The sequence below is a fragment of the Ruditapes philippinarum genome, unplaced genomic scaffold, assembly GCF_026571515.1.
Source record: "Ruditapes philippinarum isolate M1 unplaced genomic scaffold, ASM2657151v2 ctg2102_1_1_1_1, whole genome shotgun sequence".
In the NCBI taxonomy this organism is placed as follows: Eukaryota; Metazoa; Mollusca; class Bivalvia; order Venerida; family Veneridae; genus Ruditapes; species Ruditapes philippinarum.
This window is the reverse complement of record NW_026855459.1, coordinates 37819-105979: the sequence shown is the minus strand read 5'-3', so window position 1 is coordinate 105979 and position 68161 is coordinate 37819. Positions and strand designations below refer to the sequence as shown.

Below are 68161 nucleotides of genomic sequence, written 5' to 3'. Positions count from 1 at the left end.
GAAATTCACATGAATTTGCATCGGTAAGGGTTGCCAAAATTGCTTCAAAGTTTTTGACATCTAATATGAAACCATTTATCACAGGAATCACAAGCAACAACATACTTTATACAGTTTTTCCCACAATCACCACAAGGATAAGCCATTCTGAAGAAAAAAAGCCTCAATTAAACAATGAAAAAAAAAATTCTTACAAAATATTTAAGAGATTAAATAAAATAAGGTTTAAAAAAAATTTTATTATGTATTTTTTCTTTTTTATTTATATTTTATTTTGAATTGACTGTGTAAAACTATTATGTATATATAAATGACAAAGTAATATAAATCTCTCACCAAATTCTCTGTGGAATCAAATATCGCAGTGTTTCAGCTAGACTTAGAACCACAATAGTGATAATAATTTTCTTTCGTTGCTACTTTTTATATACAATGTATGAATTATCTCTTTCTTTCACAGCTTTTCATTTCGAAATTGTTTTCGCACCTTTTCAACCCAAGCGTTTGCTATGAACAAGCGCAATACACGCTTAAAGTTTTCACAGCTTTGATTAAATTAAATCGCTCAAAGCTAACTGAGTGAGAAACACACACGCACAAGCTTTAATTGAGTAATATCAATCAATTTTGTTTGAGCAATCGATTTTTAAAATTAATTTGTACTTGAAAAAAATTTTTTTTTTGCCCTGAATATGTTATATGTATATATGCTAATAAAATAAATAAATTTATACAAGATGATATTCATAATTGAATAATAATACATTTAACATAATAATTATTATTTATAATACAACATAATTATACCCCCGCACAACAAAGTTGTAAGGGGGGTATACTGGAATCAGCTTGTCCGGCCGTCCGTCGGTTTTTTCTTGTCCGCCCAATAACTTAAGATTCCTTTGACCCTTAGTCTTCATATTTGGCATGGAGGTTAGTCATGATTAGTAGATGACCCCTATTGATTTTGAGGTCACTAGGTCAAAGGTCAAGGTCACAGGGGCCTTGACTTCAAAAAGCTTGTCCGCCCAATAACGTAAGATTCCTTTGACCTACAGTCGTCATATTTGGCATGGAGGTTAGTCATGATAAGTTGATGACCCTTATTGATTTTGAGGTCACTAGGTCAAAGGTCAAGGTCACAGGGGCCTTGACTTCAAAAAGCTTGTCCGCCCAATAATGTAAGATTCCTTTGACCTACAGTCGTTATATTTGGCATGGAGATTAGTCATGATAAGTAGATGACCCCTATTGATTTTGAGGTCACCAGGTCAAAGGTCAAGGTCACAGGGGCCTTGACTTCAAAAAGCTTGTCCGCCCAATAACTTAAGATTCCTTTGACCCACAGTCTTCATATTTGGCATGGAGGTAAGTCATGATTAGTAGATGACTCCTATTGATTTTTAGGTAACCAGGTCAAAGGTCAAGGTCACAGGGGCCTTGACTTCAAAAAGCTTCTCCGCCCAATAACTTAAGATTCCTTTGACCCACAGTCTTCATATTTGGCATGGAGGCAAGTCATGATTAGAAGATGACCCCTATTGACTTTGAGGTCACCAGGTCAAAGGTCAAGGTCACAGGGGCCTTGACTTTAAAAAGCTTGTCCGCCCAATAACTTAAGATTCCTTTGACCCACAGTCTTCATATTTGGCATGGAGGCTAGTCATGATAAGTAGATGACCCCTATTGACTTTGAGGTCATCAGGTCAAAGGTCAAGGTCACAGGGGCCTTGACTTAAAAAAGCTTGTCCGCCCAATAACTTAAGATTCCTTTGACCCACAGTCTTCATATTTGGCATGGAGGTTAGTCATGATTAGTAGATGACCCCTATTGATTTTGAGGTCACCAGGTCAAAGGTCTAGGTCACAGGGGCCTTAACTTCAAAAAGCTTGTCCGCCCTATAACTTAAGATTCCTTTGACCCACAGTCTTCATATTTGGCACGGAGGTTAGTCATGATTAGTAGATGACCCCTATTGATTTTGAGGTCACCAGGTCAAAGGTCAAGGTCACAGGGACTTTGACTTCAAAAAGTTTGTCTGCCCAATAACTTTATATTCCTTTGACCCACAGTCTTCATATTTGGCATGGATGTTGATCATGATTAGTAGATGACCCCTATTGATTTTGAGGTCACTGGATCAAAGGTCAAGGTCACAGGGACCTTGACAAAAAAAGCTTTTTTTCTTAATTGCTAAAGAATGTCCTGTCCGCAATGTATTGATTTTGACATTTTCACATTTGAAGCATGTAGAATACATAACTTAGCAATGCACTGGCTTAGTAACCTCAGATTTGGCAGGGAGGTTGTCCTTGAGCTCTAAATGGCCACTGTTGATTCTGACAAAGTGGTATGCGGGGGTATTCACGCCCTGATAGTGGCAGTTCTAGTTTTAATAAAAATAAATTATGATTTAACACTTATACATAAATTCTTAATGTAATATCAATGATACGAAGATGGCCGAGTTCTTGACGGTCAGAGAAACTGAGACTGACTTCTTGTCGGTATAGATATTTGCCTATAAACATGGTTCAGGACGAATTTATTATGTTTTTTATGTAAAAAATATTAGGAATTGTGATTATTAACTGATGAATAAGTGAAATTAATTTGTATTCTCCCATTTTTACTTCTTGTTGGTTCCTGACGGTTCTTGTCGGTAATTAGGGAGACCGCTACCAAAGCTCCATAATTTTACCGATTGGGCATGAATTTGCCCTCAAATAAAAAGTTTGTTGTCCCATACTGTAAACACCTAACATATTTTGCATGTGACATTTTGTGTATTCATTTACAAAAGTTATAAAGAAAAAATGTTCCTTCAAAATTAACCCTGCTGTAGTGGTCATTTATCAGGTCTAGGATTTCATGATATTTATGGACTGTCGATAGTCTAGAAATTTAAAGATTCTTCAATCCATCAATTTACAAATCTATATTCAATGTGAATTTTGCTGTTTTTAGTTTTACACTAACATCCGCAGCTTCTGACTAGTTTTTTTATTGATTGTTTATATTTACAAAGGTAATGTGGTGAGTTTCATCTTTGTATGATGATTTTGAAACATTTAATAAAAGTGAAAATTGAAAGTCATCATATTGTTTTGAATCTTACCATACTGTTACATTTAATCATATAGTATGTAACCGTATTAATTTTAACCTGTGGTTTTGAATTTTAATGCAACCTCTACTATTTTCTTACTTAATGTCTGTAAATTTACAGATACAAAAATCTGTAAAATTATGGCTCGTCCAAAAATTTACAGACTGTCCGTAAATATCGTGAAATCCTAGACCTGTTTATTCTGAATTATTTTATTCTACATATAGTCTCATTGGAACACACTTGCAACATAGATGTTTTTAACAAAGCCTCCAAAATATCAGGGCAAAATGTTTCAATAATTAGAATGGCAAGTAAAAGTTGAGCTGGACTGGTCTTTCAGCAAGTTCTTTGAAAAATAACACTGAAAAACAGTTGTTTCTGGTGAGCGACTCAGGGCCATCATGGCCCTCTTGTATCTATTTGTCAATCTGTTTGTCTCTTATTTTGTCACTTCAAAGAAATCTGAATCCTGCAATAACTTAAAAAGTACAAAAGCTATGTATATGTCACTTTGTATTAAAAAGAGGGTCAAATAGAATGTTTGCTTGTTATTTTCTCTTTTTTTTTCATTTGTCTGTATGTTATTCCATCAATCTCGTAATATTAGACTGTATTGTAGCACATTGTGAGCTTCAATTATAATGATCCACGAGTTAAAAATAGAAATAATCTGAGAACTTGGAAGATTGATCCTGATAAAACTAAAGGAATGAACTTATATTGAGATCTTGTTTATTTAATCATGTAAAAATGAATAGTTAATAGCACAGTTTATCATTTTATTCAAAGTTAACATTAAGAACTACCCTGACAGGTAAATAGTTCACTCAAGTGACAGGAAATGAGGTGAAGCAATTGTTAGTGACATAAAATTTCATATCACGTAGAGAAGAAGCAAGGATGCATATGAACTGACCAAAGTAAAAAACAGACATGCCAATAGACTAGCAGAAATAATAGCAAACACTGTTGCACTTGATATAACATAAAAGATGGGCTAAATTAAATTAATACACTTGTTATTTCTATATATAGTAACAAAATCACCTATGATTTCATCTGATTATGTGTGTCACGTGACCTTTAATGAGTAAGCGGCCTGGGGCTCAGAACTAGTTATCAGCCCGCTTAACATGTGCACATGCACAAACGTAACAATGACGTCACATTTTATGTCATCAAATAGTTAACTGTAAAAGTGAAAGTAGGTTTAAAGCATGAATTGCAAATTCAATCCGAAAAAAATGAACATAAAATTTGCGTCTAGATTCTACTGTAGTGTACTTTGAACAAACAAAAAGAAAACAACTCTGTAAAAGTTACTGTACAGTAGCAATACAGACAGGAATTTCAACGAAAGAAATTTCGAAGCATTTTTCTTTAGTTGTGCCAGAAGGTGATAAGTTGCCCAGAAATGAATAATGCCCTCAGGGCCATTATTCATTTTGCGGGCTGATGATCACCTTCCGACCCTACTCTGCCGTGTATTTATCTCTTAATAATACACCTCTACATATATGAATAACCCATGGATTACCCTGCTATGTGAAGTGAAATACTGGAATGCTTGGTTCATCAGTGTTATGGATGTACCTGAGTACCAGCAGAAAATTCTTTATTATTATCAAGGCTACAATTTTCCATCATAGCATTATGGTTCCTATTTTCCAGGGATAACACTTGGGAATTTCAAATAAGAGTTTAATCAAAGCACTGAAAGTACTGAAGTATACATTGCTTGATAATATAATCCATTTTTGTCATCAAGGCCATGTTGATTTTAACCTACTGACTTCAAAAACAATAGGGGTCATCTTCTGACCAAGGTCAATGTCCCTAACAAGTGACTCACACCAAGGCTTTTTTCTTCCAAAGCAGGCTGTCAACTGATTCCTATATTCCTATAAAACTCCTATATTTTTGGTCTGAATCATATATTTTAAAAAACCTCCTATTTTTCCTATATTCTCCTATATTTTGAATATTTTTCCTATATTTTTTTAAAAAATATATTGCCGATAAATTCAAAGAGATTTAAATTTTGGTACTGCTTCTGGCCTATTGTATTTTACAGGTAAGAGAATGTCTATGCCTGCATCAGCATCACATTACTATGTTCAAGGCTGCTGTGCTCCTCATAGCCATCTGCATGGTCACCATGAAAAGTAGTGCATCAGTATGTCAACTTTATTTTAGGTAAGCCAATATCTTGTTCATATTGTTCACATACTCCCCAGTGATGAAATACAAGGCAAGTCTCTTAAGAAAACATTTACAAAAAGAAAAGGACACAGTGACAGACTGGTGCAAAAACAACATTTAGATATTTAAATTTACAATAAAGTTTGATTCAAAAATATAGAAATCTCTGTATTTATTGAAATCCACAGGAAGAGAATAATCATATACTTTGTAAATATGTTTACAGTTTATGTTTCTAGAACTATGCGACATACAATTTGCAATAACATTGGCATAATGCTTGAACTGTGTTTGTGAAGTATGATTGAAATCTAGTGATCTCTTATTTTTACCATCTACAGGAAGTGTGATTTATTCCTTCCATACATGTTTTACAGTTTTATGTTTCTTCAACTTTGTGAAGTGCATATTGCTATACATTTAGCTTTGTTACTTGAAATGTTATTCATATTATGTGATCTCATATGTTCCACAGGAATGAGATTTATTTCTTTTAAACATGTTTTACAGTTGTATGTTTCTACTGCTATGTGAAGTGCATATTGCTATGCATTTAGCAATAAGGATTGAACTTTGTTAATTGAAATAATATTTATATTATGTGATCTCATTTATTTTGGTCAAGTCCACGGGAAGTGTGATTTATGCTTTTTTAAATGTGTTTATAATTTTATGTGCATATCTATTCAATTCTTGTATGTACCTGAGATGTTACGATTTCAACTTCTCAATAACTATTTTGTTGTCGAGGGATTTACTGTTGTATTTCCACTACATCTTCATAATAACGTTATGTAAATTTGGGCCAATGATTCATGTTCTGGTTAACATTTGATTGTACTTTTTATTATTCTGCCAAATCATCATTTTTTTTCATTTTTGGTAAACAACAATGTGAACAGTAATAGTAAGGATATAAGATTGTGACAAAGTGTGAGATATTTGCTGGTCTAAGTGTCAGTAAACTAAAACATTAATCAAGTCCCTGTCATTTACAGCACCAAATTGATTTTAATACTTCTGGTAGCATATTTGTTAAGATAGTGTTTATTCTGTTATGTTTTGTGTTATCATTTGATGAAGCTTTGTAAAATTGTATGCCTTAATTTAAATAAAAAAATACATTTCAGGTGACCATTCAGATGATGGTGATGATCATTGCTGTAGCCTTCTGCAGGGATGCTGATGCTGTGGTTCAAAATTAATGGTTTCCCTCACTTATACGGTAGAAATTTTATTGTAGAAACAGTATGTGTAAAGGTAAGAATAATTTACATTTATATAAGCATCGGTAAGTTAAACAATTTAAGTTGAAAACTCCTATTTTTTGCCTCAAAATGATAAAAAAACTCCTATATTTCCTGCAAAAATATTCCTATATTCCTCCTTTATTTTGGATAAGACCTGGTTGACAGCCTGTCCAAAGTTATTTATGAGACAAGGAAGATGTGATGTTCCATCTGTGTATTGATAGGCAAGCTGATAGATGAGCAATAAAGAAATCATTTTTTGAAGTACCCGTTAAATGGACTGTAGTACAGAATATTGAAACAGTAATATTGAGCCTTCAGTGATGCTATGTAATAAAATACATGTTCTGGCAATACTTTGACAGTTATAGCAGGCTTAGTAATATTATTGGATAAATATTTATTTATTTCTCATTATAATCTATATTTTATACAAACAAATACAAATATTGCTATATTTGGGTGTATTTGGGTGTTTCGTGCCACAGTAAAATGTGTTTTTCGGCTTTTCCATGTTTTTGAAGCTAGACTGTTACCTTGCCGAAAAACACTTTCATATCGCATTAAATACAGAATAGAATCATTCTCTAATTTACACTGGTTGCAAAAAGAAAGTAAATTTTAATCATTTAAAGGATAGACAAAAGTAGATAAAACTAATTTTTTTGGAATTATACCAATTGTATCGCTGTAAAAAGTGTTTTTTGGCTTATCCATATTTTTTTTAAGCTTAACCGTTGAGTTTCCAAAATCATTTTTACAGTGTGATCATTTCGATATAATGCTGACAATTGATAAATTTAATGATCGGAATTGTGAAAAACAATTACTCAAGTGATTAAAATGGAAATTAGCATAATTATATTTTTTAACCAGGTTTTCCGAAGGAAAAATCTGGTTATTAGATTGAGGTATGTCGGCGGGCGGGCGGATGGGCAGGTGGGCGTAAACAATTTCTTCTGTGCGCAACTTCTCCTACATTTCTCAACGGATTTTGACCAAACTTTTACAGAAGCTTTGTCATCAAGTGCCCTGGTGCATATTGTCAGGGTTTTGTGATTGGATAATTTTTGACCTAATTATGGCCCTTTGTTTTTTTCCATTATAAAGAATATATAGTGAACTATTTCTTCTGTGCGCAACTCCTCCTACATTTCTCAATGGATTTTGACCAAACTTTCACAGAAGTTTTGTCATCAAGTGCCCTGGTGCATATTGTCAGGGTTTTGTGATTGGATAATATTTGACCTAATTATGGCCCTTTGTTTTTTTCCATTATAAAGAATATATAGTGAACAATTTCTTCTGTGCGCAACTTCTCCTAAATTTCTCAAAGGATTTTGTTCAAACTTTCACAGAAGTTTTGTCATCAAGTGTCCTGATGCATACTGTTGGGGTTTTGTGATTGGATAATTTTTGACGTAATAATGGCCCTCTGTTTTTTTTCCTTATACAGAATATATAGTGAACAATTTCTTCTGTGCGCAACTCCTCCTACATTTCTCAAGCGATTTTGTTCAAACTTTCACAGAAGCTTTGTCATAAAGTGTCCTGATGCATACTGCTGGGGTTTTGTGATTGGATAATATTTGACCAAATTATGGCCTTTTGTTTTTTTTTCCTTATACAGAATATATAGTGAGCTGCAACTCCTACATTTCTCAAGGAATTTTGTTCAAACTTTCACAGAAGCTTTGTCGTCTAGTGCCCTGATGCATATTGTTGGAATTTTGTGATTGGATAATTTTTGACCTAATTATGGCCCTTTGATTTTTCCTCTTATATAGAGTATATAGTGAACAATTTCTTCTGTTGCCCAACTGCTTCTACATTTATCAAAGGATTTTGTTCAAATTTTCACAGATTAGCTTTATCTTCAAGTGCCCTGATGTGTATTGTCAGGGTTTTATGATTGGATAAGTTTTTACCTTTTACCTTATTATGGCCCTTTGTTTTTCCATAAAATTTAATTATTAGTGTAATATATCCTATTAATCACAACAAACTTTATTAAGTTATAAAACAGAAACTATCTAGGTTGTTGCATGCCTGCCAGCTCATCTGCCTGCTTTTGGGTCCTGTAGAGTCAAGGTCAAGGTCATTGTTGCTAAAAATAGAAAATTTGTTTCCAGTCAGGTCACTGTTATTAAAGATAGAAAATAGGTTCCCGGTCAATAACCTTTTTGGAATAAGATATTTTTATGAAATTTGTGGTAAAGCAAGTTTTTATGAAGACCTCACTTGGGATGGCTTTTTGGCCTCCTAGGGTCAAGGTTACAGTGACTAAAATAGAAAATTCATTATTCATGATTTACATTGCACATAGTTACATTGTTTATTGCTTGTATTTGTATTTCAACTACAACATATTTATCTACAATGGTGATAATTGAAAACCTGGTTTTGTGGCATTGCCATGTTTCTTGTTTTTGCCTGTGGCATGTGTTTCGGCTTTTCTATGTGCGACGCAGGCTCAGCGAATACTTTCATCAGCGTATTTTATGATATTATAATTATCGATTTAAAACTGATATTATTGAACTCATTTCATCAAATAACCATCAACAATTGTTTATATTGCTGACTTTAATCACAGCCTTAATATTTTTCTTTGTATTTTTAGTGTTTTTCAGTATTTTTGGTGTTTTTCGGTTTTACGGTGTTTTTCGGCAATTCCATGCACCCATTAATATAAGCGAATTAAAATAATTCCTATTTTCTGAACATAAATTTAATGTATTCATTTCTTTATGCTTACACTGATTTACAGTTAGTTTCAAATGATTATTTCTTATCGTAGAATCTGGCTTACATATGCCTATATTTAGCTCCATGCTCTGGCTTAATCGTCAATATCCCAAGTTCGAAGAATTGTTATGGGTCGAATGGTCGAGTGGCCGAATCTTTATTTTTACCCGTACTGAATCAGGCAATCTATGCTGAATTTCTAAACATATTTCTTTTCAAAAATCTAAGGCATACAAAAGTGAAAGGAAAATCATGTGTAAAACAGGTATTCAAAAGAATAGTTTACGAAATTTCTATTTTTTCGAAGCCACGATAATTGCCAGTTTTTTTTTGTTGTTTTTTTTTAAAACATTTTCCGGTATACGCTGGTAAATTTTGTTACGGAGCTCCAGACTCATTTTGTAAAACATTTAAGGCCAATTTTATTGCATAAATGTAAATCAGGAATTTTATTATACCCCCGCACAACAAAGTAGTAAGGGGGGTATACTGGAATCAGCTTGTCCGTCCGGCCTTCCGGCCGTCCGTCGGTTTTTTCTTGTCCGCCCAATAACTTGAGATATCTTTAACCCTTAGTCTTCATATTTGGCATGGAGGTTAGTCATGATTAGTAGATGACCCCTATTGATTTTGAGGTCACTAGGTCAAAGGTCAAGGTCACAGGGGCCTTGACTTCAAAAACCTTGTCCGCCCAATAACTTAAGATTCCTTTGACCTACAGTCTTCATATTTGGCATGGAGGTTAGTCATGATTAGTAGATGACCCCTATTGATTTTGAGGTCACCAGGTCAAAGGTCAAGGTCACAAGGGCCTTGACTTCAAAAAGCTTGTCCGCCCAATAACTTAAGATTCCTATGACCCATAGTCTTCATATTTGGCATGGAGGTTAGTCATGATTAGTAGATGACCCCTATTAATTTTGAGGTCACTAGGTCAAAGGTCAAGGTCACAGGGGCCTTGACTTCAAAAAGCTTGTCCGCCCAATAACTTAAGATTCCTTTGACCCATAGTCTTCATATTTGGCATGGAGGTTAGTCATGATTTGTTGATGACCCCTATTGATTTTGAGGTCATCAGGTCAAAGGTCAAGGTCGCAGGGGCCTTGACTTCAAAAAGCTTGTCCGCCCAATAACTTAAGATTCCTTTGACCCATAGTCTTCATATTTGGCATTGAGGTTAGACATGATTAGTAGATGACCCCTATTGACTTTGAGGTCACCAGGTCAAAGGTCAAGGTCACAGGGGCCTTGACTTCAAAAAGCTTGTCCGCTCTATAACTTAAGATTCCTTTGACCCACAGTCTTCATGTTTGGCATGGAGGTAAGTCATGATTAGTAGATGACCCCTATTGATTTTGAGGTCACCAGGTCAAAGGTCAAGGTCACAGGGACTTTGACTTCAAAAAGTTTGTCCACCCATTTACTTAAGATTCCTTTGACCCACAGTCTTCATATTTGGCATGGATGTTGATCATGACTATAAGGTGACCCCTATTGACTTTGAGGTCACTGGGTCGAAGGTCAAGGTCACAGGGACCTTGACAAAAAAAGCTTTTCTTCTCAATTGCTAAAGAATGTCCTGTCCGCAATGTATTGATTTTGACATTTTCACATTTGAAGCTTGTAGAATACATAACTTAGCAATGCACTGGCTTAGTAACCTCAGATTTGGCAGGGAGGTTGTCCTTGAGCTCTAAATGGCCACTGTTGATTCTGACAAAGTGGTATGCGGGGGTATTCACGCCAAGATAGTGGCAGTTCTAGTTTAATTAAATATCTATCTGAGATGTTTCGTCCCATTTATATAATTCTGACCACTTTACTATATTTACAATGTATTCATTCATGCTAGCAAGCACATGCGTATATACGAAGTTTAACACGTAGGTATATATACTACGATTTTATCAATGAACTGTTATTTTTTGTTTTCTTTAAAAGAATGTTAAGAGTCTATTTTTTCATGAAAATGAACGATTTGGAACTTTCAAAGAATACAAACAACTTTGCAAACAATATTTTAATGATGTGTAGTCGGACTGTAAAGCTACTGCAGAATGAAGAACTAGTTTCTATAGACCCTTTCATTTAAGCGATAACAGTCAGGGAAGAGTTACTTCCCTTACCGGATGTGACGTATATGGGGGATAAACTATGCAGCCGCATAGAATGTTAGCTTATTGAAAAGTTAAATGCGTAAATACTGATCGTTCAATTATGATTATAACAAGTAAAAACGATTGCATACATAAATTCAATATCAAGACAATAGAAGAAAATACAAAAACAAATATTGAGATTAATTCTCGCTATGGAGTGAAACAGCGAAATTTCAAAGTGAATATATAAAATTTATTAGTTTTTACTAGATTTTCTTTTATGCCAGGTTAAAAAGCTAGTATCTTAATCAAATTTTAATATTTTATAAACACCCATACACACTGAATTGCCTATTATAAATTTAAATGGTCATTTTCTAGTTTTCTGTGTTATTTTCTGTCATTTAGAAAATCCGGCGTATTTGTGACAAACATGAATATAAGATTGCCAATGTCTTTTAATGATTGTTTTTTTAAGCTTTAATAGAACAACTACAGAATGCATTCTGTCAATACTTACTTATTCTTTTTCATTAGGCCGTATAAAGAACCAGTGAAGGATATAATTTTATAAATATTCCGGAAAGAACGAAAACCATGTGGTATTGACTTTCATAATTTTAGATTCGCAACAGACGATAATAAGATAATTTTGATATTAAAAATCTATTCTTATGGTTATAAAAATAAAGACCTTTTCCCAGTAACTTATTTCATAGATAAATAGATGTGTATAAATAAGCGCCACTGGGCCGTAACATATTAATTAACAGGGTGCATATGTTGTATATACAAGCGGCATTTGGCTGTGATATCATAAATCACCAGGGTGCATTTTTTTAGAGTTATAACATTACATCAGATTACGTCAATTTTGTTAGTTGTCAAAATATTTATGGTCCGAATTTTGTTATGGATCATCCTAGGGACTTTATTTGTCATGCCATACTGATTTGATACTCGATCCAGAGTCTTACCAACTCGCACAGTCAAAAATACGTGAAATTATGCTCTGAAATTATAATTCAGTTAATAACGAATGTCTGTGAACGTGTTTCTTGTTTTTTTTTTGTGATTTTTTTTTAAATATTTGATAAGCAGAGTATGCATTAAAAGGTATCAAGTTGAAAATATTACTTTACCAGCTTAAATATATTGGTGTGATGTACGATTTTTTGAGAGTGCATTTTTTGCCGACACAAATAGTATACAGTCATGTACATTCAAAAGAATTTTTACTTTTTATGCCTTTACATTTTGTTTTGAAATTACATAGATTTATATTGTTGTTTTTCTTTGTCTTAGTAATGCTTAATTAAATCAAAATGATTTTTAATAAACCAGTATCTTGCAATTAATCATTACGTAGCCGTTTTTCGAAACTACAGAATCCTTACATTTTTGAAACTCAGAATATCTTTTGGGTATTGTATATTAGCAGAGACATAGATACATTATCTAAATTTCTGGTATTAGCAAGTTAGTACGATTTAACTGCCTGGTAAAATTTTCATTATTAAGAATCTAACGAAAATGGTAATCATGATCAGTTACCCAGCAATATGGTCTACTATTAAAACAAATCTTTAACCTTATAATAGTACACATTTTTATTCATTTCACCATCCTTTTTATATAATACCTTATTCAATTACACAAAAGTTTGGCAATTCAATTTGCCAATCTTAAAAGAGAAAGGATTAAGATCTTTATATCCCTTTATTATTGTACTTAATCGTATCGGCATTGTCCACCGTATCCCCCAATGACGTCATCCAAGGGCGACAACTTGAATACGGTCTTAAATGAAAGGGTCTATAGAGGTTTTTATCTGGAAGTGGATGTTGTTCGGTAACGACTTAACCTGTAACGATTGTGGAGATATAGCTTATAACTCTGTATACATTGCAAGCAATGTATACAAAAATCAATAATATGAAAAGACATACCTTAGTATAAAGCTATTTATATAATAAACATTTTTAATCCTTATTAAGCCCCTCTTCAAAGAAGTAGGGGGGTTATATTTCTTTGCATTTGTCTGTTGATGGGTCCATAGATTAAAAATGGTTTCCAACTTCACCTTCGTAGGTGCATTGGTCTTGGCAAGTAAATGATCCCTTATGATTTTGGGGTCAAAGGTCACGGTCATATTGACCTTGTAGGTAATAATAACTTGACAACCCATGGGCTTTTGGCCCTCAACCTGCATAGGTGCTATGGTCTTTTCCTGTTGATGATCCCTGATTTTGGGGTCAGGTGGTGAAAGGTTAAGGTCATATTGACCTTGTTTGTCAAAACAGTCTCTTAATAATAACTCGACAACCCATATATAACTAATGGGCCCTTTACCTTCAAACTTCACAGGTGCATTGGTCTTGGCCAGAAGGTAACCTTATTGATTTCAGGGTCAAAGCCACATTGACCTTGTACCTAAAAATGGTTTCTGACCAATAACTGAACAACACTATTTGCCTTGGTTGATATGTTTTATAAGACTAAAAATGCTTTTTGAATACACATTTCAAGGTCTAGTGTAATATAACAAATGGGCTATCATTAAGGAGGCCGGAGGCCTTCATGATTCATAAAATTTATGCATATATTATTTGGAAAGATTTGTGATAACTTTGTCATAAAATTGCTGCACACAACCTTTTTGGTCACAATGACCTAGTGACAAGTCATGACTAACAGATAATCCCTATTATTTTTATGCCCCCACAGAGTGGGAGCATATAGCGTTGCACTTGTCCGTCCGTCTGTCCGTCCGTCCCGAAATCTTGTGAACACAACTCCTCTTAAACCGGATGGCAGATTTTGCTTAAACTTACAGGGATGAACAACCTTAATGTGTAGATGGTAGTAAAGGAAGGAATTTATGCTGCGACCAAATTTAACAGAATTATGGCCCTTTGTTGATTTTTTCACTATGTACTATGTAGAAATTTTGTGAACGCAACTCCTCTTAAACCGGATGGCAGATTTTGCTTAAACTTCCAGGGATGATAAACCTTAATGTGTAGATGGCAGTAAAGGGAGGAATTTTTGCTGCGACCAAATTTAACAGAATTATGGCCCTTTGTTGATTTTTTCACTATATACTATGTAGAAATTTTGTGAACACAACTCCTCTTAAACCGGATGGCAGATTTTGCTTAAACTTCCAGGGATGAACAACCTTAATGTGTAGATGGTAGTAAAGGGAGGAATTTTTGCTGCGACCAAATTTAACAGAATTATGGCCCTTTGTTTATTTTTTCACTATATACTATGTAGAAATTTTGTGAACGCAACTCCTCTTAAACCGGATGGCAGATTTTGTTTAAACTTACAGGGATGAACAACCTTAATGTGTAGATGGTAGTAAAGGGAGGAATTTTTTGCTGCGACCAAATTTAACAGAATTATGGCCCTTTGTTTATTTTTTCACTATATACTATGTAGATATTTTGTGAACGCAACTCCTCTTAAACCGGATGGCAGATTTTGCTTAAACTTCCGGGGATGAACAACCTTAATGTGTAGATGGTAGTAAAGGAAGGAATTTTTGCTGCGACCAAATTTAACAGAATTATGGCCCTTTGTTGATTTTTTCACTATATACTATGCAGAAATTTTGTGAACGCAACTCCTCTTAAACCGGACGGCAGATTTTGCTTAAACTTCCAGGGATGAACAACCTTCATGTGTAGATGGTAGTAAAGGAAGGAATTTTTGCTGCGATCAATTTAACAGAATTATGGCCCTTTGTTGACTTTTAGTTTTCAACTTGTGGCACATGTAGTCCAAAAAAATATTTGACCTAAAGTATTAAGATTGACAGAACAGTGGCGTGTGGGGGCATCCGTGTCCTATGGACACATTTCTAGTTTTGTCACTAGGTCAAAAGTCAGTCACAATAACCAGGCTAGATGACTGATCAGCTGCCGAAAGGGGGTACACAAAAGTCATGTTTTACAAACATATCATGTTTGTTCTTGCATAATGTGTTTGCCTCTGACCTTGTGTATATATAGCCATTTCAGCATTGGGTGTATCATGTAAAGTCTGGCTACTGTTTGTGAACAGATTACTTCTTATTCAAACTGAGATTTTAAACCTTTTTACTGATTCAATGCCATATGATATTAAAGAAATTTGGTTGTGTATAGCAAATGTCTTATACTTAAGAGGAGGCCAAATCTGATATATTTTTGATTATTAATTTCCCATAAACTGTCTTCTTCTGCTTTTATTTAAACCATCCAATAAAGCGTTGCCATGTAAAAACCAACTAAATATAATTTTACATTTTTTCTAGAAATTGAATTAGGATCAACAGGATGTTCAAGAACTGTATCTGATTCCTGTATGTCACCTAATGCAGCATGCCAGTTAAATGGATACTGTACATGTAACAGTGGATATTATGATGATAATGGAAATCAAGCTGGAGGAACTTGTACTAGAAGTATGTATTATTTTACTTTGTTTTTAGCTTGACTATACGAAGTATATGGAGAGCTGTCTTACTCGCCTCGCCACAGGCAAAATTTTCATGTCTTAGTTCATTATTCTGTAAATGCCCTCAAAATGAATATATTAGACAGTCAAAAGAACAAACTTTTTTCCATATAAAGAATAAAATTGTGGTTTCCTAACTTGACCCGCGTGGGTCATGTAAGAGTGCTAGGATTTCATCATAGTTGTCACAGTGAACTATGGAAAAGTTGAAGAACATGTCAAATGAATGACTTAGACTTGTTTCAATCATACAATATCCACAATATCTGTTATTGTAACTTCAAGGGTTTGTTCAAGTCACCTGATTTGTTTTAAAACTATTTGGGGATTTTATTGGCGTCTAAATTTTGCTCAACATATATAGATATATTTACGCTTCAAACCCAAAATGTATAGAATTTAAACAGAAATTCATGCTGAAACTTTAAGAAATGTCATTTAATTGTGATTTGAGTACATAAGATCATTTTAATATTTTGTCATTATTTTGCCTGAATATTCCTTTAAAGTTATGGTGCAGTAAAATATTTTTCACTATAACTTTGTCATTTCTTAAGGTATCAACTTCAAATATATGTTCCTTATCATCAACCACATCTTATGTGACAAGTTTCATAACTCTAGCACCAATATTTTCAGATTTATCTCCCCTTGAACTTAGAATTTTCCTTAAAAAATACTATTTATAGCTCAACTATACGAAGTATATGGAGAGCTGTCCTACTCACCCCAGCGTTGGCGGTGGTGTCAGTGTCCGCGTCCAGATTTCAGATTAAAGTTTTGGTGCAGTAAAATACTTTTCACTATAACTTTGTCATTTCTTAAGGTATCAACTTCAAACTTCAAATATATGTTCCTTATCATCAACCACATCTTATGTGACAAGGTTCATAACTCTAGCGCCAATATTGCCACATTTATCTCCCCTTGAACTTAGAATTTTCCTTAAAAAATACTATTTTTTAGCTCACTTTTCACAAAGTGACAGGGTGAGCTTTTGTGATCGCTTTTCGTCCGGCATCCGTCTGTAAACTTTTACTTTAAATGACATCTCCTCATAAACCACTTATCCAATTTCATCCAAACTTCACAGGAATGTTCCTTTGGTGGTGACCTTTAAAAATTGTTCAAAGAATTTAATTCCATGCAGAACTCTGGTTGCCATGGCAACCAGAAGAAAAAACTTTAAATATCTTCTTTTAAAAAACCCTAAGAGCTAGGGCTTTGGCATGAAACATTTTCTAGTGAGTGTCTTCCAAGTTTGTTTAAATAAAAACCCTGGGGTCAAAATTGGCCCGGCCCCAGGGGGTCTTTGATTTTCCCTATTTGCATATAGTAAAAAATCAACCACATCTTATGTGACAAGGTTCATAACTCTAGCGCCAATATTGCCACATTTATCTCCCCTTGAACTTAGAATTTTCCTTAAAAAATACTATTTTTTAGCTCACTTTTCACAAAGTGACAGGGTGAGCTTTTGTGATCGCTTTTCGTCCGGCATCCGTCTGTAAACTTTTACTTTAAATGACATCTCCTCATAAACCACTTATCCAATTTCATCCAAACTTCACAGGAATGTTCCTTTGGTGGTGACCTTTAAAAATTGTTCAAAGAATTTAATTCCATGCAGAACTCTGGTTGCCATGGCAACCAGAAGAAAAAACTTTAAATATCTTCTTTTAAAAAACCCTAAGAGCTAGGGCTTTGGCATGAAACATTTTCTAGTGTGGCAACCAGAAGAAAAAACTTTAAATATCTTCTTTTAAAAAACCCTAAGAGCTAGGGCTTTGGCATGAAACATTTTCTAGTGAGTGTCTTCCAAGTTTGTTTAAATAAAAACCCTGGGGTCAAAATTGGCCCGGCCCCAGGGGGTCTTTGATTTTCCCTATTTGCATATAGTAAAAAACTTAAAAAATCTTCTTTTAAAGAACCCAAAGAGCTAGAGCTAAGATATTTAGCATGAAACATCTTCTAATGAGTGTCTACCAAGTTTGTTCAAATAAGAGCCCTGGGGTCAAATTTGGTCCTGCCCCGGGTCTCATTGATTTTCCTAATATATGTGTATAGCAAAAACTTAAAAATCTTCTTTGAAAAAACCCAAATAGCTAGAGTTTAGATATTTAGCATGAAACATCTTCTAGTGAGTGTCTACAAAGTTTGTTCAAATAAAAGCCCTGGGGTCAAAATTGGCCCCGCCCCGGGTCTCATTGATTTTCCTAATATAATGAGTATTGGAAAAAATTTAAAAATCTTCTTTGAAAAAACCCAAATAGCTAGAGTTTAGATATTAAACATGAAACATCTTCTAGTAAGTGTCTGCAAAGTTTGTTCAAATAAAAGCACTGGGGTCAAAACTGGCCCCGCCCCAGGGGTGTCATTGTTTTTAACTATATGTGTATAGTAAAAACTTAAAAAATCTTCTTTTAAAAAACCCATGGAATTAGCTAGAGCTTAGATGTTTAGCATGAAACATCTTCTTATAGGTGTCTACCAAGTTTGTTCAAATAAAAGCCCTTGGGTTAAAAAATTTGCCCTGCCCGGGGGGGGGGGGGGGGGGGGGTTAGATTGTTGTTTTTCATTATATGTGTGTAGTAAAAACTTAACATCGTGAAACATCTTCTAATGGGTGTCTTCCAAGTTTGTTCAAATAAAAGCCCTGGGGTTTAAACTGGCCTATATAAAGGTGAGCGACCTCAGGGCCATCATGGCCCTCTTGTTACGGTTACTTCTTTATTTCTTAAGGGATAAACTTCATACTTCAAATATATGTTCCTTATCATCAACCACATCTTATGTGACAAGGTTCATAACTCTAGCACCAATATTTTCAGGTTTATCTCCCCTTGAACTTAGAATTTTCCTGAAAAAATATTATTTATTACTGTTACTTCTTTATTTCTTAAGGGATCAATTTAATACTTATGTACCTTATCATCATCCACATCTTATGTGACAAGGTTCATAACTCTGGCACCAATATTGCAAGAATTATCTCCGCATAAACTTAGATTTTTTTTACTTGAAAAATGTTATTTTTTACTATAACCTTTTTAGTTTTAAAGGTATTTACGTCAAACTTCAAATACTTATTCCTTATCATCAACTACATTTTATGTGACAATGTTCATAACTCTTGAATCAATATTTACAGATTTATCTCTCTTTGAACTTAGGATTTTCTTTACGTAATATTATAACTTCTTTACTTTTTAAGGTATCTACTTCAAACTTCAAATATATATTTCTTATCATTACACACATGTTGTGAACTCTAGCGTGACTATTTCTAGAATTTTTCCCTTTGATCTTGGAATTTATGTTAACAATGTTATTTTTTTACTATAACTTAAACATAATTATACATAATTGATTTTTCTTTCATAGTTTTGTCTTCTTTACTGCATGCAGTATTTTATTAATCGAGCGGCTCTGTCTCCTGTGACAGCTCTTGTTTACTGTTACTTCTTTATTTCTTAAGGGATCAACTTCATACTTCAAAAATATGTACCTTATCATCATCCACATCTTATGTGACAAGGTTCATAACTCTAGCACCAATATTGCAAGAATTATCTCCCCATAAACTTAGATTTTTTTTACTAGAAAAATGTTATTTTTTACTATAACTTTTTTAGTTTAAAAGGTATTTACCTCAAACATCAAATACTTATTACTTATCATCAATTACATTTTATGTGACAATGTTCATAACTCATGGAACAATATTTACAGATTTATCTCTCTTAAAACTTAGGATTTTCTTTACGAAATACTATAACTTATTTACTTTTTAGCTCACCTGTCACAAAGTGACAGGGTGAGCTTTTGTGATCGCTTTTCGTCCGGCGTCTGTCCGTCGTCCGTCCGTCTGTCCGTAAACTTTTACTTTAAATGACATCTCATAAACCGCTGGGCCAATTTCATCCAAACTTCACATGAATGTTCCTTTGGTGGTCACCTTTAAAAATTGTTCAAAGAATTTAATTCCATGCAGAACTCTGGTTGCCATGGCAACCGATAGAAAAAACTTAAAATATCTTCTTTTAAAAAACCCAAAGAGCTAGAGCTAAGATATTTAGCATGAAACATCTTCTAATGGGTGTCTACCAAGTTTGTTCAAATAAAAGCCCTGGGGTCAAAATTGGCCCAGCCCCAGGGGGTCATTGATTTTCCCTAGATGCATATAGTAAAAACTTAAAAAATCTTCTTTTAAAGAACCCAAAGAGCTCGAGCTAAGATATTTAACATGAAACATCTTCTAATGGGTGTCTATCAAGTTTGTTCAAATAAAAGCACTGGGGTCAAAATTGGCCCCGCCCCAGGGGGTCATTGATTTTCCCTATATGCATTTAGTAAAAACTTATAAAATCTTCTTTGAAAAAACTCAAATAGCTAGAGTTTAGATATTAAGCACGAAGCATCTTCTAGTGAGTGTCTACAAAGTTTGTTCAAATAAAAGCCCTGGGGTCAAAATTGGCCGGCCCCGGGGGACATTGATTTCCTTATATGTGTATAGCAAAAACTTAAAAATCCGCTTTGAAAAAACCCAAATAGCTAGAGTTTAGATATTAAGCATGAGACAATTTATAGTAAGTGTCTACAAAGATTGTTCAAATAAAAGCCCTGGGGTCAAAACTTGCCCTGCCCCAGGTGTGTCATTGTTTTTAACTAAATGTGTAAAGAACAAACTTGAAAAAATCTTCTTTTAAAAAACTCAACGAGCTAGACCTTAGATGTTTAGCATGAAACATCTTCTAATGGATGTCTACCAAGTTTGTTCAAATAAAAGCCCTGGGGTTTAAACTGGCCCCGCTCCGGGGGCCTATATACAGGTGAGCAACTTCAAGGTCATCATGTCCCTCTTGTTAAGGTATCTACTTCAAACTTCAATATATATTTCTTATCTTTACACACATGTTGTATGACGAGGTTCATTACTGTAGCTTGACTTTGATCACTGATTGCTCTTGTTAATGTTTTACATGGTGTTTTATTTTATCCCACACAATTGAATGTTTGTTCTTAATTTAACACTGCCAATTCACATGGTTTTAAAACTTCTGTTCACAATGAGTCATTAAAATGATTCTATCTTGCATGTAAAAACACAGAAAAAAATATAAATATGAAAAATAATGATCAATAGACAATTTAGCAGAACATTTTGTAATAAATTACATATTAAAATTCAATAAAAAATAATTTTATGAATGTTACAAAACATCATTACTCTTTTGGCTTGCTCCTGGTATGCTGATTTGTGATTCTTTTGACACTGATGACTAAGAGAAATTCATGAAATGCATTTTGTAGTGCATGCCTTGAAAAAGCTTTTCAGAGTTTAAGTTTCATAATTATGCATTTATAAAAAAGTGTTATGCAAAATTTCTATGAACTTCCCAATTCTCACTCTTACAAAGTCAGATTCACTTTGAAGTTATGTCATAAATTTGGAATAGATGCGCCAGGGAAGCTGACCATTAATATTGGTAAACCTTACATAAGTTAGACGATATTATTTGTAGTTTGATATGTTCATTCTTGTGGTTCTTTTAATGTCAATTTTTTATCTGTTATAGAAATTGAGTTAGGATCATATGGATGTTCAACAACTGTATCTGATTCCTGTAAGACACCTAACGCAGCATGCCAGTCAGATCGATACTGTAGATGTAACAATGGATATTATGATGATAATGGAAGTCAAGGTGGTGGAACCTGTAGGCAAAGTATGAATTATTTTACTTTTCTTTTTATCAATAAAGATTTTGCTTACATACATTTAGATGATTATCTTCAAGTGTTTAATATATATTATATATATCTGACTTTTCTTTACTTAAATTTATAATGATTTTGCAAATATTTGTTTTTTTGTTGGATGTAGTGAAAGTTAATAGAATCATAAAAAGTGTCATTTTAAAACAAAAATTTAAACTTTTTCAGAGAAAAAGATACAAACTGTTTGCTTTTCTTAAAAAAGTAGTACATGTATTATGAAGTACCCTCAGCATTTCTATGGAGGCTATTCGTTGCCAAAAATCCAGCCTTTGAAACTTGACAATGCATACTTTGGTTCTACTAAAGAGATTAGTAAAAATCTAATTGTCGATCCGAAAGTTACACACTGCACTGGTATTAAGCATTTTGATTATCTCGATTTGATAAATTGGAAGCTGTAAACATGCAACTTAGATAAATTGCAAACTGTATTTATAAATGTATAACTTCAAATTTGCGACATTTAGAAATGTAAACGATAGAACGTACACATTACATTTAATGCAGTGTATCATGACGTTGAGAATGTAACTGCATCAACTTGGCACACTCAGGTTTACAACACCACACTTTCCTTTTACATTATAACGCGATTAACATTCGGAAACGTTTTTGCAACTTTCCTCTATGAAATTATCACGGAAAAAGACAAAAATTAGTAGGTGTAGCCAATTTTCACGAACGCAGAATATAAAGAGTACAAAAATATTTCAAATTATATAGAAACTGTTATTAATTTCACACACATCAACTGCATTACAGTTGACTTAGAATATCCTCTGATTTTGTTAAAACGTATTCTAGTACAGGATATTCAAGTAATGCAAAATTGGTTAAGATATAATGTAACAATGTAACAACGTTTATACTGATAATGAGCATAATAATATGCAAAAACTAAAGTTGGTGAATTAACATAAGGGAATGTTTCCCATATATAATGACAAACACCACTGTATGTTGATATGAACAATAGGGTTTGTGTGCCTTCAAAGGTGACACAGTATTATTTGTACGCATATATTTTACATTCAGCAAAAAATTTTGAATGCGATACATGGAAGTCACTTTTGGCAACACAAATAAAGAGAACTGAACAGTAAGCCTGTGCCTTCTTTTTTAAAGGACTATGTTGGGTTGTAGAAAAATTCATAGTTTTGACCAAGTGTATAACCACGAAACAATTCAAAGTTTACTATCCATAATTCTGTTGTATAACCAAAAACTTGTGAATTTGTCCCATTTTAATGTTGAAATACTGACGTAGGTTATGCATTGTACTGAATCAATAGCAACTCTAAAATCCGTGTAAGACTTGCTGTCTATCTGATCAAAAGCAGAGAACTATTTTTATGTATATGAAATACTACACAGAATATTTATGAAGTTCTGTAAGTGATGACTTTCTAAGAGATAAAATAAACAAGGTAAATTGATAATCAACATACATACCTTTAGACTCATTTAAATATGATTATTGAAAAACAAAATGGTAAAAATGGGAAAATATATCTATACAGTATGGTAAAAATAAAAGTTTTGTACGAAAGATTACATACAACTTTGGTTATAATTTTACTATTGTTAAAAGTGTTTTCTTGTCAATTAATATGCTAGAATTAAGGTTACTATTTTATAGTAAATGCTACTACTAGGAAAGACAACAGCCAGAATTTGGTCTGTATTAGTCGTATCAAAATCTCTATCAGAGATTGACTTGAAAATTTGAAAGTGGTAAGGTAGCAGCTTAACTGTAAATGTTACTCATTACTATTCAAATTGGAATACCCTCAGTATAATTTATTTGTCGTTAAATATAGTCTTATCAATAGATTTTTCTTCCGTGAAAAATATTTTAACCTCAGGCAGTAAGTAGCCTGGTGAGGTTTTTTTTTGTTTTTTTTTTCAGTTTCTTTTTCTAGGAAATGTGGTATCTACAATGTTTTAAAAACTTTATGCCTTTAATCCTTTAAAGTCAGCTGATGTTGATTGTATAAGGCATAGAATGGCAATCATGCAAGTGAATTATGTTTGGTGAATAACTAAACACCTAAAAGGTGTGGTAAACGGAAACTATGCCGCTTCTTGTCGCCGACGGTAAATACCGAAAATGAGCGGATAAATACATTAATTTAAGATGATGTAGTGGGCGGGAAAATGGGCGAAGCTTATTTTATCTCCTGTTGAAAAACATGTAAAGCTGGATTATACTGATTCGAATCATGATGGTTCAACAATGTAAAGCTAAGAATGTAACTACTGTTTTGTCGGCGTATACACGAACAATTAGTATTTGAAAACTTACAGGAATGATCAGAACCAAGTCTAGTTGTGCATATTGTCAGCATTTTCCGGTTCAATGATTTTTGTCAGAGTTATGGCCCTTTAATAATTTTTATTTTTAAAGTTTGTCCGGACTTACTTCTCTTATACCACTAATGCAATTTCAATGAAACTTTACAGGGATTGATCTGTAGCTCAAGTCCTTGCGCATATTGCACGGGTTTTCCGGTTGAATGATTTTTGGCCGAGTTATGGCCCTTTGATAAAAAGGTGTTTTTTTCTGTGTGTTGCCAGATACACAAAAGCTTGTCCGGACTAACTCCTCAAAAACTACTGGTGCAATTTCATCCAAACTTTACAGGAATGATCAGTACCAAGTCTAGTTGTGCATATTGTCAGCATTTTCCGGTTCAATGATTTTTGTCAGAGTTATGGCCCTTTAATAATTTTTATTTTTAAAGTTTGTCCGGACTTACTTCTCTTATACCACTAATGCAATTCCAATGAAACTTTACAGGATTGATCTGTAGCTCAAGTCCTTGTGCATATTGCACGGGTTTTCCGGTTGAATGATTTTTGGCCGAGTTATGGCCCTTTGATAAAAAGGTGTTTTTTTCTGTGTGTTGCCAGATACACAAAAGCTTGTACGGACTACTCCTCATAAACTACTGGTGCAATTTTATCCAAACTTTACACTAATGATCAGTACCAAGTCTGGTTGTGCACTGTCTGTCTGTCACAAAACTTGTCCCAACATAAAATTGGCCATCATGAGGCGACACATGTGATTACTGATCGCTCTTGTTACAATGTTAAATCCGCAAACTCAATCCAAGTATGCAAAATTGGAGTTTACATAGAAAGAAATACAATAAAAAAAAATTATTGTATTTTATCCATTAACAAACTAGTTTCAACTCAGATCAACAAGGCTGGATTTTTGGCAACGAATAGCCTCCATACATTTCTAGTCCCCTACCTATTTTAACTTTTTGTCAATTCATCCATGCTTTTGTGAGTTTGAAGAAATCTGGATCCAGTCTTAATTCGAAAAGTTATGTTGATGATACTTGGCTTGAGGACCATTTGGAGACTATGTACAGCATATATAATTTTTAGCTTGACTATTCGCAGAATAATGGAGCTAATGCAGTCACCTATTTGTCGGCTTCGGCATCCCTGTGGTTAAGTTTTTGCGTGTAAGCTGGTATCTCCATAACTACTGAAGGGAATGGATTGAAACTTCACACTTTTGTTCTGATTTGCATAATTATGCCCCTTTTTCAACTTAGAAATTCTTGGTTTATTTTTTGCATGTAAGCTGGTATCTCCATAACTACTAAAGAGCAAAATGAAACTTCACATACTTGTTCTCTGTGATTATCTAACATGATTGGCACAAGTCCCATAACTCTGATTTGCTTTTTTGCATATTTATGCCCCTTTTTCGACTTATAAATTCTTGGTTAAGTTTTTGCTTGCAAGCTGGTATCTCCATAACTACTGAAGGGAATGGATTGAAACTTCACACACTTGTTTTCTGTGATTATCTAAGATGAATGGCACATTAGTCCCATAACTCTGGTTTGCTTTTTTGCATAATTATGCCCCTTTTTCAACTTAGAAATTCTTGGTTTAGTTTATGCTTATAAGCTGGTAACGCCATAACTACTGAAGGGTTTGTGCCTTTTTAGCTCACCTGTCACAAAGTGACAGGGTGAGCTTTTGTGATCGCTTTTCGTCCGGCGTCCGTCCGTCGTCCGTCCGTAAACTTTTACTTTAAATGACATCTCCTCATAAACCACTAAGCCAATTTCATCCAAACTTCACAGGAATGTTCCTTTGGTGGTCACCTTTAAAAATTGTTCAAAGAATTTAATTCCATGCAGAACTCTGGTTGCCATGGCAACCGAAAGAAAAAACTTTAAATATCTTCTTTTAAAAAACCATAAGAGCTAGAGCTTAGATATTTGGCATGAAACATCTTCTAGTGAGTGTCTACCAAGTTTGTTCAAATAAAAGCCCTGGGGTCAAAATTGGCCCCGCCCCGGGGGGTCATTGATTTTCCCTATATGCATATAGTAAAAACTTAAAAAATCTTCCTTTAAAGAACCCAAAGAGCTAGAGCTAAGATATTTAGCATGAAACATCTTCTAATGGGTGTCTACCAAGTTTGTTCAAATAAAAGCCCTGGGGTCAAAATTGGCCCCGCCCTGGGGGGTCATTGATTTTCCCTATACGCATATAGTAAAAACTAGAAAATCTTCTTTTAAAGAACTCAAAGAGCTATGGCTAAGATATTGAGCATCAAACATGTTCTAATAGGTGTCTACCAAGTTTGTTCAAATAAAACCCCTAAGGGTCAAAATTGGCCCCGCCCCAGGGGGTCATTGATTTTCCTTATATGTGTAAAGCAAAAACTTAAAAAATCTTCTTTTAAAGAACTCAAAGAGCTATGGCTAAGATGTTTAGCATCAAACATGTTCTAATAGGTGTCTACCAAGTTTGTTCAAATAAAAGACCTGGATTCAAAATTGGCCCCGCCCCTGGGGTCATTGATTTTCTTTATATGTGTATAGCAAAAACTTAAAATCTTCTTTGAAAAAACCCAAATAGCTAGAGTTTAGATATTAAGCATGAAACATCTTCTAGTAGGTGTCTACAAAGTTTGTTCAAATAAAAGCCCTGGGGTCAAAACTTGGCCGGCCCCAGGGGTGTCATTGTTTTTAACTATATGTGTATAGTAAAAACTTTAAAAAAATCTTCTTTTAAAAAGCCCAATGAGCTAGAGCTTAGATGTTTAGCATGAAACATCTTCTTATGGGTGTCTACCAAGTTTGTGCAAATAAAAGCCATTAGGTTAAATTGGCCCTGCAACGTTGGGGGGGTGGGGGTTGGGGGGGGCCTATATACAGGTGAGCGACCTCAGGGCCATCATGGCCCTCTTGTTTTTGAACAATTTTATGCATTCATAATAATAAAGCAGTGATTAATTCGATTAAACATCTTAATAACAAGCCTTTGTACCTTTTCGGACAATTTTATGTATTTTAGGTAAACATTATTATACTCAATGAAATACACTTGTGACAACTTTTTGAAAAGTCTAATGATACTGTCCTCTGACAGTTCTTGTTTCCAATGTGGTTGCTAAAATGAAAGATAAACATGACTGGGTCCTAAATTGGATAATTCAAAAAGTACAAAGCTCCAATGGTTGGTGGTATGTGGATAGAGTGTCTTGTGAAGATTTAGCACATCATCTTAATGTTTTTATCTATTTGTCAATCTGTTTGTCTCTTATTTTGTCACTTCAAAGAAATCTAAATCCTGCAATAACTTAAAAAGTACAAAAACTGTGTATATGTCACTTTGTATTAGAAAGAGGGTCAAATAGAATTTTTGCTTGTCATATTTTTTCATTTGTCTGTCTGTCATTCCATCAATCTGAAGAAATCTTGGGCTCATAATATTAGACTGTATTCTATCACATTGGGGCTGTTAGAGTTAGAAAATAGAAATAATCTGAAAACAACATATCTAAACTTTGAAGATCGATCCTGATAAAACTAAAGCAATGAACTAATAATGAGATCTTGTTTATTTTGTCATGTACAAATGAATAACAAATAGCACAGTTTATCACTTTATTCAAACTTTACATTAAGTTATACCCTGACAAGTAAATAGTTTGTAGAAATTTTGCAACGCAAAGTGACAGGAAATGAGGTAAAGCAATTGTAAGTGACATAAAATTTTATATCACTGAGAGAAGAAGCAAGGATGCATATGAACTGACCAAAGTAAAAAACAGACATGCCAATAGACTAGCAGACATAATAGCAAACACTGTTGCAGTTGATATAACATAAAAGATGGGCTAAATTTAAATAATTCACCTGTACATATGTGAATAATCAATGGATAACCCTGCTGAGTGAAGTGAAATACTGTAATGTTTGGTTCATCAGTGTTATGGATGTACCAGTATCAGCAGAAATATCCCTAACAGTACTAAGGCTACAATTTTCCATCATAGCATTATGGTTCCTTAGATATTCCAGGGATAACACTCGGGAATTACAAATAAGAGTTTAAAAATCAATAATATGAAAAGATGTACCTAATAGTATTAAGCTATTTATATAACAAGCATTTTTTTAATCCTTATTAAGTCCCTCTTCAAAGAAGTGGGGGTATATTTCTTTGCATTTGTCTGTTGATCAGTCCATAAACTAAAAATGGTTTCCACCTTCACCTTCGTAGGTGCATTGGTCTTGGCAAGTAAATGATCCCTTATGATTTTGGGGTCAAAGGTCACGGTCATATTGACCTTGTAGGTAATTATAACTTGACAACCCATGGGCTTTTGGCCCTCAAACTGCATAGGTGCATTGGTCTTGGCCTGTTGATGACCCCTATTGATTTTTTGGTCAGGTGGTCAAAGGTTAAGGTCACATTGACCTTGTTTGTCAAAACAGTTTCTTATCAATAACTTGACAACCCATGGAACTTTGACCTCCAAACTTCACAAATTCATTGCTTTTGGCCAGAAGATGACCTCAATGTATTTTTTGGGTCAGAGGTAAAGATCACATTGACCTTATAGGTCAGAACGGTTCTTGATCAATATCTTAACAACTTATGGGCCCTTAACCTTCAAACTTCACAGATGCATTGGTCTTGTCCAGTAGGTAACCCTGTTGATTTTAGCATCAAAGGTCAAAGCCACATTGACCTTGTACGTTAAAACTGTTTCTGACTAATAACTCAACAACACTAGTTGCCTTGGTTGATATGTTTAATTAGATTAAAAATGCTTTTGTATACACATTTCAAGGTCTAATGCAGGCAGTCATTTAGGAGGCCTGCATGATTCATAAAATTTATGCATATATCATTTGGTAATTTTGTGATAACTTTTTCATAAAACTGCTGCACACAACCTTCAAGGTCACTTTGACCTAGTGACGAACCATGACCAATTGATAACACCTTTTTTTGTCACTAGGTCAAAAGTCAGTCACAATAACTAAGCCACATGACTTATCAGCTGCGGATAGGGGGCATACATATTTTACAAACATATCTTGTTTTTTCTTGCATTATGTATTTGCTTCTGACCTTGTGTACATATTGCCAGGTCAGCACTGGGTATTTCATAACATATACAGTATAAATTAATATCTTTAAAAATGATCTATATTGCGATATATTGTACAAATTCAACGAAGGCTAGTTATGAAAAGCTTAAGGTGTCTTGTTCAGAACATTTTCTTGGCAGAGATATTCCCCTAGCATTGCATCTTATTCGGCGCGCAGGTCGCCCGCAATAATTTTTCCCAAACTTTTTACTATTCCCGTATCGGCCCTTTTGTGTCCTCTTCTGCTTTTGGTTGGGTGCCTTCTCGGTGCCCTGCTGGTGTGGCTGGATTGTGCAGGGGGCTGAGTTCTGCCAAGGTAGCCTTGAATGTTTGATTTTTAATCTCATCTTTTAATAACAAATTGGTGTAATTTCTCAATGGCATATTAATCAATTGATTGAGAGAATTACTTTGCCTTGCCAAAAAAGGGCAGAAAAAGACAAAGAATGTACAATTCCTTCTCAATTTTATGCATTTATTTAAAAGAATATTAATATCCTAAAAATAGTTGTTGAGATTAAATTGATCATTCTCTGTTGTCAGCAAAACATTGCGATGAGTCATCAAGCAAGTTACATCATTATTAAAGTCGTACATGCATATATCTGCTTATGAATTTACTTTATCTCAAAAGGTCTTAAATGAGTCCTATAATGTATTCACGTGATCCACATAATCTATGTTATATGCAACAATTTTTAATTAATTTACTGACATTTCTGAAAGGAGATTTTGAAATATCTTTGCGTGTAATATAACGTGTAATATAACGCGTTTTTTTTATATATACAAAAATTGTATTGTAATGTAATGAAATATTTAACAGTCCAAAATACTCACTCAACTTAATCACAATTTTCACACCATTATCATTCTTAAATTAATATATTGTTACAACAGTTGCTACTTATGAAGGTGCAGAATGGCAGTCTTTCCTCAGAGAGAATTGGGGCATTTTGTGAATATACTCATCTTTGTCGAGAGTCTCATCGTTAGCTGTGGCTTATGTGATGGACTAATGTGAATTTGACAATTCCTTCCAGCAGACCCGGCTTTTCTAAAGAAAGCAAGGCTCTGTACCCAAACATGACATATAACCAATTCAATTAAAACAAACGCTTGCTTTAGTTTTCGACGTTTCTAGCGTTTTTTTTATTTAAAATTTACTGAATATGGGAGATTTGTTGCTATAACATCAGTTTGAAAGTCGCAAAATGACAATTTTTTTTTGCAAAAAAATCGATTATAAATATAAAAAAAAAGCTCTATGGTATATGTAACGTACTTGTTCATTTTACTTATTTTAAAATTAATAAAAAGAGTTTGAAATCATTACCAATATGTTGTCAATATAGCCTCTAGATAGTCACAAAATGCCAGGATATCGCTTCCCCTTTCAAAAAAATTTCTCGGGGGGGGGGGGGGGGGAGCATGCCCCAAAACCCCCCTAGTTAAGGAATCCATACCAAAGTAGCTCAGTTACGCCCCTGTCTGGCTATTAAGCAGTATTGTACTTTTGTCAAGTAGCTGTATTTCTACATTTTGTAAAAATATACTTCTTATTCTAATTGAGATTTTTTTACCTTTTTACTGATTCACTGCCAGGTGGCATTAAAGAAATTTGGTTGTGTATAGCAAATATCTAATAGCTATGAGGATTGATCAAAAGGTTCTAGGCCCGATGTACTTCTGGTAGTCGGATAACCCAGCTAATGGTCTTACTTTTCAATATAATCGCCCTCTTCATCAATGTACTTTACCCACCTGTGCTCCTACTTTTTAAACCCATCAAAATAGCACTCTCTATTTTGATCCTCAAAGAACTCATTGACCGCCTCCATGACACCTTCATTGCTTCCAAAAGGTCTACCACAAAGCTTGGTTTTCAGTTTCGGAAACAGGTAAAAGCCATAGGGGGCCAATCAGGAGAATATGGGGGATCGGGAAGAATACGAAAGCCGCAGTCAGTTGCTGCAGCCATCGCAACTTGGGATGTGTTAGCTGGTGTATTGTCGTATAGGAGCAGAATGCCTTGAGTCAGTTTGCCCCTCCTTTTACGCTTGATTTCTTGACGCAGAGATCTCAATTCTTCTGCATAGTATGTACCGTTTATGGTACGACCTTGCTCAAGATAGTCAATCATGATTATCCCCTGACTATTCCAAAAATTGAAGCCATCATCTTCCCTTTGATGGCACCCTCTTGAATTTCTTCGAAGGGGGTGAGCCTGGATTTTTTAGCTCACCTGGCACTTGGTGACAGGGTGAGCTTTTGTGATCGCTATTCGTCGGGCCTCCGTCCGTCGTCCGTAAACTTTTACTTTAAATGACATCTCCTCATAAACTTCTAAGCCAATTTCATCCAAACTTCACAGGAATGTTCCTTTGGTGGTCACCTTTGAAAATTGTTCAAAGAATTTAATTCCATGCAGAACTGCCCGTCCGTACATTTTCCATGAATTTCCATGAAAACTTCCGGAATTTTCATGGAAATTGCCAACTCTGGATAATTCGGACTAGTTTTCCGGAGTTGTTCAAGAAAACAAAGAATAATTCTGCAATTACTATGGAATTCACTCTGGAACATTTTGGTATTACTGAAATGATGGTTGCATACTAAAATCAAATGACCTTTTAATTTTCATTTGTGTTTTTATTAGCAAATCCAAAAAAGCACTCTAGTCGTCAAGAATTCAAACACTTATAGTAATTTGCACATTTCACAATTATTTCTAAGTCAGAATGTTTTATTCAAACAAATGTAATTTAACATCCATCTAGTACACATGTATATATCCTTCACTTCACATGATGCAACATCTTCTTGACTTGTGGTGTGACCTCTCTGATGGATACTGAAAAATATGAATTAATTGTATATAAAAACATGTACTTGTGTTATATGCACAATGTCAATATAATTAGTATTTTTTAAACATGATTGATAAAAAACATGAAAGGGATGGAAAACTTTCAATTAAATTATTTTTGCAGAATATCAGCACAAAGTTTTCAAATAAACACCATGCTTTGATGAAAATAATTTATTTTTGGTCAAAATCAACATTATGATAAACTTGTGTCAATTGTTTCCCTGCTTTTCCTATATCTATGTAATGACAACTTTTTGTAATGGCAGTTTAAATTACTCAATGATCTTCACAAGAACTTAATTACCACTGAAAGTTTGAGATGCGTTCAGTGGAGTCAGTATAGAGATGTGTTCAGTGGAGTCAATATAACAATAATATATGCATAAAACATGAAGAACAACATTTTGTTCAGTGTTTGGAAAATAGCATGCATATATATGAAAACATGTTACTTCGACTTTTTTCAACAAAACAAACTAAATTATTACCAGGATAGTTCTGTAAGCATTCTGTATTCAACAGTACATTTATCACTTTTCCCTCATCTGACATCCTTTGAGTTGAAACATCTCATATGACTCCAAGACTTGAAAGTTTGCAACCTAATATGTTGAAAAAATAAACATATGAGTAACAAAAAATTACAATTAAGGCATATTATGAATTTTATCAAATGTGAATTTGGAAATGCATTGCTTGATATGGAATCTGTTTCAATCACCAATATTTTGAATGGAAAATTATAATCTCTGATTTAAAAATTCCCGCCATTATTTAAAAATGAAAAAGACTTTCTTAACTATTAATATTGAAAAGTTACATTTATGTAGAAATACAATCACTAAAACAGTGTACACTTGCAAAGAAAGTTTGAAAAAACTAAAAAGTGTTAAAAAATAAATATACATTTGTACTTACTGTTAAAAATGGTTATAATACATGTAGTTCCCTCCATTATTACTGAATTATGAAATACACATGTTTAAAAGTTCATATTTCCAGAAAACTTTTGTAAATTTGTCCAGTTTAAACTCATTTGATCTAATTTCCAATGCTCAAACATAATATTTCAAGTTATAACTTTTAAGCAGTTAGGCACTAATAAACATTATCTTTCAATGCTTCTGTTCAAATGACCCGCCTGGAAGGAGTGTTCTGACCTGTGATTTGTTCTGCAAGGGTATTAAGTTACTTGGGAACTACAGTGTAATATAGTATGTTGTAAACCTGCTTTACCTCTTTCTATTCTCTTATATCAGATAGGTGAGTTTAACTTTGGTAGTGGGTTCCACTTGAGCAGGCCCGTCGTCACGATTTTGTGATTGGTGCGGCCAATTTGGTAGATATTAGGCAGAATCTAGGGGGGTACGGGGGCATGCTCCCCCGGAATTTTTTTATTCTAGGATGCTCTCAGGAGCGTTTTCCCGTATATTTGGCACATTTTACAGCCTGTCGCTAGAACATTTTAAAGTAAATTGTCAACGATTTTTTACAGATTTAAGTGCGTCATAAGTTTTAAGGGTGAAATTTAAGGTTTGCATAACGGACGAGCAGGTGAACATAAAAGATGAATACATGAAATTGGTATTTGGCGAATGAAAAATAAACATCCTAAAACTATCGGAATTTTTTCTATATAAACAAAGAAGGCCGGAAGCGTGCATTATTCTACAATAATGCACTCGCCGTTCTTATTATCTCCCTGTGTATTTTCACATTTATTCGTCTGAGCTCCGTGAATGTCCTTTCACTGGTAGCATTAGTAGCAGGCATAACTAACAAAATATTTAACAACACAACGACCTCAGTACTAGCACCGATTGTTTTGACACAAATTTCAAAGCGTCAGGTAACAGTACTATTTTCTGATTTGTCAAAATGTAAACGTAACAACTGAAGCTGCACCTCTAAGATGTCACGGTTATTATCGTTACCATATAAATCACAAACAAAACCAAGTTTTCTAGTGAACGGTCTTCAAAGGTTCTGCCGCCTTAATAAATAAATCCTCCATGTTCTGAAGTACGCGATATCTCGATTGGTCAAATCTTTCTTTAAAACTGGCCATCTTCAAAATACTTAGGCCGGAACACGTCCTGCACTGTAATTATGTAATAGAGTAATTGAATGAGTTTATTACTGAATTTATCTTACGAGTTGAATGAAAAAATATTATGCGAGCCTCTGGCGAGTATAATATTTTATTCAACGAGTTCAATACATTCAGTAATGAACTTACACGAATTCAATATTCTGTTTATTACAAACCAAAAATAAGTACCTTATGAAGTGAAAAAGAACAATTTTTCATTGACGCCCATAGAAAAACGCCAACATTTAGTCGCGTATAACGCAAACGACGTCAAAATATATGCATGCACTGCCGTGCAATACCATTTTCAAGGAGTCGCAAAAACGGCACGGATATGTGATAAAAATATGACATTTGAACGGTTGCCGTGTACAATCAATAAAATATTATCAAGTTCTCGGAGAATTCAGGCATACTAGTTCAAGATATTCATAATGCGCATATATATACATATATATACGGTGAACTGTTCGAAGCCACGTCGATGTCAATTATCTTCATACTTAACTTCGTAGGACCCCTACATATACCTGGTCAATAAAAAGTGTCCAGTTGTTTCTTCGCGTCATGTTTGTATATTACCGCGTATTACATAAGGGGCCAGTTCAGTGTCAAATTGCTATTCAGCGATGCGTGTTTTTTTTTATTTATTTTTTTTTTTAACTCATTTTTGGCCAAAATATTGGTCCGGCCGGACCATCGACGACGGCCTTGTTGAGGGGTCATAAATATTTACATTGTGGCCAATGCTGATTTGAATGTTCCAGAAATTAATCACTATACATAACTTACTTTTACACAGGATGAATGTTTAAATTATATATACTTCAATTGAGATACATAATAAATTTATCATGAATTAATAAAGAAACATAAGTGCATAACAATTACATTTGTTCTTAAATTTAACTTGTTTCTCTTAAATTGTGTATTAATTTTTTCTAACTTAGGGTAATATATAATAATGAACCACTCAGATCAGGCTTGATATGAGATACCTTGAAAATAATGAGAGTTAAATGAAAAAAAAATTTCTTAATGCATTTTCAATGCCAAAGTGCGTCAATGGGGTTGCATGTGTTTTTTTTTAGTTTAAGTGTTGTTGTTTTTTTGCAATAAAAAAAGAAACAGTTAAGCTTTTGAGGGGCTTATTAGAGTTTCATTTTGTTTAACTATAAGTGTTTATTTTGCTAACTGCTACTTTTAATTACAGTGAGTACACATCTATGACCAATCTCAATGCTAAGTAATTAAATTCATTTGTTCTTGCTGTTTTAAAAATTCTGGTAAACAATTAACCATATCTTAAATTGTCTTTATTTTCATTATGTCTTAAAACCAGAAAACTGTCTTATATTAAAAAGATTATTTATGCCTATTTAAGAAAAAATATTTAAGTTAAATGTATTTAGTGAAGTACCGGTATATGTAAATGCAGAAATCAAATGAAAATTTCCCAAGTCCAAAAATTTCTCAAAAATGACTAAGTGTTTTCCAGAGTAAATATCTTCTTCTAAAAAACCCAAAGAGCTAGAGCTTAGATATTTGGCATGAAACATCTTCTAGTGAGTGTCTACCAAGTTTGTTCAAATAAAAGCCCTGGGGTCAAAATTGGCCCCGCCCCAGGGGGTCATTGATTTTCCCAATATGTATATAGTAAAAACTTAAAATATCTTCTTTTAAAGAACCCAAAGAGCTAAAGCTAAGATATTTAGCACGAAACATCTTCTAATGGGTGTCTACCAAGTTTGTTCAAATAAAAGCCCTGGGGTCAAAATTGGCCCCGCCCCAGGGGGTCATTGATTTTCCCTATATGCATATAGTAAAAACTTAAAAATCTTCTTTTAAAGAACCCAAAGAGCTAGAGCTAAGATATTTAGCATGAAACATGTTCTAATGGATGTCTACCAAGTTTGTTCAAATAAGAGCCCTGGGGTCAAAATTGGCCCCGCCCCAGGGGGTCATTGATTTTCCCTTTATTAATATAGTAAAAACTTAAAAATCTTCTTTTAAAGAACCCAAAGAGCTAGAGCTAAGCTATTTAGCATGAAACATTTTCTAATAGATGTCTACCAAGTTTGTTCAAATAAGAGCCATGGGGTCAAAATTGGCCCCGCCCCTGGGGACAAAGATTTTCCTTAAATGTGTATAGTAAAAACTTAAAAATCTTCTTTGAAAAAACCCGAAGAGCTAGAGTTTAGATATTAAGCATGAAACATCTTCTAGTATTAGTGTCTACAAAGATTGTTCAAATAAAATCCCCGGGGTCAAAACTGACCCTCCCCCAGGGGTGTCATTGTTTTTAAATATATGTGTAAAGAAAAAACTTAAAAAATTGTCTTTTAAAAAACCCAACGAGCTAGACCTTAGATGTTTAGCAAGAAACATCTTCTAATGGGTGTCTACCAAGTTTGTTCAAATAAAAGCCCTGGGGTTTAAACTGGTCCGGCTCCGGGTGGCCTATATACAGGTGAGCGACTTCAGGGCCATCATGGCCCTCTTGTTTTGATTCTGGTCCGAAGTGATGTCATCCTTGTAGCGAGACAAAAGATATCTTGAAATGTCAAGCTTGGTCCTTTTCTGGTTTTCAGTCAACTATCTGGGAACCCATCTAGCTGAAACCTTTGGCATGCCATAGACATCAGCCAGAATTGCCTGAACTGAACCAAAGTTTATACCCACTTCCTTAGCAATGCTTAGCAGGTCTTTCCTTCTGTTGCCCATGACCAGATCGTGCACAGCCAAAGACGTTCGTTTTATCGTTGGTGGCCTCTTTTGGCCGCCCAGGCCCCTCATCACCTCCAATGCTCTCCCTACCCCTCTTAATTTCAGCAGCCCATTTTTTCACAGTAGTTTAGGAAGGGGACTCCTTACCAAGTGTATCCATCATAATGGATATCCTCGGTGACTCCCCTTTCTTACAGAGGTACTTAATGACAGCTCTGGTTTAAACTTTCTCCATTTGGTCTAAATGACACACCCTTCTACTGATCAAAGTGTGTTTTATGTTAATAATTTTAATCTGTGTAAAATTGCCAGTCAGTAATCTTCATTTAGATATTGGTATAAACGTATTATGTAAATGTCAGTTTTGTTGCTAGAAGTATATCGGGCTGAAAACTTTTTGATCATTATACCTCATATGAGAAGACCAAATCTTATAAATTTTGGACTGTTCATGACCCATAAACTGTCTTCAGCTACTTTTATTTTAACCATCCAATAAAGCATTTAATGTAAAAAAAAACGTTCTAAATATGATTATATCTTTTTCTAGAAATTGAATTAGGATCAACTGGATGTTCAACAACTGTAACTAATTCCTGTAAGTCACCTTATGCTACATGCCAGTCACATGGAGGAAGCTGTAAATGTAACAATGGATATTATGATGATAATGGAAGTTGGGCTGTTGGTGGAACTTGTACTAGAAGTATGTATTATTTTACTTTATTTTTATTGATAAGGTCAAATTGATTCTGTAACACTGAAAACTATGGAATTAAAGGTGCAGTTTGAAGGTAATTGAAGAAACCAAATATCACAAATTTATTCTTAGTTGAGGTATAGATATTTAAATATAGGACTGGTAAACTAAGATACAGTAAAGACTGTCTTAGCGACCCCCTGTATATAGCGACGTTCTGTCTTTAGTGACCATAGTTAGGTGCGCCGAACAGTATTTACTATATAAATGGTCTGTATGTAGCGACTCCCTGTCTAGTCCGTACAACGACCATGATTTAGTCACCCGTTACGGTATTTGAGCCGTGAACAGCGACTTTTGCAAGAGGAGCAAGGCTTGAACTAGGTGACGACTTTATCGTAGAAGTCGCCTTCGGATCAGCGACTTTGCCTAAAACAAACTTCAAAGAGATTTTGAAGTCGCCCGATTTTTATAATTTTCCATCATACTTATTTACGCCGCTAGGTCTGTTAATAATTTGTTTACCTCTCAATTACAACCAATTACTGTTAATCCGCTAATTAAGAACGCTTGTCAACATCAACAAAGTTCAAAACACGCCGCAAGGCAAGAGTTCACTATGTTTATCTTTCTCATTATGTATTCATGTGTTTGACGAATCAGAACGCGCGTTGTATCTACGGTAGTTTGCATTGACCAATCGGCGACACGCTAATACACTGTGGCTGTTTTTTGACAATTACACAAAATGGCGACAGATTCAATCACTTTTCGCCGATAGAATGATTAAAGACACCTGCATATACATAATTGCTGCGGTGTTTTGGAGAGTAAAGATATACAATGCCAATCGTCTTTGCGTTCATTGAACGCCGCCTTTCCTTGTTGATCTTGTTTATCATATTTTACAGGTGTGGTTATGTTTGAAACCTCGATTGTTAATTTTTTGTATTTAATGTTTTATTAATACATTGAACTCCGTAAAGTAAACAGGCTGATTATACAAAATTAAATGTCTCTACAGTAACATCTCATTAGTAAATTTGAAATTAATCATTTTTTTAACAAACAAATTTATCAATATAAATTACATTTTAATGAATATGTAACTTTTAACTACTAATGTTATGGTGTAGTTTATAATCTTAACCAATTATACATGCAATTTTAATACTCTCTTGTTTTTTATAAATGATATTTGATATGTATAATATCAATAAAAATATAATTAAACCCTTAGTATGGGACTATCCTGCTTTTCAACAAAATAATGGTATTATATGTTCATATATCCGAATTATGAAGAGACTGTCCACAGTGACTCCCTGTCTATAATGACCTTTTTTCTTTTCTCCCATCGAAGGTCACTGTAAACAGTCTTTACTGTAAATGAATAAGTCAAATGGTACTAAACTAGTTGGCATAATTCCTACATATCATTGTCAAAGTTCACATGACTTACATTCAAAAAAAGATTTTAAAATACCCTTCTCTTAAACAGAAAGGTTAAAGAAATAGATATTTGGTATGGTATGTATAATGTGCAACTTTAAAATTCAAAAGTCCAAAATAAATTTTTGATATCTTACCTTTAAAGTACCTTCAATCTAATCTGTGAATAAATATCCTAATGAGTGAATATTATTGTGTCGCCTTGAAAAGGTGACATATAGGGGTTACTTTTGTCGGCGGCGTCTGTGTCGGCGTCGTTGTCGGCGTCGTCGTCGGCGTCCCCTAAAGCTTGTCCTGAGCATAACTCAGTCACTATAAGTCTGATTGACTTCAAACTTGGTATGCATGCTTCTTTCAATAACCCGAAGTGCAGTGCACAAGGACCGGTACTCTGCAGTTCTTATTTTTTGAGTTATTGCCCTTTGTTAATTTTCATACTTTAATTTTGTCCGGGCCATTTCTCTAAAACTAAAAAAGCTATGGACTTGAAACTTCATAGGATGATAGATCTCATTAAGAAGAAGTGCAGTGCACAAGAACCGGTACTCTGCACCTCCTAATTTTTGAGTTATTGCCCTTTGTTAATTTTCATACTTTATTTTTGTCCGGGCCATTTCTCCTAATGTATAAAAGCCATGGACTTGAAACTTCATAGGATGATAGGTCTCATTAAGAAGAAGTGCAGTGCACAAGAACTGATACTCTGCATTTCTTATTTTTTGAGTTATTGCCCTTTGTTTATTTTCATACTTAAATTTTTCCGGGCCATTTCTCCTTAAGTATAAAAGCTATGGACTTGAAACTTCATAGGATGATAGATCTCATTAAGAAGAAGTGCAGTGCACAAGAATCGGTACTCTGCATTTCTTAATTTTTGAGTTATGGCCCTTTGTTGATTTTCATACTTAATTTTTGTCCAGGCCATTTCTCGGAAAGTATAAAAGTTATGGACTTGAAACTTCATAGGATGATAGATCTCATTAAGAAAAAGTGCAGTGCATAAGAACTGATACTCTGCATTTCTTATTTTTTGAGTTATTGCCCTTTGTTGATTTTCTTACTTTATATTGTCCTGGTCATTTCTCCTCAAGTATGAAAGCTATGGACTTGAAACATCATAGACTGATAGATCTTATTGATAAGAAATGCAGTGCACAGATATGCTGCTCTGCACTTATTATTTTTTTAGTTATTGCCCTTTGTTATTTTTCATATTTCATTTTTGTCCTGGCCATTTCTCCTAAACTACATTGTTCACAAGGCGACACATCCGACTCGCGGAGTTCTAGTGTTTTTTGTAACTGATTGTGATTGAATTCAGGTTTAGATTGATACTATTATTATATTTACAACATGCATGTCAAATCTTAGTAATTGTTACAAAAATATTTAACTTTGTGACTTATTTTCATTTAAACATCATCCTTTGGAATGGATTAGGAAATAGATATGGTTTACTCTCACCATCTGGTCAATATCAAAAATGAAAAATAAATAATCAGCAAAATAAACACTTGCATCATGTTCATAACATTATTCCACAAATAAATATTACATGTTATATTCATGCACCTTACATTCATATTGCAATATTTACTGGATTCAGACAAACTACCAGACAATACCATGATATTCTTACTTTTTAGTGTGTGAAAGAATTAAGAATTAATTTGGTAATAATTATGTTCACAACATCATAAGGTTATTTTTGTGCCCCCACTATAGGGGGGGGGGGGGGCATTTAGATTTACCCTTGTCCTCCGTCCAACCTCACTACCAAATAGGAATAGGGGGCAATCTAACTGTAAACAGAACAAAAGAGAACAGTAAAATTCATTCCGTAACAATAATATAAGGGGCCATGGCCCTCTATTAAACAAAAGAAAATAACAATAGAAATGGCCCTTTATCCCTATTTGGTCGGCCGTCCGTCTGTTCTCTTTTTGTATGGCATGTAGATAAAAAAGTAATTGACCTAGAGTCATGAAACCTTACAGGAATGTTGATCAGCATGTGATGTTGTGTACCTGGGTATTTTCATGTGGATATATTTAGTATTTTGGAGTTATTGCCCTTGACTTAGTAAAAATTTGCAATTTTTAACTTGTGTCGCACGTAACTTAAAAAATATTTGACCTAGAGTCATGAAACCTTACAGAAATGTTGATCAGCATGTGTAGTTGTGCACCTGGGTATTTTTGTGTGGATATATTAAGTATTTTTAGAGTTATTGCCCTTGAATTAGTAAAAATTTCCAATTTTCAACTTGTGTCACACGTAACTCAAAAAATATTTGACCTAGAGTCATGAAACCTTACAGGAATGTTGATCAGCATGTGTAGTTGTGCACCTGCATTTTTTTGTGTGGATATATTTAGTATTTTTAGAGTGACGCATGTAACTCAAAAAGTATTTGACCTAGAGTCATGAAACCTTTCAAAATGTTGCTCAGCATGTGAAGTTGTGCACCTGGGTATTCAGGGTATTTTGGTGTGGATATTTATAGTATTTTAAATTTAGAGTTATTGACCTTGACTTAGTAAAAATTTCCAATTTTCAACTTGTGTGGCGCGTAGCTAAAAAAGCCATTGACCTAGAGTCATGAAACCTTACAGGAATGTTGCTCAGCATGTGCAGTTGTGCACCTGGGTGTTTTCCTGTGGATATTTCTAGTATTTTTGGAGTTATTGCCCTTGACTTAGTAAAAATTTACAATATTCAACTTGTGTTGCACATAACTCATAAAGTATTTGACCTGTACGCCTGAAAGTTTACAAGAATGTTTGTCAGCATGTGTAGTTATGCACCTTGGGGTTTTCTTGTGGATTTATTCATTATTTGTAGTATTTGCCCTTTACTTAATAAAAGATTGTTAGTTTTCAACTTGGGCACATGTAGCCAAAAAAAAATTTGACCTAGAGACCTAATATTGACAAATTGGTGGACTGTGGGGGCACCCGTGTCCTATGGACACATTTCTAGTTTATTTTCTATCTTACTCGTAGATTTCAATTATACTTAGTCACCTAAGCAATATTTTAAACTTTTCCTTCCATATGTACCTATGGATTTCCAAATAGAGTGTGCATGCATGGGAATTAGATGAACATAATTTTATTTGAGCTATCAATATTTTTAAAAGCTCAGATAAAAAAATTGTTGCGGAATTAAAAGATATTGAATAATAAAATGGATTTAATACTTCTTATGGTTACCTTTTATTTGATACAAATTTGAACAAGAAATGTCAAACGACACATATGCCCCCTTTATAGGTAATTTTGTTATAGAAACTTGTATGGAAGTGTTCAATTATGGAAAAAAGAAAAATAATGACCTACTAGTTATAACCAATCAATATGTAAAATGTAAAGACCTTGACCTTTGACTGAACAAGTGATCCAAAAATCAATAGGGGTCATCTACTACATATGGCTATTCACTATGTGAAATAAGAAGTCTTTGTGATAAATAGTTATCATGATAATGAGCAGAAACTATTCTGACATTTAAGGCTCCTGTGAGCTTGACCTTTAACCTAGTGACCCCAACATCAATAGGGGTCATCTACTAGTTATTACCAATCAGTATGTGAAATATGAAGACTTTGTGATAAATAGTTTTGAAGATAATGAGCGGAAATTATAAAGACACAGAAGGCCCCTGTGACTAGGTCAAAGGTCAAGGTCACAGGGGCCTTAGATATCAAAATGGTTTCTGCTGATTATCTTGAAAACTATTTATGAAAAAGTCTTTATGTATCACACAGTGATTGTCCATAACTAGTAGATGACCCTAGTTGATTTTGGGGTCAAAGGTCAAGGTCACAGGGGTCTCTAATGTCAAAATGGTTTCCGCTTGGCCATAACTATTTTTGGGGTCACTAGGTTAAATGTCAAGGTCACAGGGGCCTTAAATATCAGAATAGTTTTCGCTCATTATCTTGGTTACTATTTATCACAATGTCTTCATATGCCACATACTGATTGGGCATAACTAGTAGATGACCCCTATTGATTTTGAGGTCACAAGATGAAAGGTCAAGGTCACAGGGGCCTTAAATGTTAGAATGGTTTCTGTTCATTATCTTTATAACTATTTATCACAAAATCTTCATATTTCACATATTAATTGGTCAAAACTAGTAGATGACCCCTATTGATTTTGGGGTCACTAGGTAAAAGGTCAAGGTCACAGGAGCATTGAATGGTAGTATGGTTTTCGCTCAATATCTTGAAAGCTTGTTATCACAAAGTTTTCATATTTCACATAGTGATTGGTCATAACAAGTAGATAACCCCTATAGATTTTTGGTTCACTAGTTCAAAGGTCAGGGTCACAGGGGCCTGGAATGTCAGAATGGTTTCCCTCATTATATTGATTTCTATTTATCACAAAGTCTTCATATTTCACATTTTGATTGGTCATAATTATTAGATAACCCCTTTTTATTTTGGGGTTACTAGGTTAAAGGTCAAGGTCACATGTGCCTTAAATGTCAGAATAGTTTCTGCTCATTATCATGAAAACTGTTTATCACAAAGTCTTCATATTTCACATATTGAATAGCCATATATAGTAGATGACTCCTATTGATTTTGAAATCACTAGTTCAAAGGTCACAGGGGCCTTAAATGTAAATATGGTTTTGCTTATTACCATGAAAACTTTATCACAAATTAGTCATAATTGGGTCACTACATGTAGTTCAAAGGTCAAGCACTTTATATTTCACATAATGGATTGGTTTTAACTAGTAGGTCATTATTTTTCTTTTTTCCATAACTGAACACTTCATGTACCCATCTATGGCAAGTTTCTATAACAAAATTTCCAAATATGTGAGTCAAGGGCTAGAAAGGGGGCATAAGATTGTGTTGTTCGACTTTTCTTGTTCTCTGATACATTTTATCAACTGATATGGATAAAACCAGTGATGTGTGAGATGTTATGTTAGCTTTATATGAACATATATAATTATACAAGCCCACTTTTATGACTAAATTCAGATAGGTCCAGAAACTGAAAAAGGCAGAAAATGAAGATCATGAACTCAACTTTTTCATATTTCTATCATGTTTTTGTGTTTCACCTACACAGCCTACACTCAAATAAAATATTCCGTTTTTTGTGTGGTTGATGCTTGGAATCAATTAGATAGATGTGTTCATGCATGCCCAAAAATTTTACTTAATGAGAAGTAAAAAGGTAGTCATTTGATCAATGTGCCACTTACTTGCATTAATAGGCATCATTATTTGAAATTTATAGGTGAAAATGTTATTCAACCTTGGGTCTTTATTTTTTGGTGTTTTTTTTTCATGGCATAATGGTTTATTACAGCTCATCAACTATCATTAATGAATTATTTTCTAATTGTTTTCAAATGTTTCTTTCTGCTCTTTTTTTCTAGAAATTGAATTAGGATCAACTGGATGTTCAACAACTGTATCTGATTCCTGTAAGTCACTTTACGCTACATGCCAGTCTAATGGAGGAAGCTGTAAATGTAACGATGGATATTATGATGATAATGGAAGTCGGGCTGGTGGAACTTGTAGGCAAAGTATGAATTATTTTACTTTATTTTTATCTATAACCTCAAATGGAAGATATTGATTTTGTTACACTGAAAACTATGACAATAATTGACATGAAGGTGATTAAGTTTATTTTAAATAAATAAGGTTGTCAAAAGTATTTGATTCTTTAAGATTTACCATTGTCTGTCTATCAATCCATCTGTCCGTTCTCATTTTGCGTTGCATGTAGCTCAAAAAGTATTTGATCTAGAGTCATGAAACTTTACAAGAATATTGCTCAGCATCCTAGGTATGTGCCCTTTAAATGACCTCAAATAAGTAGAAAAGTCTGATTCAGGGGCAGATACCTCAAAAACGAGAACGGTGACCCCAATTTTTCTTTCGCTATAAATGTTTCTGTTATCATATTCTAACAACATGCCAAGTTTAAAGAAATTCTATTGAACCGTGAGTATTAATTTTGCCTATCTGTCTATATGAAAACTCCCAAAAATGTCCTTAAGAATCATATGCCCTTTAATTATATAAAAAAACATTTATTTTGTTTATGGTACTCCCTTCATATAAAATTGTGATGTCAGGTAGGGCATTTATGTGTTGCATGATAAGACGTTTTGAAAGTGTTACAATTATCAAATATACATTTCATTGAATGTAAAAAACTTGCAATCTAAATGTGTTCTTCCTTTTTCTAGAAATTGAATTAGGGTCAACTGGATGTTCAACAACTGCAACTGATTCCTGTAAGTCACCACACGCTACATGCCAGTCAAGTGGAGGAAACTGTAGATGTAACAGTGGATATTATGATGATAATGGAAGTGGGGCTGGTGGAACTTGTACTAGAAGTATGTAATATATACTGAACTAATAACAATGAAATCTATGACAATAATTGAAATAAAGTGGTAAAGTTTGTTGGCAAAGTAGGAAACTAACTTTTCCCAAACATCATAAATATATTTTTTAGTTGACATAATTATTATGCCCCCATTTCGAAGAAAAGGGGGTATATTGCTTTGCACTTGTCGGTCCGTCGGTCCGTCGGTCTGTCGGTCCGTCGGTCCGTCGGTCCGTAGACCAAATGGTTTCCGATTGATAACTAAAGAACCCTTAGGCCTAGGAACTTCAAACTTGGTATGGTGATTGGTCATGACCAGTAGATGACCCCTATTGATTTTGGGGTCAAGGGGTCAAAGGTCAAGGTCACATTGACCTTGTAAGCAAAAACGGTTTCCGATCAATAACTAAAGAACCTTAAGGCCAAGGAACTTCAAACTTGGTATGGTGATTGGTCATGATCAGTAGATGACCCCTATTGATTTTGGGGTCAAGGGGTCAAAGGTCAAGGTCACATTGACCTTGTAGGTAAAAACGGTTTCCGATCAATAACTAAAGAACTTTAAGGCCTAGGAACTTCAAACTTGATATGGTGATTGGTCATGACCAGTAGATGACCCCTATTGATTTTGGGGTCAAGGGGTCAAAGGTCAAGGTCACATTGACCTCTTGGGTAAAAAACGGTTTCTGATCAATAACAAAAGAACCCTTAGGCCTAGGAACTTCAAACTTGGTATGGTGATTTGTCATGATCAGTAGATGACCCCTATTGATTTTGGGGTCAAGGGGTCAAAGGTCAAGGTCACATTGACCTCTTGGGTAAAAACTGTTTCTGATCAATAACAAAAGAACCCTAAGGCCTAGGAACTTCAAACTTGGTATGGTGATTGTTTATGACCAGCAGATGACCCCTATTGATTTTGGGGTTAAGGGGTCAAAGGTCAAGGTCACATTGACCTTGTAGGTAAAAACGGTTTCCGATCAATAACGAAAAAACCCTGAGGCCTAGGGACTTCAAACTTGATATGGTGATTGGTCATGACCAGCCGATGACCCCTATTGATATTGGGGTTAAGGGGTCGAAGGGCAAGGTCACATTGACCTTGTAGGTAAAAATGCTTTCCAATCAATAACTTAAGAACCCTCAGGCCTAGGAACTTCAAACTTGGTATGGTGATTGGTCATGACCAGCAGATGACCCCTATTGATTTTGGGTCAAGGGGTCAAAGGTCAAGGTCACATTGACCTTGTAGGTAAAAACGGTTTCCAATCAATTAACTAAAAATGCTTAGGCCTAGGAACTTCAAACTTTGTATGATGATTGGTCATGACCAGCAGATGACCCCTATTGAGTTTTGGGTCAAGGGGCAAAGGTCAAGGTCACATTGACCTTGTAAGTAAAAACGGTTTCTGATCAATAACTTAAGAACACTTAGGCCTAGGAACTTCAAACTTAGTATGGTGATTTGTCATGACCAGCAGATTACCCCTATTGATTTTGGGATCAAGGGGTCAAAGGTCAAGGTCACATTGAACATTGTAAGTAAAACCGGTTTTTGATCAATAACTAAAGAACGCTTCGGCCTAGGAACTTCAAACTTGGCATGGTGATTGGTCATGACCAGCAGATGACCCCTATTGATTTTGGGGTCAAAGGTCAAGGTCACATTGACCTTGTATGTTAAAACGGTTTCCGATCAATAACCAAAGAAGCCTTAGGCCTAGGAACTTCAAACTTGGTATGGTGATTGGTCATGACCAGCAGATGACCTATTGATTTTGGGGTCAAGGTGTCAAAGGTCAAGGTCACATTGACCTTGTAGGTAAAAACGGTTTCCGATCAATTAACTAAAAACGCTTAGGCCTAGGAACTTCAAACTTTGTATGATGATTGGTCATGACCAGCAGATGACCCCTATTGAGTTTTGGGTCAAGGGGTCAAAGGTTAAGGTCATGACCAGTAGATACTTGATAACCCTTATTAATTTTTTGATCACTGGGTCAGAAGTCATGCATAATAACCTTATCACATGACTAATTGGCTGCTGATAGGGGGCATACATGTTTTACAAACATATCTTGTTATATTTAAGTCTGAATATTGGACTAGTTATACCCCCACCACAATATGTTGGGGGGGGGGGGCTATAATGGATTCGCTTTGTCGCATCGGTCGGCTTAAGGTCAAGGTCACACTTGAAGGTCAAAAATTGACTTAGAAAATATTCTTAAATTTTAACATGTATTTGAATATTTCTGAAACTAGAAAAGGTATTTGCTTGAAACTCAAAATATATACGAAGTGTCGCAAGTAAGCTGTGCAGGTCAAGTTTCATAACGAAAAAATGGGGGGAGGGGGGATAACTTTGTATTGTATTTGTCAAAGTTTAAAGTCCATTTTTATGTCTTTAAATTTTTTTACTATAATATTTCTTAAACCAGAACAGATATTTACTTGAAACTTAATATTTATATGAATGGTTACAAGCAAGCTCAGATGACTAAAATTTCATTGAATTATGACACAAGTTATGCCCCATTTAGGCTTAGAAAATGTAACCATTAATACTTAAATGTTTCTGAAACTAGAACAGGTATTCATTTGAAACTATATAATATATGAAGGGTCACAAGTAAGCTCAGTATGCAAAGTTTTTCCACTCTTAATTACATTTTGACATAATTATGCTATTTTCTTAACTTCACTGCTTTTGTTTGTTTTAGTACATTGGGAAAATGAAAGGTTATTTGTAACTGTTTCGAACATGATTTGACAATATATATTTATACTATTACCTGAACAATTTGTCTTTTTTTCACCAGAGATAATTTCTTTTTATGTATATGTATTTGTGCCACTAAAGTTATTCCCTTAACCACCTTTCCAAGTGGTCTTCTGTCAAGGACATTGATGGGGGTATGAATCCCATTCAGCGATAGTTCTAGTTGTCTATAAAAAGTGCATTTTTAACCCTGACACAATAATGCAGCACTGTACATTACAGACAGCTTGTGTTTTACAAAGTCCATCTAGTATTTTATCATGATTGTTTTGTGTGTTTTTGTGTTGCCTGCTATAAGTAGCAGTGACATAATATGCTTCACTTCTCGATTGTCTGTCAATCTGTCACAAAACTTGTGCGGACTACTCCTAAAAAATTACTCTTGAAATTTCATCCAAACTTTTCAGGACTTGTCAGTACTAATGTTAGGTATGCATATCGTCTGCATTTTACAGTGAAATTGTTTAGTCAGGGTTATGGTCCTTAATTATTTTTCATTAGCTTTAAGAAAATGTCAAGTGATTTTGATTATTGCAGCATCATCTATATTGTCTTTGTTGGTGTCGTTGTGCAAAACCTATTCAAAAATTTCAGAAGGTATCAAACATCAAACTTGGAATGTTTGCTTATCACTAGTAGTTGAATGGCAAGGGGCATAATTCTGACAGCAATATTTCTTGTGTTATGCCTCTTTTTGAAATAGAATATTTTTCAGACGAGCATTAAAACTGTATGCTGTACTCTTAATTTTAAAGTTTTTTCCTGTTCTACATTATAATGCAATTTAAATGAAACTTTACAGGATCAATCATCACCTGAAATACTCACACATATTTTCTGCTTGAAAAATTTAGGACCGAGTTGTGGCCAATGAATAAAAAAGGCATTTTTTTCGCCTGCTACACTGTAGCTGCAACATGCTACATGGTACAAAGTTGCCAACAAACTGTCCAATCCCCCCTTAATACAATTGCTTTATTTGTAATTATCAAGCTACACATGTGATCACTGAACACTCTTGTTTTGTCAGGGAAAGATTTAGGAGTACAGTGTTCAAATATATCAAATGAATGTGCTGATACCAATGCTGCCTGCCTGGATAACAAGTGCACATGTGGCTCCTATTACTATGATGATAGTGGTTTTAATCCGGGTGGAAGCTGTGAAAGTGGTAAGGTTCTATTTGTCATTTTAAATTACTGTAAATGGTAAGTTATCGATGCAAAAATGTTGGTGAATTCCGCAAATTGAACAAAATCGCTAGAATTTCCTACCATTCCACGATTCACTTATATTTTCTCCAGCAAAATATCTTGAATTCTAAATTCGCTAACTTTATGACACATAGAAATATCCACTTATATATCCACAGAATATTTTTGTAAAGAAGGTGAAAAGAAAAAATGTTAGAAAAAAGTAAACCATAGTGTCACTGTGAAAATTTCATTATTTATCTCTTTTTCTCCTTTTCATCTGCTCATCTGCACCATAATTTTTAAGAATATTTATACAACCATTATATGCTACGAAATGTATAAGTATTTCAACTTTTTCACTAAGTCTTAGTAACAAATAAAGTCATTACATTACTATCCTAATTTTATGAAAATGAGGATCTCATGAGTGTAATATAACTAATTTAACACTAGGCCCAAGTTCTAGTTAAATTGTTCTGGTTGAAGTTTTACCTAAACCCATGGTCTATGCAGCTGATGCTATTTTAGCTCACTTGACCACAAAATGGTCAAGGTGAGGTATAGTGATGGGGCTATGTTGTGCATTGTCAAAATTTGGGTTGCTAACACTCTAACAGTCACAGTTTTGATTGGATCATAATCATACTTTGTCAGAATGTTTGTCTCAATTTGATGCAGGTCAAATTCAAATATGGGTCATCTGGGATCAAAAACTAGGTCACAGGAGCTAAAAATAGGACAATCTTGTTAAAACTTGGTTGCTGCAGTTTTGATCGAAATATCCTGGAAATTCATTTGGAAGGGTGTTTGATGATTTCTAGGTCAAGTTCGAATATTGGTCATCTCGGGTCAAAAACTAGGTCACAGGAGCTTTAAGTAGAAAAATCTTGTTTACACTCCAGTGGATGTAGTTTTGATCCAAATATCCTGGAAATTGATATAAAAGGTTGTTTTTATGATTTCTAGGTCAAGTTCGAATATTGGTCATTTCAGGTCAAAAACATAACCCAAATATAGAAATATCTTGTTAACACTCTAGGGGTTTTTGCTTGAGACCAAATATTTTTGAAATTGGTCATAAAGATTTTTTTTGATGATTTCTAGGTTAAGGTAGAATATTGGTCACTTCTGGTGAAAAACTAGGTTACAGCTTCTAAAAATAGAAAAATCTTGAAAACACTTTTGAACCAAATATCCTGGAAATTGCCAGGAAAGTTATTTTGATGTTTTCTAGGTCAAGATGAAATATGGGTCATCATGGGTCAAAAACTAGGTCCTAGGAATTAGTAATAGATATATCTTTAGGCTGCAGTTTTGATCTCGTATCCTAGAAATTGGTCAGGAAGGTTGATGATGATTTCTAGGGCAAGTTCGAATGTGGGTCATCTTGGACCAAAAACCCAAATAAAATGGGATTGAGCGATGTAAGGGCTATCATGGCTCTCTTGTTTTATGTGCCCCAACTGTGGGGAGGGGCATTTAGATTTGCCCTTGTCTGTCCATCTGTTTGTTTGTGCATGCTTTCTCCTGTTGTGTCCCATGTAGCCTTAAAAGTGCTTTAGCTGGAGTGAAAAAAATAATTTACTGCAATGTTGATCAGCATCTGAAGTTTTCCACTTGGATATTTGCTTGTTGATTTAATCAGTTTTGTCAGAGTTTTTTACCTTGATATAGTAAAATTGGCAATTTTCAATTTGTGTTGTGCATACCTCAAAAATTATTTGACATATATAGGCATAAAACTTCACAGGAATGTTGATCAGCATGTGTAGTTGTGCACCTAGGATTGGCTTGTGAATTTATTCAGTTTTGTCAGAGCTATTGCTCTATTTTTATGCACATAGCTCACAAGGTATTTGACAAAGTGTCAATGAAGTGTTGGCTAGCATCTGAAGTTGTGCACCTGGGATTTGACCTGTGGATAGATTCAGTTTTGTCCAAGTAATTGCTCTTGACTTAGTAAATTATTTTTTGAAATTTTCAACTTGTGTTTCACACAGTCAAAATATATATTCTAACACTCATGTGATTTTGTCACTATAGACAAAGAAGGAAAAAAAACGGGTGTTAAACTGCCAATAAACACCTGTTAGGGACTACTTGAATATGCGCTGTTATGTTTTCACTCTCGATTGCATAGTTATAAGGTCTTTTAAAGCAACAATAAAAAGCATTTTTATCTATATTTTCAGTTCGTATAATGTTTTCTTTTCATACAATACTGAAATAATATCTCACATACACTAACGCCACATATTAGATCCATATCAGTTATTAATATTTTGACAAAACGGCGCCAATCCGTAAGCAGCGTAATGACGTCATCCTAAGTAAACAACTCATTCATAAACAAGCTGACGTTATTTCATACATACAAGTGATAAATGGGGCACTGATGTAAAAACAATACGACGTAAGTTTTTAGTCCCCTACCGGTTTACCGGAGGGGACTTTAGGTTTACCCTCCGTCCGTCCGTCCGTCAGTCCGTCCATCCACAAAACTGGATCCCGCGATAACTTGAAAAGTACTGAAAATATTTTTATGAAACTTGGTATATGGATAGATGGCAGTATGGAGATTATGCACGTCTTTTTCTTTTCTTCCTATGTTGAAAATTCTGGTTGCTATGGCAACAAATAGGCTAAAAATATGGCAAATTTTACACATAAACTGGATCCAGTGATAACGCAAAAAGTACTGGAAATATTTTTATGAAACTTGGCATATGGGTAGATGGCAGTCTTGGAATTATGCACGTCTTTTTCTTTTCTTCCTATGTTGAAAATTCTGGTTGCTATGGCAACAAATAGGCTGAAAATATGGCAAATTTTACACATAAATAACGCAAAAAGTACTGGAAATATTTTTATGAAACTTGACATATGGGTAGATGGCAGTCTTGGAATTATGCAAGTCTTTTTCTTTTCTTCCTATGTTGAAATTCATTCTGGTTGCTATGGCAACAAATAGGCTGAAAATATGGCAAATTTTACACATAAACTGGATCCAGTGATAAAGCAAAAAGTCCTGGAAATATTTTTATGAAACTTGACATATGGGTAGATGGCAGTCTTGAGATTATGCACGTCTTTTTCTTTTCTTCCTATGTTGAAAATTCTGGTTGCTATGGCAACACATAGACTGAAAATATGGCAAATTTTACACATAAACTGAATCCAGTGATATCTCAAAAAGTACTGGAAATATTTTTATGAAACTTGACATATGGGTAGATAGCAGTGTTGAGATTATGCATGTCTTATCTGTTCTTCCTATTTTGAAAAAATATCAGTTGCCTTGGCAACAAATAGGCTTAAAACATGGCAAATATAACAATATTTGTGATTAGTCAAAAAGAGCTGAAAATTTTTATGAAATTGCATCTCCTCCTGCTTTTAAAATGTTATATTTTGGTAACAGGGATGTTTCAAATATTAACTTTTGAGTGTCCTTCAGTCCGTCTGTCTGTCTGTTCATAAAAACTGTTTCCTGTGATCACTTTTAAAGAACTTTTCCAACAAGTTTACTTAAAATAGAGAAAAATTGAAACATAAGTGAATGGCCAATGGCCCTTCAGAATGTTGATGGGGTTCTTACCGGTAGGGGACTTATGGATTGCTTGCAATACTATGATAATTGCTTGTTATTGTTGAAAACTTGATAAAATAACGTTTATTTCTTTTGTTTAATAATTTCTATATCTTTGCAACAGTAGGGTGCGAAAATCGAACAGCGTTATAGGAAAATCGGCACCGGAAGTTATTTCCGCTTGAAAAATAACATTAGTGATTTTCCTTATTTTATCATATTAGAATCTAAATAACATCGGCCGGAGAGGTGTATATCGGCTATTTAACACCGGTTTTGTCGTTTTGATGCGACAAAATTAACCACTCAGGCCTACGGCCTTCGTGGTCAATTCCTACGCATCAAAACTCCAAACCGGTGTTAAATAGCCGATATACACCTCTCCAGCCGATGTTACTTCTTAATTTGATCTAGGGTCATGAAACTTTACAGCAATGTTGATCAGCTTGTGAAGTTGTGCACCTGAGGTTTGGCATGTTGATCAATTCAGTCATGTGAGTTTTTGAGCTTGACTTAATTAAATTTTGCAATTTTCAATTTGTGTCACACTTAGCCTCAAAATTATTTGACCTAGAGTCATGAAACTTTACAGAAGTATTGGTCAGCATTTGTAGTTGTGTTCCTGGGGGTTTGCTTGTAAACTTGATCAGAATTTGTAGAGTTAGTGCCCTTGACAAAAGAAAGTTTCAAAATGTTGTGTCATGTGTACCTCTTAAAGTGCTTGATATAGAACCATCAAACTTTATAGGAATGTTAATCAGCATGGAAAGCTGTACACCTTGCGTTTTGCATGTGGATTCATTCTGCTTTTTTAAGGTTGTTGTCTTTGACTTAATGCAAATTTTCAATTTTCAAATTCTGTTTTGCACAGTTCATAAAGTATTTGACCTTGAGACATTAAACTTTGCACGACTGTTGGTCAGTCTGTGTAGTTGTGCATCTGGTTTGGGAGAAATCAGTATGGCAACATTGGAAAAACTGGATGTTGATTTATGCCCCAACCACTTAGGGGTAATGGGAGTCATAAAGAATGTAGTTTGTCTGTCCCTCTGTCATACTGTCCTGCAATACGTCAGTGGACAGTGGAGAGTTGGGGCAACTGTGTCCTATAGACACATTTCTAGTTTCTTATATCACCACAGCTTGTGAGATGAGGTGGCATATGTAGCGATTCAACTTTGGGGCTTCTAAAGTTATTCAAAGAATTTTATTCCATGCAGAAATCTAGTTGCCATGGCAACCAAAAGGAATTAGGAGAAAAAAATCAAAAATCTTCTTTTTAAGACCAACAAGGAGGAGAGCTTAGATATTTTGAATAAGGCATTGTCTATTGGACCTCTACCAAGATTGTTCACATCATAGCCAAGGGGTCAAAAATTGGCCCTGACCATTGATTTTCACTTAATATGTACATTTCATTTAATATGTACATATAGAAAAAAACATTCTTTTCTGAAGGTACAAGGCTTAAATCTTTGATAATTTTTCACTCCATCTGTCATTCTGTCTGTCCCAAGAAATTTAGATCCTGCCATGACTCAAAAAGGATAAAATGTAGATGGATGATACTTGGTTGATGTAGATAGACTAAGGATTATTCTGGTGATTATGATTATTAATATTTTCATCAGTGAAAAAAATGTGGTTGCTATAAGTATGGTTATAAAATTGTAAATAAACAATGATATTTGATACATTACTAACATCCTGTGGTAACTCAAAAAAATTTACATTTGTTCCCTGCAATTAATTACTTCAGTTTCCTTAAATTGGAGAAGCATAATTTCTTCCTAATTATGTAATTTGAAACAAATTCTTCATAGTCAATTTCCATATTTATATGGGTTGAGGTAGGGAATAATTCAGGATTATTACCAGTAGGGTCTGTGACAAGCTCTTGGTGTTGTTTTCTTTGATGTTTATATATAGAAATCATAAAACATTCACTTTTATTGAAGCAATAAACAATATTGAGAAAAAAGAAAATCATGTTAAAACACATTCATATCGAAGGAAACATGTGCATACAGTGCAGTCTGTATGTTGTGAATATGTCATTAGCATTGATGTTAAAACATATTGTACACAATACAAGGCCAATGCTTATAAAACCTGTTTGGAATAATAATGTTTTCATACTATTAGGGGTCCTTTTGTTGAAAATTCCAGTTTTTTCTTCCCCCATGTGTGCTTACAACACAAAACCTAATTCTTGAACTGTTGTTTGATTGTAAGGGGAATGGGGTATTAGTTGAAGGCATTTATGTAAAACGATTCTATATTTTTCAGAAAATGGTATTTATCATAGCTAACTATTCATAGACATATCTACTAAATTTTCATTCTTAGAAAAAGAAATGAAATTTATAACTTAACAAACCTTAGATATATGTTATTCTTCAGTTAGAAAGCTATAATTTTATTTTTTTTAAATAATCAGATGAAAATTTCAATGAGATCACACAGGGTAGCACATGTGTCTTTTCATTCAACTCACAGATGGTAATGTTAATGCCATTTGCATTTTTCAATTCCATAAACAATCTGTATCATCTTCAAGATTGGTCGAACTGTCTGAAAAACATCTGTGCCATAGGAAAACAATTGTTTGTCTTCCAAGAAACATGTTGGGGGTTTCTCTTATCATATTCTATGTTTCTGTAGGATTCTTTCCAAAATGTTGACAATTACTTATGTTTGCACCTTTGAGATGCTTTGATGAAGATGTTTTTGAATGATTAAATGTGGCAACTTCAAATGTTGATACTTAATTACAGAAGAATACAAAATTTATATAACATGAAATAAAATATGAAATTTTTCTGGTTTAACGTAGATCCAAGTTCCCGTAAAATTTCGACAAAATCCACGTTGGTATCAGACGCTTTTGTATATTTACAATGTCAGCGTATTTCAAGTTCTATGATCTGCTCCGCTGTGCTACTTGTATTGTTATTATAAAGCAGATTGAAACAAAACTTGAAATTATCAAATAAATAACATTTTAAGATTTGATAAATGAAACATTGAACTTAACATAGGTATTAATTTAAGACAACAAGAAAAGTATTGACTTAATAATAAAAATTAGGTTATTCTGGATTATTCCTCGTAGTTGTATTGTTCGCAGTGAAAGGTTATTGTTTTTGTTTTCTTTCTATGGCAGAAAATGAGCTTGTTTGAAAGTCATACTTTAAGTGAAATGTCTAAAGGAAAGTTTACGTCTCTTTGACTTTGGATATACGTAATATTTTTTAATTTGATACATGGATAGATGGATAGATAGCAGTTATCATAGGAATTTTATTTTAATGTTTAATCATTTGATATGCCTCAGAGGGATGCAGATATGCAACAGACTGCCAAAGGAATGTTATTAAAATCCTGTAAAATTTTGGGATACCCAAAACTTTTAATTGAATCTTGAAAGTATTTATGAATCTTGAAGCATGTGTAGAGAACAACACATGTACTTTTATTTACGATTTTGTACTATTTCCTTTTGGGAACATTGCAATGTTTTTAAGATATGTTTATTTACATTGTATATAATTTGAAAGAACTTACGACATTGTGAACAATTATTTTTCTTTCCTCTTCATTTTTTTCTCAATAATTTCAGTGTCAAATCTACAAGTGAGCAATGTTGTCTTCAGTTCAATACAAATTGATAAAATAACAGTTACTTGGACAATACCCGAGAACTATAAACAGTACATCAACAGATTTCAAATGACTTGGAGACCAACCTACGATAACACTGTAAATACTGAGTCAGCAGACCTAGCCTCCAATAGTACATCATACACAATGACAAGAGGAGTAGATCCTGGTAGAGCTTATACAGTTACAATCATCTCAATCAACGATCAAACACAACAAGGGTCATCACGTATTACAACAGTTGTTACTTTTCAGGCTGCTAGTAAGATTATTTAATTGAAATAAAATTATTAATGTAATTGTTAATACGTGTCATATGATAGCAATTTTATTTTTGCTGATAAGGTAGTTCGTGATGACTGTCATATAGTAGATATTTAGGGATGTCATCGACCCATTGGTTAAGACTTCAAACTACTTGTCCCTCACCTCCGTAAGAATGAATCTTAACAGAGACTTAAGATTCTTTTATGTGAGGAACTTCTACAGCTAGCTTACAGAATGTTAGTGGTTCTACTCCGGTGCAAGAAATAATGCACTGAAGGGTACCTGATATTTTTCTCCTTCATTACAACTGAAAAGTCTCCAAATGACCTTTATTGTGATTTTGTGACTTCTCCTTTGCAATAAAGTCTTTAAAAAGATTTTGAATTCAAGGCTTAACTTGCATTCAGTTTTAGTCAGCTAATGTCTGCCTTGAGTTTAAGAACTTATAAGTGCCCTTAATTTTGAAAATATTTCCCTTTTTATACGCCTGTTTGAACGGGCGTATTATAGTTTTAGTTTTTAGCTCACCTGTCACAAAGTGAGAGGGTGAGCTTTTGTGATCGCTTTTCGTCCGGCGTCCGTCCATCCGGCCGTAAACTTTAACTTACAGGTGAGCGACCTCAGGGCCATCATGGCCCTCTTGTTTTAGATTCCCTCGGCGGGGTGGGGGGGGGGGGGTAGGTATGGCGGCCTGATGGTTGGCATCCAATTTTTGTCCAGAGCATATCTCCTTTGAACATTGAGGAAGCATATCTCCTTTGAACATTGAGGAATTTTAAATAGAATTATTCACCACTAAGAACAGGAGTGTTATGCACATAAACCAGGTCTCTAGGTCAAGGACACACTTGGAAGTCATTGCAAAACGCTTGTCCAGAGCAAAACTTCTACAAGCATACAGAGATTTCAATATAATTTGGCACAAGTGTTCACCATTGTAAGGTGGAGTGTAGTGTGCAAAATATAGGTCCCTACGGCCAAGGTCATTGTCACACATAGGGGTCAAAGTTCAGATAAAAATATGAAAAAGTGTATTTGGACTATTAAGTCCTCATTTATTGAGGGGTTGAAATGGAAATGGTCATTATCATGACTACGCATGTGAAACATGTAATTTAGGTTAATATATGCAAGGTCAAGGTCACTAAAGGTGTTAAATATAGAGATTTTGTTAAGAGCATATCTCCTACATACATGGAGGGATTCTAATGAAACTGCATAGAAATGTTCAATACAATGAGAAGCAGTGTCCTGCGCATGAACCAGGACTCTAGGTCAAGGTCACACTTGAGGTCATTGAAAAACTCTTGTCAAGAGCAAAACTTCTACATGTATAGCGAGATTTCAGTATAACTTGGTACATAATTATGTTCACCATTGTAAGGCTGAGTGTCCTATCCCTGCGGCCAAGGTCAAGGTCACACATAGGTGTTAAAGTTCAGATAAAAAAATGAAAATGTGTATTCAGACCATTTAGTCATCATTTATTGAGGGATTTAAAAACATTAATGGTCATTATCATGACAACCATTGTGAAGCTAAGTATTGCGCACATAATCCAGGTTCCTGCTGCCAAAGTCAAGGTCACATAGAGAGGTAAGTTTGTGTAAGGGTACCGTCATCATTTATTGATGGATTGTAACACACGTGATAACAATCATGACTACAAGTGTGACACATGTAATTTAGGTTAATATTTGCAAGGTCAAGGTCACTAAAGATGATAAAATATCCAGATATTGTCGGGATATTGCCTAGAGCATATTGTATATATGCAAATCTATAATGCCCACATCCCTGACAAAAGCTTTTGTGACGGGCGTATTTTGCAACAATGTTGCCTTTGTCTCAAATTTTGCGGTATTTATTTATTCATCTATTCAATCAATTCAATTCTTGTGCCCCCACTATGGTGGGGGCCATTAAGATTTACCCATGTCTGTACATCCCTTCTCATGTTGTGTCACACGTAGCTCACAAAGTATTTGATCTAGAGTCATGAAACTTTACAGGAATGTTAGTCAGCATGTATAGTTGTGCACCTGGGTGTTTGCATCTGAATATATTCAGTATTTGTAGAGTTATTGCCATTGACTTGGTAAAGATTTGCAATTTCAACTTGTGTCGCTTGACATTCAAAAAGTATTTGACCTAGAGTCATGACACTTTACAGGATTACTTTAATGAGCATGTGATGTTGTGCACCTGGGGTTTAGGTTGTGGATTTATTAGGTTTTGTTAGAGTTGTTGCCCTAGACTTAAAACAAATGTATTTTTTAACTTGTTTATCACTTAGCTCAAAAAGTGATTGATTTAGGGTCATGAAACTTTACAGGAATATTGCTCAGCATGTGTAGTTGTGCACCTGGGGGGTGGATTTATTCAGTATATAATAAGATTTTGCCCTTGACTCAGTAAAAATCTGCAATTTTCAACTTGTGTCACGCATAGCTTAAAAAGTATTTGTCCTAGGGTCATGAAACTACTGGAATGTTGACTAGCATGTGAAGTTTTTAACCTGGTATTTTGCTTGTGGATTAAGAGATATTGCCCTTGACTTAATAAAAATTTGCAATTTTCAATTTGTGTCACACATAGCTCAAAAAGTATTTGATCTGAGTCATGAAACTTCATAGCAATGTTTGTCAGCATGTGTAGAAGTGCACCAGGAGTTTCGCTTGTGAATTTATCCAGTATTTTTAGATATTGTCAATGAATTAAAAAAAATTGGCAATTTTCAACTTGGGTCATGTGTAGCTTAAAAAGTATTTTACTTAGAGTCATGAAACTGGACTGAAATGTTGGTCAGGATCTGTAGTTGTGCACCTGGGGGTTTGATTGTGGATTTATTCAGTATTTGTAGAGTAACTGCCCTTGACTTAGTAGATTGACAAAAAGTGGAGTGTGGGGGGCGCCCTTGTCCTAAGGACACATTTCTAGACTGCTTTTTGGCCAGGTTGCACAGTTGCAAACCTGGATTATAGTATAGTTAATGTCAGGCTGTGGATGGGCAAATGGGCAGGCGAGGAAAAGAGATTTTGTAACAGTTTTCTCAGCAACTACTTTATCCAGCCTCTTGGTCTGTCGCTCATCCACTTCCTGTTTATCGATTAAGTTAAATTTTCGACACTAATGGTGAATGGTAGGAAATTTTCCTAACAGTTTTCTTGGCAACTTCTTATCACAGCCTCTCGATATTTGGTATACATCATTTAAATGTGGTCCCATACTGTGGGATTTGATTTCAGGTCTGTCACTCAACCTCTTTCTGTTTACGGACTTGTTAAATTTTCGACATTCATGTTCAATGGTAGGAAATTTTCGAAATAGTTTTCTCAGCAACTACTTATCAAAGCCTCTTGATATTTGGTATACAGCATAAAAACATGGTACCATACTTTGGGCTTTGATTTCAGGTCTGTCGCTCATCCACTTCCTTTTTACTGACTTAGTTAAATTTTAGACATAATTGGTGAAAGATAGAATTTTTTTTATAGTTTTCTCTGCAACTACATTTACTTATCACAGCCTCTTGATATTTGGTATACAGCATTAACATGTGGTCCCATACTGTGGTTTTAGATTTCAGCTTATCCACTTCCTGTTTACATGCTATACTTAATTTTCTTCATTAATGGTCAATGGTAGAAATATTCATAACATCACAGCCTCATGATATTTGGTATATAAAATTAATGCAACCAGGCCATTTCTGTCTTTGACCAATTTTTCTTAAGTGAAAATCGGCCCCAATTTTTATTTTGATAAAACTTAAGCATATGACACCAAAGTATGTACCTAGTAGGTTTTATTGTGCCCCCACTATTGGGGGGGGGGGGCATTTAGATTTACCCGTGTCCTTCCGTCCGTTCTCATTTTGTGTCGCATGTAGCTAAAAAAGTATTTAACCTAGAGTCATGAAACTTAACAGGAATGTTGCTCAGCATTTGTAGTTGTGCACATTGGTATTTTCGTGTGGATTCATATAGTATTTGTAGAGTAATTGCCCTTGACTTAGTAAAGATTTGCAATTTTCAACTTGTGTTGCAAGTAGCTCAAAAAGTATTTGACCTAGAGTCATGTCACTTAACAGAAATGTTGCGCAGCATTTGAAGTTGTACACCTAGGGCTTGTGGATTTATTCTGGTTTGTCAGAGTATTTGCCCTTTACTTATTAAAATTTTGCAATTTTCAACTTGTGACCCAGGTAGCTTAAAAAGGATTTGAATTAATTGGGGTCATGAAATTTTACAGGAATGTTGATCAGCATGTAAAGTTGTGCACCTGGGTATTTTCCTGTGGATTTATTTAGTATTGGTAGAGTTATGGCCCTTGACTTAGTTAAATTTTGCAATTTTCAAATTGTCGCACATAGCTCAAAAAGTATTTGACCTAGAGGCATGAAACTTTACAGGAATGTTGCTCTGCATGTGAGGTTATGCACCTGGGGTTTCACTTGTGGATTTTTTCTCTTTTGTCAGAGTTATTGCCCTTACTTAGTGAAAATTTGCAATTTTCAACAGTTTACTGGTGTTGCACATAACTCAAAAAATATTTGACTTAGGGTCATGAAACTTTACAGGAATGTTGAATAGCATGTACAGTTGTGCACCTGGGGATTTGCTTGTGTATCTTTTCTGTTTTGTCAGAATTATTGCCTTGACTTAGTGAAATTTTGCAATTTTTAATTTGTTCTGTGTGTAGCTCAAAATGTATTAAAGGAATGTTGGTCACCATGTGTAGTTGTGCACCTGGGGTTTCGCTTGTATATTTATCCAGTATTTCTAGAGTTATTGCCCTTGACTTAGTAAAAACTGTTCCATTATTTTTGTTATTTGATCATTGAATTTAAGTGCTTGGGTTAGAATCAACCAATTTTTCAGAAATAATGATCGACATCACTGTGAAGCTATGCACCTTGGGTTTTGCATGTGGATTTTTATGCCCTCCTTCGAAGAAGAGGGGGTATATTGTTTTGCTAATGTCGGTCTGTCTGTCTGTCGGTCCTTCGGTCTGTCCGTCGGTAGACCACATGGTTTCCGCTGATTATCTTGAAAAGTATTTATCACAAAGTCTTCATATTTCACATAGTGATTGGTCATATTTCACATAGTGATTGGTCATAACTAGTAGATGACCCCTATTGATTTTGGGGTCACTAGGTCAAAGGTCAAGGTCAAAGGGGCCTTAAATGTCAAAATGGTTTCCACTGATTATCTTGAAAAGTATGTATCACAAAGTCTTCATATTTCACATAGTGATTGGTCATAACTAGTAGATGACCCCTATAGATTTTGGGGTCACTAGGTCAAAGGTCAAGGTCACAGGGACCTTAAATGTCAAAATGGTTTCCGCTGTTTATCTTGAAAAGTATTCATCACAAAGTCTTCATATTTCACATACTAATTGGACATAACTAGTAGATGACCCCAATTGATTTTGGGGTCACTAGTTCAAAGGTCAAGGCCACAGTTGCCTTAAATGGCAGAATGGTTTCCGCTGTTTATCTTGAAAACTATTCATCAGAGGGTCTTCATATTTTACATACTAATTGGACATAACTAGTAGATGACCTGTATTGATTTTGGGGTCACTAAGTCAAAGGTTAAGGTCACAGGGGCACTAAATGTTAGAATATTTTCTACTGAATATCATGAAAACTATTCCTCACAAAGTCTTATATTTCACATAATGATTTGTCATAACTAGTAGATCACCCCTATTGATTGTGGGATCACTAGATCAAAGGTCCAGTCCACAGGTGCCTTAAATTTCAGAATTGTTTCCGCTGATTATCTTGAAAACTATTTATCACAAAGTCTTCATATTTCACATAGTGATTGGTCATAACTATTAGATGACCCCTATTGATTTTGGGGTCACTAGGTCAAAGGTCAAGGTCACAGGGACCTTAAATGTCAAAATGGTTTCCGCTGATTATCTTGAAAAGTATGTATCACAAAGTCTTCATATTTCACATAGTGATTGGTCATAACTAGTAGATGACCCCTATTGATTTTGGGGTCACTAGGTCAAAGGTCAAGGTCACAGGGACCTTAAAATGTCAAAATGGTATCCGCTGATTATCTTGAAAAGTATTCATCACAAAGTCTTCATATTTCACATAGTGATTGGTCATAACTAGTAGATGACCCCTATTGATTTTGGGGTCACTAGGTCAAAGGTCAAGGTCACAGGGGCCTTAAATGTCAAAAGGGTTTCCACTGATTATCTTGAAAAGTATTCATCACAAAGTCTTCATATTTCACCTAGTTATTGGTCATAAGAAGTAGATGACCTCTATTGATTTAGGGGTCATTAGGTCAAAGGTCAATGTCACATGGGCCTTAAATGTCAAAATGGTTTCCGTTGATTTTTCCATAATTGAACACTTCCATGTACCCATTTTTGGCAAGTTTATGTAATAAAATTATCAATTATGTGAGTCAATGGCTAGAAAGGGTGGTATATGTGTCGTTCGACATTCTTGTTTTCAGTTTTGTTAGAGTAAGGGACCAATAGAAGGGGCAACCTAATTGTTTTTATTAATTCTAGAAGCAACATGATGATGTTTTTCATTTAATTTAACAGGTTTATTGTTGTTCAATAAATGTAAAAAATTGTGTTTTTTTAAAGCGTATTTTTATTCTTATACTTTTATACTTTTTCAGAACCGAGCATTCCAGGTCCTGTAACAAGTACAGAAAATGATTTAGATGCTAGTGATGGAAACATTATTATTACATGGACATCAGGAGCTGGTAATACAACATTATATAGAGTAGAACTATTTGATGGTGATACACTGAATGGCTCCCGAGACACCTCATCTTTATCAACAACGTTTTACAATGTACTGAATGGCTATAGATATAATGTTAGAGTAACAGCAAGGAGTCAACAGTTTAATGGAGATTATTTATGGAGCGAGACTAAGGTTTCTCCAATTAAAACAAAAGTCCAAGGTAATTGTTCTTTATCATCCCTTTTAATTTTACATTATATTGAGCTGATGGGTACATTTAAATTGCATTTGCTTGAAGAAAGAAAGAGACCATCAATTTTTGGTATTAGAGAAGCATTCTATTGTTATGCTTAGACTGTAGTAGACAGTCATAACAAGTAAACTATTCTTTCAGAAATAAAACATAATTTCAAACTTTCTGTTTTTTTCAGTTCCAGAGGCACCACGTAATGGTGTTTGTAAATCTCCTACAGACGCTTCTATCACACTTGATTGGGATGGGCCTTCTCTGCCTAATGGTGATGTAAAAAGATATCATATTGATGTAATTAATACTACTACTTACAAAGAGCTGTTCAGTGATAAAACTACTGGAACTGAAACACAAAAAGTGATTGGAAATCTACAACCAGGTAACTATGACATTATCAACATACTGTCATGCATGATATAATGTAAATATTTTATGTTAAAAGTTATTTAGATAATTATACCCCCACCACAAAATGTGGGGGGGGGAGGGGCTATAATGGATTCGCTTTGTCCCGTTGGTCCGTCCGTCTCCATTATCGTGTCCGCTCTATAAATCCTATACCAATTAAAGGTTTTTTTTCAAACTTGGCTCAAATGTCCACCTCAACAAGGGGATGTGCAGAACCCATGTTGCCCACGAGTCAGCTCAAGGTCAAGGTTACAATTGAAGGTCAAATATCAAACAATCAAATATTAGATAGTGTGTCGTGTCCGTTCTGTAAGTCCTACACTTATTGAAAGATTTTCTTCAAACTTGGTTCAAATGTTCACCTCAACAAGGGGATGTGCAGAACCCATGTTGCCCATGTGTCAGCTCAAGGTTAAGGTCACAATTGAAGTTCAAATATCAAACAATCAAATATTAGACAGTATGTCGTGTCTGCTGTGTAAGTCCTACACTAATTGAAAGATTCTCTTCAATCTTGGCTCAAATGTTCACCTCAACAAGGTAATGTGCAGAACCCATGTTGCCCTTTTGCTGGCTTAAGGTCAAGGTCACACTTGAAGGTCAAAAATTGTTTTAGAAAATATTCTTAAATTTTAACATGTATTTGAATATTTCTGAAACTAGAAAAGGTATTTGCTTGAAACTTGAAATATATATGATGTTTCACAATTAAGATATGCAGGTCAAGTTTCATAACTCTGTATTGCATTTTGACAAAGTTATGCCCCTTTTTAAGTCATCAAATTTACATACAATCAAATATTAAACAATATGTCATGTCCGCTCTATAAATCCTATACTTATGGAAGAATTTTCTTCAAACTTTACTCAAATGTTCACCTCAACAAGGTTATGTGCAGAACCCTTGTTACCTTTGTGCGGGCTTAAGGTCAAGGTCACACTTGAAGGTCAAAAATACACTTACAAAATGTTCTTAATTTTAACATGTACTTGAATATTTCTGAAACTAGCACAGGTATTTGCTTGAAACTTAAATATATATGAGGTGTCACAAGTAAGATATGCAGGTCAAGTTTCATAACTGATTGCATTTTGACAAAGTTATGCTCGTTTTTAAGTCTTTAAATTTACATACAATCAATACTAGACAATACAGTCGACTCCAATTATCTCGAAGTCATCGGGACCGTCCAAAAAATATCGAGATAACGAAATGTCGACATAAACATGTAAGGGTTTGAATAAGGCAGAAATTGATTTTTACAAAAGAAATGTACAAACCTTATGTCAAATAAACTATGATATCCCCATGTCTTCTTTTCATAAGCCTAGACAATATTTAACAATGTAACATTAGTGGATGTTTACCAGTCTGTCTGTGATAAAAACACATAGTGAGCTTTACTCAGTAATACACCAATTTGTGAAAACATTGGATTCAGGGTGATTGATCCAGATATCCTCCTGGGTTAGTTATCGGGTCTATCTCGGGAATGTTCAACCGCTGATTAATTTGGTGATGTTGTGAAACAATATTGCAACGATAGCGTTTCAATTCTTTCAATTTTTCATTTACCTTTAAAGTCTTAGTGAATTGATACAGTGTTCGAATATTTATAAAGAACGTAAAATTCACTCATTTTGAACATAAGTCAATCAACACGCTAATTAGATTAACTTTTATAATAACAGCTCAAATTGTTACAAACATAATCATCATTATGACACGCGGTATTAGGCAATTATCGTCTGATTTGTGTTTTTCACACGTCTGCAGGGAATAGACAAAGAAAACTATTAGTCGAGATAAACAAAGGATAATAGTGTGAAAATAGCTGTTAGGGCTGAAATTTTACATCGAGATACTGAAAATAAAAATATCGAGATAAACAAATTTTTCCAATAAAGATAAAGAAGGAAGAAAATCAGGACTTTCAAAATTCCATCGAGATAACGAAATATCGAGAAAACCGATGTCAAGATAACGATAGTTGACTGTATGTTGTGTCTACTCTATAAATTCTATACTTATGGAAGGATTTTGACTCAAATGTTCACCTCAACTGGGCAATGTGCAGAACTCATCTTACCCTTGTGCCAGCTTAAGGTCAAGGCCACACTTGAAGGTCAAAAATTGACTTAGAAAATGTTCTGAAATTTTAACATGTACTTGAATATTTTTAAAACTAGAACAGATAATCATTTGAAACTTCAAATATATACGAAGTGTCGCAAGTAAGATATGCAGGTCAAGTTTTATAACTTAAAAAAATGGGGGGGGGGGATAACTTTGTATTGTATTTTGACAAAGTTAAGTCCATTTTAATGTCTTTAAATTTATTTACTATAAAATTTCTTAAACCAGAACAGATATTTACTTTAAACTTAAAATTTATATGAATGTTACAAGCAAGCTCAGATGAAGAAAATTCTACAATTCCATTGATTTATGATACAAGTTATGCCCCTTTTAGGCTTAGAAAATGTTCTGATCATCAATACTCTTACCATCAATACTTAAATGTTTCTGAAACTAGAACAGATATTCACTTGAAACTATATAATATATGAAGGGTCACAAGTAAGCTCAGTATGCAAAGTTTTTCCACTCTTAATTAAATTTTGACATAATTATGCTATTTTCTTAACTTCACTGCTTTTGTTTGTTTTAGTACATTGGGAAAATGAAAAGTTATTTGTAACTGTTTGAATATGATTTGACAATATATATTTATACTATTACCTGTACAATTTGTCTATTTTTCACCAGAGATAATTTCTTTTTATGTACATGTATTTGTGCCACTAAAGTTATTCCCTTAACCACCGTTCTTAGTCGTCTTCTGTTAAGGACATTGGTGGGGGTATGAATCACATTCAGTGATAGTTCTAGTTTATAATTTTTTGCTTTTCATTTAATTCATAATGTAAGATATAAACTCTACCAAATATAACTTATCGAATCTTGCTTTTTTTTAGGAACCAGATACATATTCTGGTTATATACAGAAAATGAAAGATATAAGTCAACTTATGCTCAGGTGTCATCAGATTGCAAAACTAAAGCTAAGAGTAAGTATATATGTAAAAACTGTTCTTCAGATTTGTGCTAATTTTCATGAAAATTTTGAAAATGTATTTAAAGTTAAATACTGTGAAGTAATTTACACATTGCAAACTGCCTTACAATCTATGTTAATTACTAAAAGGGGTCAAAATATTCATAAATACCAGCACAGTAGAATTATAGTTATTGAAAAATCAGTCATTAATCACACATAACATGTAAATAAATTAATTAAATATTTAATCTTTTACTTTTCTTAAGATTTTAATACATTTTGCTAAAGATTGAATTTCTTGCAATATTATGGCTCATTTGGAGGCATGCAGCTTTAAAATACGAATAAATATTTTTTAACTTTTATAAAAACACATTATGTTGTTTTAATATCTATTTATGTCAAATTAATAACCTCTTTTCCCTAGAATTCTGGTTATTCCTTCATTGAAGAAAATTCTTGCAACACACTACTTTGACATCCATATATGTACAAAAGGTCAACAACCAGTAGCTTCATTATGTACTTTTTCACGTATACTGTGCAAATTATGTGTGGAGAAAAAATAGGCTATTGTGAAAGGTGTAAATGGATTTGATTTGAAAATGAGAACCAATATAAAATTTAACAGAATGCCCTCTATGAATTTACAAATGTCCCAATGTATCCCTTTTTATACGCCCGTTTGAAAAACGGGACGTATTATGGGAACGCCCCTGGCGGGCGGGCGGGCGGCGTCCAATTTTGTCCGGAGCATATCTCCTACATGTATGGAGGGATTTTAATGAAACTTCATAGAAATGTTCACCACTATGAGGAGCAGTGTCGCGCACATGAACCAGG

General features: G+C 34.3%; 1 protein-coding gene across 1 annotated transcript; it reads left to right on the top strand.

The window, feature by feature from the left end:
• Positions 1-15326: 15326 nt before the first annotated feature.
• On the top strand, positions 15327-56859 carry LOC132743411 (multiple epidermal growth factor-like domains protein 10). Its single transcript, XM_060731933.1, has 8 exons — positions 15327-15351; positions 15716-15865; positions 21498-21647; positions 37368-37523; positions 44383-44535; positions 45208-45360; positions 49166-49306; positions 56543-56859. The coding sequence occupies exons 1-8, from the start codon at positions 15327-15329 to the stop codon at positions 56857-56859; spliced, it is 1245 nt and encodes a 414-aa protein (XP_060587916.1).
• The last annotated feature ends 11302 nt before the right edge of the window (positions 56860-68161 follow it).

Coding starts and splice junctions, on each gene's coding strand:
- LOC132743411 (XM_060731933.1), top strand. CDS start 15,327: ATGACTGATCAGCTGCCGAAAGGGG. Junction 15,352..15,715: donor TGATCAGCTGCCGAAAGGGG/GTACACAAAAGT, acceptor CATTTTTTCTAG/AAATTGAATTAGGATCAACA. Junction 44,536..45,207: donor TGGTGGAACTTGTAGGCAAA/GTATGAATTATT, acceptor TCCTTTTTCTAG/AAATTGAATTAGGGTCAACT.